The sequence below is a fragment of the Hyperolius riggenbachi genome, chromosome 5 (assembly GCF_040937935.1).
Source record: "Hyperolius riggenbachi isolate aHypRig1 chromosome 5, aHypRig1.pri, whole genome shotgun sequence".
Classification (NCBI taxonomy): domain Eukaryota; kingdom Metazoa; phylum Chordata; class Amphibia; order Anura; family Hyperoliidae; genus Hyperolius; species Hyperolius riggenbachi.
This window is the reverse complement of record NC_090650.1, coordinates 434,353,978-434,426,066: the sequence shown is the minus strand read 5'-3', so window position 1 is coordinate 434,426,066 and position 72,089 is coordinate 434,353,978.

The following is a 72,089-nucleotide window of genomic DNA, read 5'->3' as shown; positions in this document are numbered from 1 at the left end:
TCAGCAAATTTAAAGACACAGCAGTGTGTCTGTGCCTGCAGTAACATGGGCTTAAAGGGAACCTGAAAAAGTAAAATTATTTAAAATAAACACGACGTAGCTGCAAATGAATATTACATACTAACCTCACCATCAGTTCCTCTCAGAAGAAATATTTTATCAGAACTGAAATATACCAGTTGCTGTCAGTTATATATCAGCTGTTGTCAGTTACAACTGAATGTGCAAGGTAATGTCCATGTTTCCCTATGGCTCAAGTGAGCGATATTACAGTTTAACAGTGTGCTGACCAGGAAGCTGTTATGGGGTAATGGTCATTTTTAAAATGGAGGACAGAGAATTCCATTGATCACAGTGGACAATTCCAGCTGCGCCTACTGCACATGTGCATTTGCATCCATGTGCCCTTCTCAATCATGGTCCAGTTTCCAGGAGCATTCTGCGCATGTGTGGCTCATTCTCTTGAGGACCGCATGTGTGCAGAACGCTCCCATAAACAGGAGCATGATAAAGAAAGGCACAAAAACGGGACCACGTAGGCACGACTGGAGTTCTAGTTGAAGACCTTATTGAGCTGCCAGCGGGAGGACGGAGGGGACACAGAGGATGCAGAGGGACCTGATGGACTATAGGGGGGCTGAGGGGGCTGAAAGAAGCCCCAGGTAAGTAAAAGTCAACCATTGTAAACACAGTTTAGGTATGCTTTAAAGTTTAAAGGGAAAGTGAAAATAAACTTATGATATAATGCATTGTTTGTGTTGTACAGCTAAGAAATAGAACATTAGTAGCAAAGAAAAGAGTCTCATATTGTTTCTAGTACAGGAAGAGTTAAGAAACTTCACTTGTTATCTATGTAAAAGAGCTTCTCTCAGGTCTTCGACTAACTTAGAGAGCAGTGCTATTTTCTCAAGCACTTATCTCAAACCGTCTCTCGCTGTTTCTTGTTTGTTTAAGGTTTTTACCTGCAGGAATGTTCAAAGGGTCATTAGCTCTGCTCTGTTTCAACGTTTAAAATGCAGAGTGTAGTTTGTAAACTGCAAATATTTAAAAAAATGATGCAGTTTAAAAAAAACAAACTATATAACTGAAAATAAAAATATGAGAGTTTTCTTTGCTACTAATGTTCTATGAATTATCCATACTACACAACCAATTCATTATATCATCAGTTTTTTTTTCTCTTCAGGTTTGCTTTAAAGTGAACCTAAAGCCTGTTAAAAAAAATGAGATTAACTCACCTGGGGCTTCCCTCAGCCCCCTGCAGCCGATCGGTGCCCTCGCAGCTCCGGTCCGATGCCTCTGGACCCGCCGGCGACGACTTCCGGTTTCGCCGTCACAGGCCGACAGGCATGGGAACGCGAGTGATTGTTCGCGTTCCCAGCCTGTATATCGCCCCCTATGCTGCTATTGCGGCCAAACCGGAAGCGTTCGCCGGCGGGTCCAGAGGCATCGGACCGGGGCTGCGAGGGCACCGATCGGCTGCAGGGGGCTGAGGGAAGCTCCAGGTGAGTTAATCTCATTTTTTTTAACAGGCTTTAGGTTCACTTTAACCACTTCAGCCCTCGGTCGTTTTCATTTAATGCATCCGAGCAATGTTCACCTCCCATTCATTAGCCTATAACTTTATCACTACTTATCACAATGAACTGATCTATATCTTGTTTTTTCCGCCACCAATTAGGCTTTCTTTGGGTAGTACATTTTGCTAAGAGCTACCTTACTGTAAATGCATTTTAACAGGAAGAATAAGAAAAAAAACTGAAAAAATTATTATTTCTCAGTTTTCAGTCATTAAAGTTTTAAAATAATACATGCCTCCATAATTAAAACCTATGTATTGTATTTGCCCATTTGTCCTGGTTATTTCACTGTTTAAATTATGTCCCTATCACAATGTATGGCAACAATATTTTATTTGGTAATAAAGGTGCATTTTTTCCGTTTGCATCCATCACTATTTACAAGCTTATAATAATAATAAAAAATATATATTTAATCTTTACATGTATATTTAAAAAGTTTAGACCGACAGGTAAATATTTACATTTTTTTTTCTTTAATTGTAATTTTTTTTGTTTTTTTTTATTAAACATTTTATTTGGGTATTTTTGGGAGGGTGGGATGTAAATAGTAATTTTTTTATGTAAATATTTTTTTTTTAACATGTAGATGTAGTTTTACTATTAGGCCACAAGATGGCAGCCATGAGTTTATTTACAATACGTCACTCTAAACATAGCATGTACGCTTAGAGGGACGTAGGGGGGACGTAAGAGGCAGAAGGAGCGAGGCTTCCAAAAGAAGCCGTCGCTTTTTCTGCCGGGGAAAGGGATCAATGATTGGGCACCATGTCCCGATTCATTGATCCCCGAGCTAACGAATGGCCCGAACGGTCAGTTGGGGGCAAAATGTTTGCAGCATTTGTCTGTGTTGATGCAAACAATGAGTTGCTGCATTTCTCATTTGCGGGCAAACAGTTGCTGCATTTGTTGTCTGGGGGTAAACGGTTGCTGTATTTGTTGATTAGGGGTCAAGTAGGGAGTGCATTTTTTTCAGTTGGGGGCACACAGTTTCTGCATTTGTCAATTGGGGTTTCTGGGGTTGCTGGATGCTAATAGATGGGCATGAAAAAAGCCTGTTGCATCCATTAGTGTAGACTAAAACACAAAAAATCTTAGACCACACCCTCAATTCAGCTCCGCAAAATGGGAGCTGCTGACTCTGCCCACTGTCTGTCCAAACTTTTGGCTGTCCAGATTTTTGGGGACTTTTGTCCATGAAAAATGTAGAATTTGGTAACCCTGCGCATGTCCCCTACAGCAAAGGTCATGCTGTAACCAGTACACTATCCAGCCAAAACAATGTATATGCATTCTTTTGAGGGGAGTGCCACATACTGATTTCTGCTGGGTTCTATAAATATTTTCCGTTTCATCACATATGCGGGCTTGTGACTTGACTGGCCGGTTTATCAGGCTTATTCAACCCCAAGTACAAGTGGAAAAATAGTTTTCTTTTCAAACTCTTTCATGCACACCAGATCTCCACTGCAGACACAGGAGGTTCAGACATTACTGCAGATGAGAGGAGAGGCAGAAGGGTGGAGCTGGTGAGGGCATTTCTATAAGTGTCCCTGTCACCTCAGCAAACTTGGCTGACAGGGACCCTGCTTAGTACGTGACCTGCAACATGAATGACAGGCGTACGTACAAAAAGGGCGTTGGGAAAAAAGGGCGCGGGGTGTAAACGATAATATATGTTTAATCGTTATAATATTGTATATTATTGTGATTAACCTTCATTTATGGTTTCTTCTTATAATAAAATCTGAAAATATTGTTTATAACGATGATATAAATATAACTAAGTTCGTAATAAGTGCTGTAAAACATTAGTAAGTATTACTAACATTTTACTAAAACTATACCTAACCCTACTCTCACACAGAACCCTCCCTGTACCTATCCCTAACCCCTAGACCCCCCTGGTGGTGCCTAAACCTAAGACTCCCCTGGTGGTGCCTAAACCTAAGACCCCCCTGGTGGTGCGTAAACCTAAGACCCCCCTGGTGGTGCGTAAACCTAAGACCCCCCTGGTGGTGCGTAAACCTAAGACCCCCCTGGTGGTGCCTAAACCTAAGACCCCCCCTGGTGGTGCCTAAACCTAAGACCCCCCTGGTGGTGCCTAAACCTAAGACCCCCCCTGGTGGTGCCTAAACCTAAGACCCCCCTGGTGGTGCCTAAACCTAAGACCCCCCTGGTGGTGCCTAACCCTAAGACCCCCCTGATGGTGCCTAAACCTAAGACCCCCCTGGTGGTGCCTAACCCTAACCACCACTAAGGGGAGTGACCGCTTTATTATGTGGATAATAATGTTTTACAAATAGTGACTGTAAAAAATATATTGCAATTTAAACTTACGTACTGATCGCTTTATTTTGTGAATAATATTGTTTTACAAACAGTAAGGGATAAAATGTTAAATAATGTTTTCGTTAAATAGGTTAAATATGTTTAGTATTGTTATAAACGTTATTCGTCAGGTGTGCATTTTCTAAACGTAAATCATCACAAGCACAGTTATAAAACATTAAAAATCTCCGGGCGCCGTTTGTAAAACGTTAATAATCTCCGGCGCCCTTTTTTCCTGTTCGACGCCCATTAAACGATATTTATTATGGGAGTGAATGGCGGCACCCTTTTTGTCCACTAGCTGCCGGCGGCCTTTTTTCCCAGCCCCGAATGACAGAGTCCTCATCCTGCCAGGAAAGCCCTTTAAATAAAATTTAAATAAGACCATCTGGAGCATAAGGCAAAGACCCCATATTCAATGAGCATGACCTTAGTTAGAGTTCCCTCACCAGCCTGGCTACTATAAGAGGTGTTTTCACTGAGAGCGCCAGAACACTCTGTTAGAAGCAGAGGATACGTCTACAGGACAGTTACTTCACTCAAAATGTAACTGGCAGCGTGGGGAGCCCATGGAGAGAGGGAGGAATGATGTCAGGCCCCCCTCCCTGCATCCTCGGACTCCCTAATGGTAATCAGCCCCGCCAGTTGGAGCCTCGATCAGGTGTTTGTACTGCTACCTCACACAATCACACATTCACATGTGCGTGCTTCCACGGGTGCGTGCACGAGCATGTGCACGACTCCAAAGACGGCAGTGATTGGTGCAAGGGAACACATGTTCCCCGAGCCAATCTATGCCTGTTTTTTTGAATAATCACTGTTACAGCCAGCAACAGTGATCATTCTTAGGCAAGGTCCACACTTGCATCACAGAAAAGGGCTGCAGTTTTCCATGAGTGATTTTACGTATGTAATGCAGTCTGTGGGTGATCCAGAGGCTTCTCTGACCCTCCTCCCCCCCACCACTACTTATCAGGATTCTATTGTTTGCCAGTGCGCTCCTGTCCATGTAAAAGTTTAGTCATACTGCGCAGGCCATGCATGCCTGGCTTTGTGTTTCTGCCAAGGCACAGGCCATACTTAATCCTGCGCAGTACGGTCGTGCTTGTACTTGGATGGTAGCGCAGCCTCTTGAACGTATTGGACAAGCTCTTGACAATTATGTTTAGAGGGTCCCAGTGTTCAAATTGCTATGCAAACAAAGAATGGTGCAGTAACAGTTAGTGCAAAAAATGGACTACAAAAAGTCACACCTTGAGGCCTTGTTCACACTATGTTTGAGGCCGGTTCTTGAAGCGTTTTTTTTTTTTTTTGGTTCCCGGTGTCACGGAACAGCCAAGAGAAACGAGAATGCAATCGCAATCAGTTTATTGCACCGATTGCCATTGACATGCAAGCATCTAGATTGGTTGTGTAGGAGCATCTGCAGTCAATCTGGGCTCCCTCTTTCCTCAGCAGAGAGCTAGCAGTACTTAGGTACAGGATGTCTTTTGATTTGTTAATTAGCTTGGGCCAGGCCTGTGTCCAGGGAGAATGTTTATTTTTAATTACCTCAGGCAGATGTCAATTGCCCACCATGTGGTGAGCCTTTTCATACAGGGAGAGCCAGGAAGTTACTCCCAGCAGGAAGCCTATTCCAAACCTGCTTCCCACAGACTGACGGGCACCGCAAGGGCTGATGCAGGTATTATATAATTTTTTGCCTATTTACAGAATACTGTAAATAGGGTAGTTATGAGAGCAATATCATTGGATCCGTAAGGTCATGCTGAATCTCTTGATACCAGACGAGAGGGGCCCGGGGCCCCTACAACCCAGTTATTAAACTTCTCAGGAACTGAATCCTCTACCCTAAGCAAGTTTGGTATCATATGAACTGGCATATTCTGAGGTACATGAATATGTGATGGTCATGTGTGTGTGGAAAGCGTAAGCCGAGATATGACAAATGTCATATTTGGTGGGCATGGGAAATCCACCCAGGAAGCTAACCACCCCTGTTCAACTCCTGGGCTGTACTTGAGACTTCACCCAAAGATGTACATTGTTCAAAAGTGTCTGCGAGGGACCCCTCCCTCATTCCTCCATTTTCCACCTTCCTGAAAGCCGCTGCCACTTTGAGGAACAAGTGGTAGCCATCTTGTTTGGACTTGCTCTGATCTTCAACAAAAGAATTTTGCTGAAACAAAAGGAACTCTACAAGTTTTCCCACAACAGGACATATTTCCACAAACCCTAAGTATTTTCTCCCTTTTTATTTCATACTGGCTATTAATGTTTCAATAATTGTTGATTTTAATGATTGTCTGTATATATTAATTATTTATATTGCACGTAAATAAAAACTTTATGAAAGTCGCTTACTGTTCCGCTACACCTGCTATACAGCCATACACAGAAACTGAACTCAGGTCTCTGAGGAGTCGCTACTATTGTTGATATCTAGACAGAATACAGCGTGTTTTAACCATTTTATTTGCAGGATCAGTCAGTCAGTCAGTCAGTAGGGACCACTGGCCCATACCAGTGGTGGTGGCAGATATACCCTGAAATAGTGTGTAAGTTGTAATTACCGTACCTCACAGGCTCCCTTCTAGTCGGGCTGCTGCCCAAGTTCCGTCGATTTCCGTGCACCGATTGCGACCACAGTTTGCATGGTCTGTGTGCTGAAACCGATTGGAAGGCAAATTGCGGTCCGACCACTAGGGCTCATGTGACACCCGGTGATTAACTGCGCACTGTTTTTTTGTGAATCGCTTTTCTAAGCAATTGCATTTTTTCACTACCTGACGTCGGTCAGGCAGCAGCGCCGGATTTCTTCTTGTCACCGCCCAAGGCCTGGTGTCAGCAACCGCCCCAGCACCCCCACCCGGCATTCGCATAAATGACAGTAAAAGTTACCGACATTTAAAAACCACTGTCCATTCATTTGAATGGACAGTGTTTGAGGGACGATTGCCACGACCATCATTTATCACCGGTTCGGGGGCCTTGTGAATTGGTCCTTATGCTATCCTGAAGCAAAAAGAAATAACAAGATACTTACCTCACTAGTGGAAGGCCTCTGGATAGCCCAGAGGCTTTCCAGGTCTTCTTGCAGTCCACTATTCCAGCACAGGGTGCCTTGGTTTCTGAAGTGTGTGAGCGCTGCAATGAACAAGCGTGTCTATACTAGGCATATATGAGTCTGAGCATGCCCTGTAGAACAAAGGCACGGGCGCATGGAGGAAAAAAGCAATGCACAAGCACCTTTGTTGTACTGGGCATGCATGGTCCACACTCGCACATGCCCAGTATGTACATGCTTGTCGACGACAGCGCTCAGCCACTGAAGAAACTTATTTGATCAGAAATGGACTCATCACTGTAATGATGGGGTCTAAGAAAGTGCGAAAAACCTCTGAACTATCCAGAGGTGTCCTACTTCTTAGGTAAGTATCTATATATACTGTAAATGTATTTGCTTTAAGATTTCTTTAAAGGGGCACTATGGTGAAAAATTATGTTTTATAGCCACTGTACTATGCCTAGCTGTTTGTAGAGCATAGTGGCTTACATGTAGTGAGGCACAGGGGCTTTTTTTTTTTAAACACTGACATCACCTTGTATACATTATCAGTCACGTCGGCAGAAGTACCTTTCCGACGCCACTTAGCCTGTTCCATGTAGTTGTAGGGAGGCAACTTTCCCTGTTGCTGTAACTGACGTTACAGTTTTCCCCTCTCTGCAGCGCTGGAAGGTTTGTTCTAAATTTCAACTGCACGATCGTGCAGTTATAGTGATCCCCCATGAGCCGTAAAGAGTAGCAGCTGATGTGCTGTGAGGGGAGTGGAACGCACCCTCCCTTTTACGTGAGACGCAACTGCATGTGAGGAGGACTGTGGAGGAACGCATCATCATTACTGATGACGCTGCCTGGCAAGGACCCCTGTAGCTGAAGCTGGCATGTGCTGCGCAGACAGAGCGGCAGCTTGCAGAGTAGTGTTGTCCGGATCATGAACGATTCGGATCTTTGATCCGAATCTATTTTATGAGTCGATCATCCGAATCATCAAAATGAGTGATTCGGATCGCAAAAGGGGCGGGGCCAGGAGCGACACGCCTCCTCTCAGCGGGCAGCGGGGTCCTGGAAGCAGAGCTGAGATGGATCGCTCTGTTGGATGGGAGGCAGCCTTGCAGGGAGACAGGTAGATGAGAGAGAGGGGACATGGGTGCCACTGCCAGATATGTGTAGAGCCCACATACTGGCTATAACGTGCTGTCCATTATAGGCTGGCTGTTCCGTAGTGCTGCACAGTGAACACATTGGAAGCTTTTGGCTCAGCACAGCTCAGTAACTTTGCAGACAGTGTGATTGAAAGGCAATATAATCCTCCTGCACTCGGCACTAAACAGCTGCACTTATCTTCTGGGAATGCTTTCTTTCACTGTGCAACCTTTTCTTTCAAAGTGTACAGATGAACATATAGGTGAAATATATGTAAAGCATATGACTTCAGCATGTGGGTATTACGTGCAAACATTTCTGCTCTCTGCTCGTCCCTCCTCCCTCCTCTGTCCACTGCCTGCCCTCTGTCCATTTTCTCCCCTTCTCTGTGTGTCCACCCCCCTCCCCTTCTCCTGTCCACAGACCTGTCCTGCTGTTCATTTCACCCCCGAATGCTTCCGGTAGTAAAATGATCCGAGATTCGAATCAAAGATCCGGATCTCTTCAATGATCCGATTCGAATCATCCGGATCATTGAAAAGATCCGAACTTCCCATCTCTATTGCAGAGCAGACGCAAGCGCTGTAGCTGTGTCCTGCTAATTGTACAGTAGTTGTGATTGTTGTTTTTTTTGTGGTGAATTTTTTTTTTTACCCAATCGTTTTTTCAGTATTTTTTTTCTAAAGCAAATTGCAGGTAGTTATTCAGCCAGAGTAATAAAAAAAAAATGAATAACTACCTGCAATTTGCTTTAGAAAAAAAATACTGAAAAAACGATTGGGTAAAAAAAAAAATTCACCACAAAAAACAACAACAATCACAACTACTGTACAATTAGCAGGACACAGCTACAGCGCTTGTGTCTGCTCTGCAAGCTGCCGCTCTGTCTGCGCAGCACATGCCAGCTTCAGCTACAGGGGTCCTTGCCGGGCAGCGTCATCAGTAATGATGATGCGTTCCTCCACAGTCCTCCTCACATGCAGTTGCGTCTCACGTAAGAGGGAGGGTGCGTTCCACTCCCCTCACAGCACATCAGCTGCTACTCTTTACGGCTCATGGGGGATCACTATAACTGCACGATCGTGCAGTTGAAATTTAGAACAAACCTTCCAGCGCTGCAGAGAGGGGAAAACTGTAACGTCAGTTACAGCAACAGGGAAAGTTGCCTCCCTACAACTACATGGAACAGGCTAAGTGGCGTCGGAAAGGTACTTCTGCCGACGTGACTGATAATGTATACAAGGTGATGTCAGTGTTTAAAAAAAAAGCCCCTGTGCCTCACTACATGTAAGCCACTATGCTCTACAAACAGCTAGGCATAGTACAGTGGCTATAAAACATAATTTTTCGCCATAGTGCCCCTTTAAATTAAGTTACATGGGGGGAAATAGTTACTCCGTACTTACCTGGAGCTTTTTCCAACTCTCTGTAGTATCTAAGGTCCTTCTGTGTCTTTCTGGTCCCCTCTAATGTGCTGCTGTTAGTCAAACTAAAGCCTACAACGGGCGCAGTTGCAGACTACTGCGCATTTGCTTTCCATGTCGCGCTCCTCCTCGATCACACTTCTGTGGCCGTGAGTGTTCTGCACAATCGCAGTAGCAAGTTTTCTGAGCTGTGCATGCCCAGAACGCTCCTGAAATTAAAGCATGATTGAGAAGATGCACACATAGCCGGGACCGTACATGGGGTGACAGTAGTACAATGGAGGGGACTGGAAGGAAAGTGAGGGACCTCAGATACTACCAGGAGCTAGAAGAAGCCCCAGGTAAGTAACGCTGAACTTTCCCCTACTTAAAGGGGTTCTCTGGGGGGGGTTGAAAATAAAAACAGACACTTACGTGGGGCTTCTATCAGCCCCCTATAGCCGTACTGTACCACGCCGTCCTCCAACGATCCGCCGTTCCCTGCCTCTGGCTCCCGCGCACGTCATCGTAAGCTCAATGATGTAACGATCGGTGAAGCTTAGAGAGGATCTGATTACCGGTGATCTGCAGTATCACTGGGAATACAGATGTATACCAGATTATAAGTGATCTGCATTGCAGACCATTGCAGACCTTGACATCGCACCCTTTCCACCCTCAGACCATCACCTTCTCACCTTCAACCTCCTCACGGAAGGCACCTCCAAATTACCCACCCACCCACCTGGTCGATGGCAGCGAGACCTACCCAAGCTCAACCCTAGTATCCTTGCTGACCCCCTCCATTCCCTCTCCTCCACTCTCCCCACCCTAACCTGTCCTAATCTTGCTGCAGCCCAGTATCGCCAAGCTCTCTCATCAGCCCTAGAGAAAGCTGCTCCACCAAGATTTCGCCGAAACCGACCCCCTAACCCCCAGCCCTGGTGCACTACCCATACTCGCAACCTCCAGAGGGAAACACGCGCCACTGAACGGAAATGGAGAAAAACTAGACTTAACCAGGATTTCCTACAGTACAAGACCAACCTGCTGCAGTTCCACACTGCCCTTGCTCATGCAAAGCAGGAATACTTTTCCAAGCTCATCGGAGCACAAGCTTCCAACCCCCGGCGTCTTTTTGCCACTTTCAACTCCTTGCTTAAACCCACCCCCCCACCCTCCGTTTCCTCCCTCTCTGCCACAGATTTAGCCACCCACTTCACCAACAAAATTGTCTCCATCCGCCAGGAAATATCCAAATCTCCAATCTTCACCTCCCACCCCCTCCCAACCAGCTCCTCCTCCACCCTATCCCTCCCTCACATCCTTCACTCCTACTACCACCGAGGAAGTCAACCACCTACTGCAGACTTCACATACCACTACTTCCCCCCTTGACCCCATCCCTTCTGATTTACTCCAGCCTCACTTCACGGAATTGGCCCCAGTCCTCACTACCCTGTTCAACCTCTCGCTATCCACAGGCACCTTCCCCTCAGACTTCAAGCAGGCCACTGTACTACCCCTGCTCAAGAAACCCTCCCTCGACCCCTCGCTACCCTCCAACTACCGTCCTATCTCCCTCCTCCCCTTTGCCTCAAAACTCCTTGAGCGTCTGGTTCACAAACGCCTGACCCATACCTCAATGCCAACTCACTGCTAGACCCACTCCAATCTGGATTTCGGCCTGCCCACTCAACTGAAACTGCTCTCACCAAAGTGGTCAACGACCTTGCCTTAGCTAAAGCTGAAGGTAAATACTCCATTCTCCTCCTCCTTGACCTTTCAGCAGCTTTTGACACAGTAGATCATCCCCTACTCCTCCAGTCCCTCCAGTCCTTGGGCATTCATGATCTCGCCCGGTCCTGGCTTTCATCCTACCTCTCCAACCGCTCCTTCACGACCGCCTTCAATGAGTCCTCGTCCACCCCCAACCACCTCTCGGTGGGAGTCCCCCAAGGTTAGGTCCTTGGCCCCCTACTGTTCACCCTATACACATCCTCCATTGGCAAGGTTATCTCCTCCATGGGTTTTAACTATCATCTGTATGCAGATGACACCCAGATCTACCTACACACCCCTGACATATCCACCACTACCATGGACAAGGTCTCCTCCTGCCTATCAGCCATCTCCTCCTGGATGTCCGCTAGGTTCCTGAAACTAAATCTAGACAAAACGGAATTTATTATCTTCCCACCCCGGCCATCCACGAACCTCCCAGATGTGCATGTCACTGTTAACCACACTACCATTCGCCCTACCTCTCAAGCCCGTTGTCTGGGTGTCACCCTGGACTCCGCACTCTCCTTCACTTCCCACATCCAAAACCTCACAAAGTCCTGCAACTTCCACCTTCGTAACATCTGTAAGATTCGCCCTTTCCTGACCTCTGCCACCACCAAACTCCTCATCCATGCCCTCATAATTTCCCGCCTTGACTACTGCAATGCCCTGCTGTCTGGTCTCCCTATGACCCGAACAGCCCCACTGCAGACCATCATGAATGCGGCAGCCAGAATTATCCACTGCTCCCATCGCTCCACCACTGCAGATCCCCTCCTTGAATTCCTCCACTGGCTTCCTATCCAGTCCAGAATCAGATTCAAGATACTGTGTCTGACCTACAAATCTGTCCACAAAACCTGTCCAACCTACATTTCCGATCTTACTCAGAGGTACACACCTAGCCGCTCACTCTGCTCTTCCAATGAACTTCGCCTAACCGCCCCCCGCATCACCCAGTCCCATGCACGCCTCCAGGACTTCTCAAGAGCTGCTCCAACACTATGGAACTCCCTACCCCCACCCATTAGGGCAGCCCCCTCCTTCAACATCTTCAAGAAAGCCCTCAAAACTCACCTTTTCACTCTGGCCTACTACCCCTCACAAGTGCTCTAAACCTACAGCTGAACTCTGGTCCCCTACCGTTCTTGTCCTTCCCTCTCCCTCTAGATTGTAAGCCTTTGGGCAGGGTCCTCCTCCTTTTGTGTCCTACCTGATCATGCACCTCCATTACTGTGAACCCATGCTATGCATTTGAGTGAACCTAACTTGCCTAATCTCCATGCTCCATCCAGTGACTGAATAAGCATTACCTGGTACTCATACTGTGCTGTGTGATCTGGTTTTCTTGTATTCCTGTATTGTCATATTGCTGTATGTCACCCCTAAATATTGTCTGTAACCTAAATTAATGTTCAGCGCTGCGTAATATGTTGGCGCTTTATAAATACAATAAACAAATAAATAATAAATCTGCAGTATGCAGTGTTGCCAACCTTTCACGTTATTTTTTACTGACAAATACCTAAAAATTTACTGACAAAAGATTTTTTTTACTGACAAAACCCGAAAAAATGGGCGTGGCCACGCAACAGAATGTGGGCGTGGTCATAGGTGGAGCCAAATATACATGATTTTAATATTGCTGTGAAAGGTCTGCCAGGGAAGTTTGAGCTCTGCCATAGTGTTTCCCCCCCTTCCCCCAAAATACATGTAATCTTACAGCATTTCACCAAAAATCCACGTAATCTGGCAGAGGTTCTTCCAAAATACAGATAATATGGCAGTGGTTCCAAAAAAATAGATGTAATCTGGCAGCAGCGATTCCCCCAACATACACATAATCTGGCAGCAGTTCCCCAAAATACATTTAATCTGACAGCAGTGGTTCCCCAAAAATAGGTAGCCCCAGGTCTATAGGTGTCCCCAGAATAGGTGGCCAGGGGTATAGATGTCCCCAGAACAGGTAGCCAGGGGGAGAGATGTCCCCAGAACAGGTAGCCAGGGGTATATGTGCCCAGTATATGTAGGCAGGGGTACAGGGCCGATTCTAGACTGGCACATATGAGGGGGCAGTCAAATGGGTAGGGGCAACATGTTCGAGGAAATTTGTGGCGACTAAAGTGGGCATGGCAAGTAAATACACATAATGAGAGACAGCGTTTCACCAGTAAATGCACGTAATGACAGACAGCTTTTCACCAGTAAATGCACATAAGAGACCTCCTTTCACCAGTGAATGCACGTAAGGAGAGACAGCTTTTCACCAGTGAATGCACGTAATGAGAGACAGCTTTTCACCAGTAAATGCACGTAATGAGAGACAGCTTTTCACCAGTAAATGCACGTAATGAGAGACAGCTTTTCACCAGTAAATGCACGTAATGAGAGACAGCTTTTCACCAGTAAATGCACGTAATGAGAGACAGCTTTTCACCAGTAAATGAACATAAGAGACAGCTTTTCACCAGTAAATGAACATAACAGACAGCTTTTCACCAGTAAATGAGCATAAGAGACAGCTTTTCACCAGTAAATGAACATAAGAGACAGCTTTTCACCAGTAAATGCACATAATAAGAGACAGCTTTGCACCAGTAAATGCACATAAGAGACAGCTTTTCACCAGTAAATGCACATAATGGCAAACAGCCAGTGTCCTCAGTATATGTAGCCAGCAGATATATGTGCCCAGTATATGTAGCCAGAGGTATATGTCCCCAGTATATGTAGGCAGGGGTATATGTGCCCAGTAGATGTAGCCAGGATTATATGTGCCCAGTAGATGTAGCCAGAGGTATATGTGCCCAGTAGATGTAGCCAGGGGGTATATGTGCCCAGTAGATGTAGCCAGATGTATATGTGCCCACTAGATGTAGCCAGGGTTATATGTGCCCAGTAGATGTAGCCAGGGTTATATGTGCCCAGTAGATGTAGCCAGATGTATATGTGCCCAGTAGATGTAGCCAGATGTATATGTGCCCAGTAGATGTAGCCAGATGTATATGTGCCCAGTAGATGTAGCCAGAGGTATATATGTGCCCAGTAGATGTAGCCAGATGTATATGTGCCCAGTAGATGTAGCCAGAGGTATATATGTGCCCACTAGATGTAGCCAGAGGTATATATGTGCCCAGTAGATGTAGCCAGAGGTATATATGTGCCCAGTAGATGTAGCCAGATGTATATGTGCCCAGTAGATGTAGTCAGAGGTATATATGTGCCCACTAGATGTAGCCAGAGGTATATATGTGCCCAGTAGATGTAGCCAGAGGTATATATGTGCCCAGTAGATGTAGCCAGATGTATATGTGCCCAGTAGATGTAGCCAGATGTATATGTCCCCAGTAGATGTAGCCAGATGTATATGTGCCCAGTAGATGTAGCCAGATGTATATGTCCCCAGTAGATGTAGCCAGATGTATATGTGCCCAGTAGATGTAGCCAGAGGTATATGTCCCCAGTAGATGTAGCCAGAGGTATATGTGCCCAGTAGATGTAGCCAGAGGTATATGTGCCCAGTAGATGTAGCCAGATGTATATGTGCCCAGTAGATGTAGCCAGAGGTTTATGCGCCCAGTATATGTAGCCAGAGGTATATGTGCCCAGTAGATGTAGCCAGGGTTATATGTGCCCAGTAGATGTAGCCAGAGGTATATGTGCCCAGTAGATGTAGCCAGAGGTATATGTGCCCAGTAGATGTAGCCAGGGTTATATGTGCCCAGTAGATGTAGCCAGATGTATATGTGCCCAGTAGATGTAGCCAGAGGTATATGTCCCCAGTAGATGTAGCCAGATGTATATGTCCCCAGTAGATGTAGCCAGATGTATATGTCCCCAGTAGATGTAGCCAGATGTATATGTCCCCAGTAGATGTAGCCAGATGTATATGTCCCCAGTAGATGTAGCCAGATGTATATGTCCCCAGTAGATGTAGCCAGATGTATATGTCCCCAGTAGATGTATATATATGTATATGTCCCCAGAGGTATATATGTGCCCAGTAGTTGTAGCCAGATGTATATGTCCCCAGTAGATGAGTGGCTGGCAGTGGCAGGCGGCAGTGAGCGGAACTTACCTGCGTCTTCTCTCGTCGCCGGCGCGGGATGATCTGCCGCTACTCTGGTCTGGTCCAGACCAGAGCAGCAGAACTTCCGGCGCAGGAGCGAGACGGAAGGTAAGTCCCGCCCGCTGCCAAGCGCCACTGCCAGACAGATCAGGAGGGGGACAGTCAGCGAGGGAGGAAGAGCACGAAGGTGAGAGAAGGGGGGGGAGATTGCCCCCCTTCTCCACCGCTGCCAACAGCTCTTCCTCCACTGCGCCGCTGTCCTCCTGAAACAGGGCGGGCGGCCTATTGGCCGCCCTTTTACGGACGCTGCTGAATTCCTTACGGAATTCACGGGCAGCTCAATTTGCATAAAAAATTACGGGCTGCCCGTAAATTTACGGGCGGTTGGCAACACTGAGTATCACCGATAATCCGATATACCAGCTAACCTCTGTTCACCTGAGTAAAGTGTAGTGTTTGGTGTAACAGTAACACTTAAGAGGACTAGGCATCAGAGCAGTGAGGAGTACTGCACGGATTCCTCCCGAAGACCTGAACTCTCCAAGGCGGGAGGAGTCAGGCTGAGAGTAGGGAGGATTATCTGAGAGTGACACTCTGGAGGAAGTGTCACTAACAGGGCAGGGAACCGCCTCTAATAGTAAGGTCGGTTCTCGAGGTCGGACAAGCCAGGTCGTAAACACATGGACAGATAAAGTACAGATTCAGAAGGCGGAGGCGGAGTCTTAGGTACAGGCAGGGTTCGGCAACAGGGTATCAGATATATCGAGGTACAAAATCAGGAGGCAGAAGCAGAGTGTAAGGACGAGCCGGGGTTCGGCAACAGAGTATCAGAATGGCAAGGTACAAGATCAGAGTTCAAGAGGATAGGCAGGCAAAGGGTCATAACAGATAATCACAATCAAACTAGTACTTTAAGCTATCAACAGAATCTAGCTAAGTGTAGGATTACAGCTCCAGCTGGTCCCGGCACACTTAAGGATCTGACTAAGGGTCTGAGTGCTCCCACGTTGTGATCGCAACGCCAGACAACCAGCAACTGAACAGCCGGCAGTATATATACACAGGCATCTCTCCAGCACCTCCCTAAGTGCTGGACCAATGAGGAGTGGAGCCCGAGTCAGCTGACCAGCCTGGTCAGCTGACTCACTTCTGGCTGTCATATAATCCCTGCCTGAGTGCGCGCGCGCGTCACTCTAAACCTAGAGGGACTACGTGTCCCAGCCACACCAGCACCGCTCTGCGGTGTCTTCGCAATGGGGCCATGCGCACTAACCGCCGCGTCCAACGCGGCGGTTTCTCCGCGCTCCGCCATGCCCTGCATGGAGACAGCCGCCTCACACTGAGAGGAGGTGGCTGCCTCTCCGTGCTCAGCCATGCTATGCGTGGAAAGAGCCGCCTCCCGCTGACTCATGGCGGCGGCTCTTCCGCGCTTCTTCACAGTACCAAGGAGTGGACTCCGGACAGCTCCTTCCAGACTTTTCTGGATCTAAGGCATGAAACTCCTTCCTTAACTTGTCCGCATGCATGCGACTCCCCGGAACCCATTGTCTCTCCTCAATGCCATACCCTCTCCAATGCACCAGATATTGCACCGAGTTCTGTACAATGCGCGAGTCTAATATTTTCTCCACTTCATACTCGGGTTGGTCATCCACCATCACAGGAGGAGGAGGAGTGGAACCCACATGGACTGCAGGTTTAAGCAGGGACACGTGGAAAGATCTTACACCCCGCATGCTGGCAGGAAGATCAATGGCATAAGTTACGTTGTTGATTTTCTTAGTCACAGAAAATGGACCCACAAACCTGGGGCCCAGTTTGGCAGATGGCTGCTTCAGGGTCAAGTGACGTGTGGACACCCAGACTAAATCCCCTGGCTGAAACTTCCATTCCAAGGAACGTTTCTTGTCTGCTTGACCCTTTTGACTTTGAAACGCTTTCTGCAAATTCTCTTTAACGATTCCCCAATTGTCCCTGAGTGACCTCTGCCAATCCTCCAGTGCTAGAAACGGAGTGGAGGCCACTGGCAGTGGGGAGAATTTAGGCAACCTCCCGGTTACTATCTGAAACGGAGAGAACCCCGCGGAGGAGCTTTTCAAGTTATTGTGTGCAAACTCCGCGAAAGGCAAAAACTTGACCCAATCGTTCTGCGCCTCAGCAACATAACACCTCAAAAATTGCTCCAAAGACTGGTTGACCCTCTCCGTTTGCCCATTGGTCTGTGGGTGGTAGCCTGACGAGAATGACAGCTCCATGCCCATTTGGTGACAAAATGCCCTCCAAAATCCAGACACAAATTGGACTCCCCTATCTGACACGATGTTTTCCGGAATGCCATGCAGCCGGAAGATGTGAATGATGAACAATTCGGCCAGTTCCTGAGCCGAGGGGAGTCCTTTCAGGGGCACAAAATGGGCCATTTTGCTAAAGCGGTCGACTACCACCCAAATGACCGACATGCCTTCAGACCTGGGCAATTCCCCCACAAAATCCATGGACAGGTGGGTCCATGGCTCACTCGGGGTGGGCAAAGGCTGTAACCTTCCCACAGTTGCCAGCCGGGAGGGTTTACTCTTAGCACATACTGCACATTCCCTGACATATTCTTTGCAGTCTGTTGCCATGGAAGGCCACCAAGCACACCTGGCAATCAGATCCTGCGTTCTGGAAGCTCCAGGGTGACCAGCATTCTTATGGGCGTGAAACATTTGTAGAACCTGTAGGCGAAATGGCAGTGGGATAAACATAATAAGATAAATAAAGATAAATTTTCAAACTCATCAAGAACAAAAATCTATGATATTAGACATCCGATGACCTGCAAAACCAAAAATGTAATATATCAATTAACTTGCCCATGTGGAAAATTCTATATTGGGAAAACGAAGCGGGAAATGAGATCACGAATACAGGAACATGTTAGAAATATTGTGGATGCAGGTAAAGAGGAAAATGCAGGAAAAGAAAAAACTCCAGTTGCGTTGCATTTTCTAGAGTACCATAACTCAGACCCTTCAAACCTAAAGGCAAAGGCCATCTATCATCTGAATCCTAGTACCAGATATGCTAACACTGATGTACAATTATTTAAAAAGGAAAGTTATTGGATTTATGTACTAGATACCTTGAGCCCTAAGGGCCTCAATACTGACCTTAATCTAAAGGTATTTTTGTAGCAGGATATTGTTGATGTGACTAGCAGTCACTTTACTAATGTTCCTCCATTTTGTTTCTTATGCACCAGCTTTAAACTTTGCTTTAGCTAACCCCAAGCATGTTTATTCTCTTTGACTCACTTGTGGTTTATTGTGAAAAGACGACGATACTGCCGAGATCTGTTTGTTCTGTTTTTACAGGAATCTGAAACCACACAGTGGTGAAAGATGCTTACAGGAGCAGAAATTTCAAGAAGGCTAAAGTTTGGAAATCCCCAGTGAGAAAGAGACAGCTCGGACAAACAAACAAGACCATATATGGTGGAGAATATCAAGAGAGCCAACACCCAAGTGACAAACAACTGGACTATATAGGGGGGAAAGGGGAAGTGCTTGGCAGAATTCTCTCCTAGCTGTACAGGGTGTTAGACTCAGTACATGAAAGCTGGGGGTAGAATCTCCGCGCGCGAAAAATAAACCGCTTTGCTTCTGACATATCCAAGCCTCCTCTAGTGATTCTTATCGATTGAATGTAGATTACATCCACATCTCTGGTCCTTCGAGCCGGAAGTACAGCTCGCCGCCGGAACTGGACAACTGGCCGGGTGCTACGGGACCTTAAAATCTCGGTAAGGTCCCATACTAAGTCCTCCGGGCACCTACGGGCTACCCGTAAAAAGAGGCCACCTGGGCAGCCTCCTCCGTGCGGTGACTGCTACTTCCAAGAACCACGAAGAGAGGAGGTGGTCAGAGGCATTGTGGACCGTAGCCTTAAGGGGGACGTCGATGACTGCTTCTGAAATCCTGCAGAAACGTAAGTGTGCCTTGTTCACGTATTTGCTTTGAAAGAAAGGTAGATACAAAAGTGGTGATTGTTGAGTGGGAGCAATGGGGCCCTTAAGGTTGTCAGGAGTAGTGACATTAAGGGAGGGGTTGCTGTAGTCCCCACTTGTAATTCTAGGACCATGGGACAAGGCACAGGGAAGCCGCGACTTCTGGAGGCTACAGATGATGACGAGGTCATAATGCACAGGCGAGACCCGTCGTATGTAAAGAAGTGTGGCCTCTGGAGAGCGCAGTTTCAATTTCCAGGAGAGTTACACCCGAAGCAGTGTCGCGCCCTCATTAAACGCATAAAAGAAGCCTCTAAAGGGAATGTGAAGTTGGAAAGGAAGTATGGCTTGCTGAGATTTGGAGGGTAGAGGCAGATAGGAAAAAGAAAGAAGTGTGTTCATACTACTTTGGTAAGAAGTCTAAAGATGTTGAGAATGATTATACCTTAGGCAGACGTGTGGTTCCAGGGGTAAATGTAAACCTAGATGGGTCCAGTAGTGAAGAAGACTCTGTGGGAGAACAAGGAGCAGCAGCACCCCCGGAAAGGGCTAAATCCCAATCTCCAAAAAAACGGGAGGGGAGTATATTTAGGTCTCGATCCATACCCCCCGATAGAGCACCAAAGACTACCCCAAACAAGGTGCCAGTACACGCCACCTATGAAGGTGAGGTACAAAGACAGGCCGACTCTTTAAAAAGAGGCTCAATAAGGTCTGGACGGGATAGGTATAGAACAACCACGTCCAGCCCTGCAACAATAATTGAGTCAGAGGAAAAAATGCAAGCAGTCATGCAGTCCCCTCCACCGTACCCGGGGGAATCACTCATAAGTTATCCCAGAATTGACCCGCTGATGCCCCCCGGTGTAGCACCAACAGCTCCTCTTATGCCCATAAAACAACAGAGCCCATGTGAAGAGAAGCCTGAGGTGAGCGCTATGCCCATGATAGAAGTGCCTACTGGTACTGGGGCCATGGCATATGTATATCGCCCTTGGACTAAGGATGAAATGTTGAGTGCAATGAAAGGTATACCTCCTCCAAAAGAAGATATAACCAGGGTGTTTGGCAGGGTTAAGGGGACTGAGAGACAGCTTCAAGCTGACAGCCTAAGAATGTAAAGCGGGTCCTCAGAAGGATTAATGGGATACATTGGGCCAACGTCCAAGGGGATTGGTCCCCCATATTAACCCCAGCTGCTGGCGCCAACCCAGCAGTAATGGTAGGACATGATGTCATTTTTGGGAACACTGAACTACTGCAGAGCATGGATAATACATTGCTCAGCACTTTGTATAACTCCATACACGGTAATCCAATGGCATTGACTGAACGAATTGAGTGGACTGATGAGTTGAATGAACAGTTCCGAATGTGCCAGCAAGTGTTGAAAGATCCCCTTGTACTTGCCTTTCCTGATTACAACAAGATGTTTCACCTGTATGTTGATTGTAAAGACAAATGTATGATCGCTGTAATGACACAAAAATGGGGAGACAAAATGAGACCTTTGGGTTTTTACTCACGCCCACTTGATGCTGTGGCCTGTGCATTACCTTCTTGTGTTCAAGCTGTGATAGCGGCAGCAATGGCTGTTGAGGTAACCGCTACACTTGTGTTGTATCACCCCCTGGAAGTACTTGTTCCGCATGCTGTTCATGCTCTCTTGTTGCAGGATAAAATGACACTCCTCACTCCTGCCCGCCACCTATACTGTGCTGCCACGTTGCTGGGCCAGCCACACCTCAAGGTGCAGCGCTGTACCACCTTGAACCCAGCAACACTCTTTCCCACATCAGATAACTTGACTGATGTTGAGGATCAGCATGACTGCCTGCAGGAGTCTCGTAAAGAGTTCCTGCCACGCCCAGACCTTCAATCTGAACCACTAGCACAGGGTGTACTAGTCTTTGTAGACGGCTCAGCCTCCAAAGATCTAGTAGGCACAAACAGAGTGGAGTATGCAGTGGTGACTCTAGACGAAGTGATAGAGTCAGGAAAACTGCCCAGTACCTACTCCGCACAAGCTGCTGAGCTTTATGCTCTTACCCGTGCCTGCACCCTGTACAGAGACCAGGCTGTCACAATCTACACAGACAGCCAATATGCATTTTCAACAGTGCACACTTTTGCTGCACAATGGCGTAATAGAGGCATGATCACCGCGGCAGGGAAACCTGTCCGCCACAAGTCCCTGTTGGAACAGCTTCTGCAGAGTGTCCTCCTGCCTAACAAACTGGCCATAGTGAAGTGTACAGCTCACATGACCAATGACACCCCAGTTACCAAAGGTAACAACTCTGCTGATCTTGAAGCAAAGAAAGCCGCCACTAAAGAAAACACCCCAACCCTAGCAACCAAACAAGCTGACCCTAAGCAGCCATTGATGCAACCCACGTCGATATCTGTTGAAATACTAACAGAATTCCAACAAAATGTCCCGAAAGCAGAAATAACATCCTGGCTAAAAGCCTCTGCTACCCAAAATGCACAGGACCTATATGAAGTAAATAACAAGGTCTGTCTCCCCAAGTCATTATACAGGTTACTCGCTATATTGACACATGGTGTGACCCATGTGTCAACAGGAGGGATGATTGCCATGGCTACTACCCATTTCTTCTGCCCAGGTGTCAGTACCCATTTTCAAAAATTTGTGTCACAATGCACAATTTGTGCGCAACACAACCCAGCCAAAGAAACATACACCAGGAAATCCCCCGACAGAGCCACAGGCTAGCGAGGACTTGCTAGTTGAAATAGGTGACTGGGTGTGGATCAGAATCATCAAAAGAAAGCATTGTAATAGTCCCAGGTGGGAAGGTCCTTACCAAGTATTAATAGCGACTCCTACAGCAGTAAGGGTGGCGGAGAGAAATTCCTGGGTCCATTTGACTCACTGCAAAAGGGCACCCATTCCTGGTTCAGGGACAGAATAGACAGCATCCTGTGACGGGAGGTGTAAGCTCCTGGGCCCTGGAGTGTGAGGAACATTTGCCTGAGCTCCAGTCAAGACAACGTCACAGCGGGTGGAGGGAATATTAGAGATTTTCCTCTATTCAAAGCGGGCACAAGCCCTGAACAGGATGACTGAGGAGATAGAACAGGGACAGGGACAAACAGTGCCCCCAAGAGTGGGTATCATGGACGTGGGGTTTTTTAGAACACCCGTGGGTAAAGGGACTATAGCCGCAATGATAATAGTCTCACTGGTTATAATAGTGACCGAAGGGATAAGCCACTTTACCCCGCCAGAGTTAGAACACTCAGTGAAACGACAGATTTCTAATGAACAAGCATTGACAGGACCACTAAACAACGCTACCACCATAGCAGCCACCAAAAATAAGCAGAGAAGACTGACCTTCTGGTATGACTCCTCCCGAGTGCAAGTGGCCACCTATACTTTTGACCTATGTGACGTTCTTGACTGTTGACAGTTCTCAGCAGATTGGGAGTGTGAGTTCTATAACCAGATTCCATTGACCAGAGACGTGTATATCTGCGTGACAGATGACCATTGGGGCGACAGCTGCAAAAGTTGGGGTGCAGTGGGGTGGAACACTGGACCTGACTGGGCTTATAAACCAGAATCAGCTAGGAAAAAAGTAGACCACAATGGTAAATCGCTCCTGACCAGAATGACGGTGACTAAGACTGGGACCTGCCCTAAATACCTGGACAATGGGAAGATCTCCTATGGGGGAACCCCGAGGAGGAGAATGAAGTTCACGTTGAATATAGAAAATCCCCAGAAAACTGATGAAGGTACATATCTAGTGGGGATGTGGCCAACCGACTATAAGTTGTGGAAAATCAGGCTACAGGATGTTAAGGATAATGCAGAATGGGCACGGTTCGTTGGGAAAGAACCAAAAACAGCCTCTGCCCTGTTTAATGTCCAGGTACCAAAGATCTTTTCACTCGCCAATCCCACATATGAGGACACCTTAGCAATGGAAACTGGGTATGCGGAAACTAATTTGTGGTTAGAATGGATGAAATTTACGGCAGTGCAACATAATATGTCTGGATGTTGTGTGTGTGCAGGAGCGAGGCCACATCTGGGCACAGTGCCACTGAATCTGCCGTATGGAACAGATGAATGTTTTCTGAGTCTGTTCAACAATGTGACTAGTTCGGATGTGTGTTCAGAGTGGAAGCAGAAGTATCCTATCCATGCCGCCACGCTTAGTAAATTGACTGCCCCTGTTACAGTCTATAAAGGAAATTATACCTGCTATAATAGTACTGAAAGGGAGGGGGTAAATGTTAAAGTGTTTCCTGAAGGGTATTGTGCAGAAGTAAGACAAGTAAAACTTTCATCTCTTATGAATCACAGCTTTATGCTTGGAGATATCCACTGGTTGTGCGGGGATCTCAAAGTCCGCAGCCAGTTGCCTGCTAAGTGGCGAGGTTAATGTGCTCTGATCAAACTGCTTATGCCAATCCACATGATAAGAGATGAAACCGCAAGCTTGGAGACACAGGTTGCCTCAAAAAGAAGAAAAAGGGAAACACCAGTAGCAGGTGGCCTAGACCCTCATGTATACTGTGATGCTATTGGAGTACCGCGGGGGGGGGGGGGGGGGGTCCCAGATGAATTTAAAGCTAGGGACCAAATAGCCTCTGGGTTCGAGTCTTTCACACGTGATGCACTCCAAGGGCTGATAGCTGAGTTGGGCCCAAATTCGAAAATGACGTTTCAAAACAGAATGACCCTAGATAGGATGTTGGCTGAGAAGGGGGGAGTATGTAAATTCCTAGGACTAGGTGACACCTGCTGCACATACATTCCAAACAACACGGGGCCAAATGGGAAGGTGACAGTGGCCTTAAAGAAACTGGAAAGCTTAGCCGTAGAACTAAAACAAAATGCTGGGAAAGATAATTCAATTTCAAAGTGGTTTTCTGACCTGTTTGGAAGTTGGGGTGCCTTTTTCAAACAACTGGGTCTCACAATCTTGATGATATTGTTCATTCATTGCTTGATCGCCTGTTGTGTCATCCCTCTAGGAAGAAAGTTCCTGGGTAGCCTTATCACCTCCAGTACAAAGGACACTATGCTTGAGGAAGCCACGTATGCAGAATTAGACATAGCTACTATGGACGACAGAGAGTATGATGACACTGTAGTCCCAGTTATTAACTTCTCCAGTGTCTGAAATTAAAACTCTGAATATTCCACTTTCATGTCTTAATTCACTGTAGTGCAGACTCATTTGCAGTGATGAAGGGGTGAAGGGCTGTGTACTGGATGGGTCCCTGGCTTTACCTGTAGTGCAGGCTCATGTGCAGAAGAGTTAGGGACCTTTCAGTGCATAAGCACAGGAATAGAGTAACAACAGGAGGGGAATGTTGATGTGACTAGCAGTCACTTTACTAATGTTCCTCCATTTTGTTTCTTATGCACCAGCTTTAAACTTTGCTTTAGCTAACCCCAAGCATGTTTATTCTCTTTGACTCACTTGTGGTTTATTGTGAAAAGACCACGATACTGCCGAGATCTGTTTGTTCTGTTTTTACAGGAATCTGAAACCACACAGTGGAGAAAGATGCTTACAGGAGCAGAAATTTCAAGAAGGCTAAAGTTTGGAAATCCCCAGTGAGAAAGAGACAGCTCGGACAAACAAACAAGACCATATATGGTGGAGAATATCAAGAGAGCCAACACCCAAGTGACAAACAACTGGACTATATAGGGGGGAAAGGGGAAGTGCTTGGCAGAATTCTCTCCTAGCTGTACAGGGTGTTAGACTCAGTACATGAAAGCTGGGGGTAGAATCTCCGCGCGCGAAAAATAAACCGCTTTGCTTCTGACATATCCAAGCCTCCTCTAGTGATTCTTATCGATTGAATGTAGATTACATCCACAATATCCTTCCCTATTATCAAGAATTATGTTCCGGTTATTGGTTATTGAGGGGACCTCTGGCTCTTCTGGGGTGGGAGGAGGGGGGTGGGGGGAGGAGAAACAAAGAAAGAGAAAAAGAAAAAGCCTTTGGGGGGGGGGGGGATAGAAATGGGGTATGAACTTTCCCTTCCCCTTCCCCACCCCTCTCCCTCCTTTAATTCAATTTGTGAATAGCCGCAGATACAAGTATACTCGTGACTGACAGACAAATGGATTCTTAAGTAATGGGTAATACTAGCAAGTTTTTATTGTATAGATTTAAAATCAGCAGGGTCTGGTAAGGTTGTGAATAGAAAATGTATGGGCTTATTGAATAAGAGAGCAATGAATCCATATACCTTGCTGGTAATTATATATATGGTTGTTAATTGAAAAGAAAGAGAAAAAGAAAAAAATTCCCATTCTGTGTATAGGTGCAATAAGCAATATCCCCACAAGATGGAGCCAAATTCTGAGCACTGTAAGATATGGATGTATTAACTTGCTTGACCACTAGATGGAGATATACCTTGAATGCCAAAACGGAATCTATGCGGAATTACGTCACGTTGTGTGGCTATAAAATACGGAACCCATGCGGAATTACGTAACATACGCTCTGACGAAGCTCCGGGGGCGGGGCGAAATGCATTAGCGCAGCTTACTAGCACATCCGCACGCCAAGCCGCCATGCCAGCGTGGTATCTGCATCATCGGACTATACAAGTAACCTGGGCCCAGTGAACTTTTCTGGATGTCTGTGGAGACGAGAAACACAGTATAAGCTGATAAGTATATGCTTAATCTTTACACTTCTGGATATAGCCTGTGTGGAGGTCCCTGTTGCATATGGACAGGAGGACAAAAAGTTCTGCTATGCAGATACTGGTCATGTTAATGGAACTGTTGACAGTGCTTCATTGGTATAAGCAGTGATTATATCCATACTTTATATCCTGTGGAACAGCAGTACCACACAATTGGCATAAGCTTATAAGGAGTTTAAAAGTGATGATGGCCACCATGAGCATAGCTTTTACAGCGAAGATACCTGTGTATGCAATTTAAGGTGCTATTTTTACAATAGATCCGGAACTCTAATGCATTATGTGGTTTAAACAGCTTTTTGAATAAGCATGCTTCAACAAGATTTTTTTCTTCAAAATAAGATTTTTTCCAGGTGGTACCACTGAATTGGATATTGAATATTGTGTTCTGGTACAGTGTTCTATAGACCTTGTTTTGCTTAAAGGGCCCAGACTTGATCATGATATGTAATTGATCAATTATCATGTTGCTATTGTATGGTTAGTTTGGCGGTTCTATATGCATGATCATATTGGTCCCCAAAAATTTTTTTTGACCTCTGTGAGAGTACTTTAAATTTTTGCTTGGTCATAACCCAAATGGGTGGACCTAGGATACCTCACGTTTGTTACTAGAGGCCTATGAGGATACCACTGTGGTCTGCATATAGGGCAAGGATTCCTTTTATGATGGGATGGGCGATGTGGACGTATTTCACGGGTGGCTTGACACTCACCGACATATGCTTATTTAAGCTTTGTATAACATTATTTTATATTGAACAATACATTTTTCATATTTTTGCAATTTTGATGTGGTTAATTAATACCCTTCAATAACTGAGTGCGACATATACTGGCTTGGTTCTAGGTGGTTTTTGTAGAGGATAAACAAAACCCCCTCAGGTTTTCCCTCAGGGACATCCTGCTGAAAGGGACCCAGAACCTTTGCCCAATCCTCCCAGATCTCTGTGGCTGCTAACACTAACTTCTGCGGGATGATGGACTCAGGAGCGGGGGGCTGTGCTGTCTCTTGTTCGAAACATCTGGATAGGGCATCTGCCTTGATGTTTTTGCTGCCTGGAGTGTACGTGATTATAAATCTGAACCTCGTAAAAAATAAAGACCAACGGGCCTCACGGGGACTTAGTCTCTTAGCCCCCTCGATGTATTCCAAATTCTTATGATCAGTGTAAACCGTGATCGTATGTTCTGCCCCTTCCAACCAATGGTGCCATTCTTCAAATGCCAATTTAATGGCCAGAAGTTCCCGGTTGCCTATATCGTAGTTTTTCTCTGCCGGTGAAAACCTACGGGAAAAATAGGCGCATGGATGTAATCTGCCCTGCAACCATGACCGTTGAGACAGCACCGCCCCCACCCCAACCTCCGAGGCATCGACCTCCACAATAAAGGGAAAGGACGTGTCTACATGTCTCAAAATAGGCGCTGAGCAAAACAATTTTTTCAGGTGAGAAAAGGCTGCCACAGCCTCAGGGGACCAGTGGTTGGTATCTGCCCCCTTTTTGTGAAACTGGTAAGGGGGGCAATTATCGTGGAGTACCCCTTTATGAACCTCCTATAGTAGTTCGCAAAACCCAAAAATCTCTGCAGGGCTTTCAACCCCACTGGCTGTGGCCATTCTAAGACAGCTGTGACCTTGGCAGGATCCATTGACAGGCCCGAGGTGGAAATCACATACCCTAGGAACGTGACAGTGGTCACCTCGAAAATACACTTCTCCACCTTGGCATAAAGCATATTTCGTCTCAATTTTTCCAATACAAATTTAACGTGGACCCTGTGCTCGGAGAGGTTGTTGGAGTAGATTAGTATATCGTCGAGGTATACCAGCACAAATCTACCCAACACCTCCCTGAATACCTCGTTGATTAATTCCTGGAAGACGGCTGGCGCATTGCACAACCCGAAGGGCATCACTAAGTACTCGTAATGCCCGTCGGGTGTGTTGAAGGCCATCTTCCATTCATCTCCCCTTTCTAATGCGGATCAGGTTGTATGCACCCCTCAGATCTAATTTTGAGAAGATCTTAGCGTCTGTGACCTGCGTGAATAAATCGTATCAATGGCAACGGATAACGATTCTTCACCGTGATTTTATTCAGGCCACGGTAATCGATGCAAGGTCGAAGACCTCCGTCTTTTTTCTTAACAAAAAAGAAACCGGCCCCCGCAGGCGAGCGGGAGGGATGAATGAACCCCTTGGCTAGATTGTCACGGATGTACTCCTGCATAGCCACTTTTTCTGGTCCGGACAAATTATACAGGTGACCCCTCGGGGGCATACAACCGGCACGGAGATCGATGGGGCAATCGAAAGGGCGATGAGGAGGTAACTTATCAGCAGCCTTGGGACAGAATACATCCGAGAATTCAGAGTATTGCTCGGGAACACCCTCCACATGAATCTTGGTCTGACCTAATGTCACTTTCCCTAGACACTGTTGGGAACAGAAGTCTGACCAACTGGTTAATTGTCCTGCAGCCCAATTAATCTGTGGCGAATGGAGCTGCAGCCAGGGCATACCTAGGACAATTGTGGAGGTAGTCATATGTAATACGAAAAAACTCAAACTTTCTTTATGCAGTACCCCAATAGTGACTTCCACCTCTGGTGTCTGAGACAGCGGACGGTCCCTTTGTAGCGGGGAGTCGTCCACGGCAGTAACCTGGATAGGTGGTTTTACTGGGGTGAGTGGAATGCCCAACTTTTCTGCAAACTCTGAACTCATAAAATTAGCCGTGGAGCCTGAATCAACAAAGACCTCCGTGGCTTCAGATTTGTCCCCCCACGTAATCGTACAAGGAAGGAGTAAACGTTTTGGGGGTGTGAGTTGGGCGCCTAGGGTGTCACCCCTTACAACTCCTAGGTGGTAGCGTTTCCCGGCTTATTCTTATTCGGCCTAATGGGACAGTCTCGTACCCTATGCCCCCCTTCACCACAGTACAAACATAATTGTTCAGACATTCTCCGTCTTCTCTCCACTTGGGTCAGCTTAGACCAACCGATCTGCATCGGCTCAGGTGGAGGCAAGACCGGAGACGATGAGACAGAAGGAGATGGAGTTACTAGCGGTGCAGCGGGAGGCGCTGCATAAGAAGTCAACCTGACACGATGACTGCCCCTAGTCTGTCTCTGATGGCGTAGCCTACGGTCGATTCGAATGGCCGATGAGTAGAGTTGGGCCGAACCTCCGATTTTAGGTTCGCGAACCGGGTTCGCGAACTTTCGCGGAAGGTTCGGTTCGCGTTAAAGTTCGCGAACCGCAATAGACTTCAATGGGGATGCGAACTTTGAAAAAAAAAAAAAATTATGCTGGCCACAAAAGTGATGGAAAAGATGTTTCAAGGGGTCTAACACCTGGAGGGGGGCATGGCGGAGTGGGATACACGCCAAAAGTCACCGGGAAAAATCTGGATTTGACGCCAAGCAGCGTTTTAAGGGCAGAAATCACATTGAATGCTAAATGACAGGCCTAAAGTGCTTTAAAACATCTTGCATGTGTATACATCAATCAGGGAGTGTAATTAAGGTACTGCTTCACACTGACACACCAAACTCCACTGAACAGAACAGGTATGCAGTGGCGGGTTCACTGAACAGAACAGGTATGCAGTGGCGGGTCCACTGAACAGGTATACAGTGGCGGGTCCACTGAACAGAACAGGTATGCAGTGGCGGGTTCACTAAACAGGTATACAGTGGCGGGTCCACTGAACAGAACAGGTATGCAGTGGTGGGTTCACAGAACAGGTATGCAGTGGCAGGATCAATGAACAGGTATGCAGTGGCAGGATCACTGAACAGGTATGCAGTGGCAGGATCAATGAACAGGTATGCAGTGGCAGGATCAATGAACAGGTATGCAGTGGCAGGATCAATGAACAGGTATGCAGTGGCAGGATCAATGAACAGGTATGCAGTGGCAGGATCAATGAACAGGTATGCAGTGGCAGGATCACTGAACAGGTATGCAGTGGCAGGATCAATGAACAGGTATGCAGTGGCAGGATCGATGAACAGGTATGCAGTGGCAGGATCAATGAACAGGTATGCAGTGGCAGGATCAATGAACAGGTATGCAGCCAGGGACAAGCTAAGGCTAACTAATCTTTCCCTATGAGAGACTGCAGTAGCTCGCCCTACTCTAACTAATGCAGGCACACGAGTGGCCACGGCCGCCGCTGCCTGCCTATATAAGGGGGGGTGGGGCTCCAGGGGCTAGTGTAGCCTAATTGGCTACACTGGGCCTGCTGACTGTGATGTAGAGGGTCAAAGTTGACCCTCAGTGCATTATGGGGCGAACCGCAATGGGGCGAACTTTTCCGCAATAAAGTTCGCGTGCGGTACCCGCACGCGAACCACCTAGGTTCGCGCGAACCAGGTTCGCCGGCGAACCGTTCGGCCCAACTCTACCGATGAGATGGCCTCATCGACTGTTTTGAGCTCGGGTTGACTTAACATTAGGTCGGAGACCTCATCCGACAACCCAGACAGGAAGTAATCCAATAGGGCATAGGTGTCATACCTGGCCGTAACTGACCACCTACGAAATTCGGCCGCGTAATCTTCGACTGGACCCTTGCCTTGCCGTAAAAGCTTGAGCTTCCGCTCAGAGGTCGCAGCAAGGTCTGGGTCGTCGTAAATTACTGCCATGGCTTTAAAGAACTCCTCTACCGAGGTCAGAGCTGTGTCTCTAGGGGGCAGGTTATATGCCCAGGTCTGAGAGTCACCGGCCAATAAAGTTTTGATAAACGTGACTCTCTGGACCTCAGTACCAGAGGATCGGGGTCTCAATTCAAAATACGATAACACTCTACTCCTAAAATTGCGGAAGTCAGATCTGTGGCCTGAGAACCTCTCGGGTACGGGCATACGTATGTCCATGCTAGGAGGGGACCGCACCTCATCCACTGATGTCTGGAGGGTACGTACTGACCCTGACAGGGCCTCAATCAATGCTTTGTGTTCACCCAGCACTCGATTGACATGATCCACCGAAGTGGCAAGTTCCCCCAGACCAGTGCGTGGGTCCATTTTGTTTTTAGGTCTGGCGTTCTGTAACGATCGGTGAAGCACAGAGAGGATCTGATTACCGGTGATCTGCAGTATCACTGGGAATACAGATATATACCAGATTATAAGTGATCTGCAGTATCACCGATAATCCGATATACCAGCTAACCTCTGTTCACCTGAGTAAAGTGTAGTGTTTGGTGTAACAGTAACACTTAAGAGGACTAGGCCTCAGAGCAGTGAGGAGTACTGCACGGATTCCTCCCGAAGACCTGAACTCTCCAAGGCGGGAGGAGTCAGGCTGAGAGTAGGGAGGATTATCTGAGAGTGACACTCTGGAGGAAGTGTCACTAACAGGGCAGGGAACTGCCTCTAATAGTAAGGTCGGTTCTCGAGGTCGGACAAGCCAGGTCGTAAACACACGGACAGATAAAGTACAGATTCAGAAGGCGGAGGCGGAGTCTTAGGTACAGGCAGGGTTCGGCAACAGGGTATCAGATATATCAAGGTACAAAATCAGGAGGCAGAAGCAGAGTCTAAGGATGAGCCGGGGTTCGGCAACAGAGTATCAGAATGGCAAGGTACAAGATCAGAGTTCAAGAGGATAGTCAGGCAGGCAAAGGGTCATAACAGATAATCACAATCAAACTAGTACTTTAAGCTATCAACAGAATCTAGCTAAGTGTAGGATTACAGCTCCAGCTGGTCCCGGCACACTTAAGGATCTGACTAAGGGTCTGAGTGCTCCCACGTTGTGATCGCAACGCCAGACAACCAGCAACTGAACAGCCGGCAGTATATATACACAGGCATCTCTCCAGCACCTCCCTAAGTGCTGGACCAATGAGGAGTGGAGCCCGAGTCAGCTGACCAGCCTGGTCAGCTGACTCACTTCTGGCTGTCATATAATCCCTGCCTGAGTGCGTGCGCGCGCGCCACTCTAAACCTAGAGGGACTACGTGTCCCAGCCACACCAGCACCGCTCTGCGGTGTCTTCGCAATGGGGCCATGCGTGCTAACCGCCGCGTCCAACGCGGCGGTTTCTCCGCGCTCCGCCATGGCCTGCACGGAGACAGCCGCCTCACACTGAGAGGAGGCGGCTGCCTCTCCGTGCTCAGCCATGCTATGCGCGGAAAGAGCCGCCTCCCGCTGACTCATGGCGGCGGCTCTTCCGCGCTTCTTCACAAATGCGCAATAAGCTTCCAATAACGCGAGCGGGAGCGCTCATTATTCGTCTTGTTAGACGAATAATTGCCCGGTGCCGGCGGCGGGGAATGGCGGATCAGAGGAGGACGACCCGGGACATTACAGCTACAGGGGGCTGACAGAAGCCCCAGGGAAGTGTCCCTTCTCCCTCCGCCACAAGCTTTTCTGAGTGGATCGGAAACAAGTCGTTCAGATGTGAACTGTCTCATAGAGAATCATAGTGTAGCTGCTTTCAGGGCGAATTTGATAAATCTCCAGCGCTTAAAAAAGCGAATAATGCCTCTATTGTGAACGAGCCCTGAGAATAATGGATTGCTGTGCATACAGTTTGTAATCAAATGACCTATATGTGACATAATTTGAATTGAAATGAGTTGTCAAATAAATTCTGATGTGTCTTATAGCATGGACCCCTGTCACTTAAAAATTACGCTCACGCGTATCGGAGCTCATGGCCACTTAATCATAGCTATGATTAAGTGGCCATGAGCCCCGATACGCGTGAGCGTTTTTATCCTTTGTATCCACTAATGTGACAATAAATGCAGACCTTTTTTCACCCAGCCTCTGGTGCAGCGGAACCTTTTTCTTTTTGATGTCCATATGAGCCTTGTGGATTCCTGGCTCCCTCTGGCCTGTGTGTGTGTGGTTGTAGTGTGTCCATTTCTGTTCTATTGCTATAATAACTACATATTTTACATGGGAAAATATAAACTGCAACCATTCTTACACTGTTAATAACAGATGCCTGAAACCTGGTACAGTTGGTCACTGAGTGATTGGATTAATATTCAGAAATGTGGGTGAAGCCTACAACAGCCAATCAAAATTTACTTGATTTGATTTTTAAAGGGAATATTTACATTGCTACTATTCTTACACTGTTAATGGCAGAGGGCTCAAACCTGATACAGTCAGTCATTGGGTGACTGGCGTCCAAATTCGCTAAAGGGGGTAGAGCCACAGACAGCCAATAAGATTTGTTAGATTGATTTCAGCCATTCTGTTATTGGCAGGGTTCTCAGACTTGACACAGTTGGTCACTGGATGACTGGCATCAATATTCAGGAAAGTGGGCAGAGCCTACAACAGCCAATCAAAATTCACCTATTGATTTTCAGGGGGAATATTTACATTGCTGCCATTCATGCACTCTTGATGGCAGAGGCCTCAAATCTGGTACAGTCAGTCACTGGGAGACTGGGGTTTAAATTCTAAAAAAAGGGGGCGGGCCACAAACAGCCAATCATATTTGTTTAATTTCAATGGGAAAATGCAACTTATTGATGCCGAGGACCCCAAAGCTCATAAACGTGGTCATTGAGTGACTGTATGTCAAGGTTAGAAACAATGGGCCGAGCCAAAAACACCTTTTAAATGGGAAAATATAAACTGCAGCCATTCTTACTGTTAATGGCAGAGGCCTCAAACCTGCTACAGTCGCTCATTAAATGACTGGGGTCCAAATTCACTAAAGGGGCAGGGCCAAAAACAGCCAATCAGATTTCCTTGCTGGATAAACTGCTTCCATTCACATATTTTTGATGCCAGGAACTTGAAAGCTCACAAGCTTGGTCATTGAGTGACTGTGTCAAGGTTACTGAAAGTGGGTGGAGTCGAAATCAAATTTCCCTAGGAAAATGTAAACTGCAGCCTTTCTTCACTGTTAATGGCAGGGTTCTCAAACTTTGCACAGCTGGTTACTGGGTGAATGAGATTACAAATCAGAAAAGTGGGTGGAGCCTAAAAAGCCAATCCAAATTCACCTGTTGATTTTCAAGGGGAATATTTAAATTGCTGCCATTTTTACACTGTTAATAGCAGATACCTCAAACCTGCTACAGTTGGTCATTCTTGCACTATTAATGGCACAGGCCTCAAACCTGGTAAAATTGATCATTGGGGCACTGGGGTTAAAATTCAGAAAAGAGGGTGGAGCCACAAACAACCAAACAGATGTTTTATTTCAATGGGAAAATACACATTATTGATGCCAAGGACCCCAAAGCTCACAAATCATTGAGTGACTGTGTGTCAAGGTTACAAGAAGTCGGCGGAGCCAAAACCAAATTGAACTGGGAAAATATAAACTGCAGCCTTCTTACACTGTTAATGGCAGGGTTCTCAAACTTTGCCCAGATGGTCACTGGGTGACTGAGATTAATATTCAGGGAAGTGGGTGGAGCCTATAATAGCCAATCAAAATTCACCTGTTGATTTTCAAGGGGAATATTTAAATTGCTGCCATTTTTACACTGTTAATAGCAGATGCCTCAAACCTGCTACAGTTGGTCATTGGGTGACTGGGGTTCAAATGCTGGAGAGGGGCGGAGCCACAAGCAGCCAATCTGATTTGTTTAATTTCTATGGGAATATACAAATTATTGATGCCAAAGAACCCAAAGCTCACAAACTTGGCCATTCAGTGTTTGTGTGTTAGGGTTAGAAAACTTGGGTGGAGCCAACACCAGCCAAATACATACCCGGGCAACGCCGGGTCATCAGCTAGTAGAATATATAACGGTCACCTGAACAGAACACATAACTAATAACATTTTCTGATTGGATCTTGATTGTAGTGTGCACTGGATTTAAAGTTTAATCTGAGCAGAGATCTTGGGTTGAGCTTGACTGAGTCATGTCGGTTATTTGTTTGCTGCGTTTGTCAGTTGGGGCAAACAGTTGCTGCATCTTCTAACTGTAATATTAAATACTTAACGCAGGAAGAAGTGAAGGCAAGACTAAATAAATTAAAAATAGACAAGGCACCTGGCCCGGATGGCATGCATCCTCGGGTCCTAAGGGAATTAAGTTCAGTTATAGATAAACCACTTTATCTTATCTTTTGTGACTCTCTTGCAACTGGCAGAGTCCCAGTGGATTGGCGTACAGCCCACGTTTTCCCATTATTTAAGAAGGGCAAAAAATCAGATCCAGGAAATTATAGACCTGTAAGCTTAACATCAGTTGTATGCAAACTATTTGAGGGGTTACTAAGAGATACTATACATGACTTCATAGTAGAAAATAATCTTATTTCTCAGCATCAACATGGGTTTACTAAAGACAGGTCCTGTTTGACTAACATGCTCAGCTTTTATGAGGTAGTGAATGCTAATATGGATATTGGGAATGCTGTAGATGTGGTATACTTGGACTTTGCAAAGGCCTTCGACACTGTTCCCCACAAAAGTCTGGTGCAAAAGTTGAGGATGCAAGGACTAGGGAAGAGTCTGTGTTCATGGATAGGGAACTGGCTAATGGACAGCGAACAAAGAGTTGTGGTCAATGGATCGTACTCAAAATGGGTGACTGTTAGCAGTGGGGTCCCACAGGGGTCTGTTCTGGGTCCAGTGCTCTTCAATTTATTTATTAATGACCTAGTAGATGCAGTAGTGAGCAATGTTGCTATTTTTGCGGATGATACAAAATTGTGCAGAATCATCAACTCTCAGGAAGATAGTGTCATATTGCAACAGGATCTGGATAGGATGGCTATATGGGCACATACATGGCAGATGAAATTCAATGTTGACAAATGTAAAGTCATGCATTTTGGACATACTAATGGTCTAGCACCATACAAAATAAATGGGATACAGTTGGGGACATCAAACTTGGAGAAGGACTTAGGAGTACTCATCGACAACAAGTTAAATAATCGTACTCAATGCCAAGCAGCTGCAGCTAAAGCTAACAAAATTTTGAGATGCATTAAAAGGGAAATAAAAACTCGAGATGCTAGCATAATATTGCCCCTGTTTAACTCTCTAGTAAGGCCACATCTGGAATATGGAATTCAGTTCTGGGCACCACATTACAAAAAATATATTGCAGTTTTAGAGCAGGTGCAGAGACGAGCAAGAAAATTGATACGTGGGATGGAAGGTCTCACTTATCAAGAAAGGTTAGATAAACTGTGTTTATTTAGTCTAGAGAAAATACGCCTTAGAGGGGATCTAATTAACATGTATAAATACATCAGAGGGCAATATAATAGCTTGGCAGATGAGCTTTTTGCCCCTAGGCCTTCTCAAAGGACTAGAGGACATGATCTGCGCATGGAGGAAAAACGTTTTAGCCATTTATTTAGGAAAGGGTTCTTTACAGTAAGAGTGATTAAGATGTGGAATGCATTGCCACAGGAAGTCGTTATGGCACACTCTATACCTGAATTTAAAGGGGGCTTAGATGCTTTCCTTGCGTTGAAAGACATCAATGGCTACAATTACTAGATAATGCCTAATGATGTTGATCCAGGGATTTTATCTGATTGCCATCTGGAGTCGGGAAGGAATTTTTCCCTTTTGGGGCTAATTGGACCATGCATTGTAAGGGTTTTTTCGCCTTCCTCTGGATCAGCAGGGATATGTGAGGGAGCAGGCTGGTGTTGTACTTTGTACCGGTTGAACTCGATGGACGTATGTCTTTTTTCAACCAAAATAACTATGTAACTATGTTGTCTGGGGGTAAACGGTTGCTGTATTTGTTGATTGGAGGCAAATAGGGAGTGCAATTTTAAATTGGGGGCACACAATTTCTGCAGTTGTTAATTGGGGTTTCTGGGGTTGCTGAATGCTAATAGAGGGGCGTAAAAAAGCCTGTTGCATCCATTAATATAGCCTAAAACACTTCAAAGGGAACATCAATGGAGAAGGATATGTATGTTTCCTTTTAAGCAATATCAGTTGCCTGGCTGTCCTGCTGATCTCTTTGGCTGCAGTAGTGGCTGAATCACACACCTGAAACAAGCATGCAGCTAAACCAGTCAGACTTCAGTCAGAGCACCTGATCTGCTGCATGTTTGTTTAGGGGCTGTGGTTAAAAGTATTAGAGACACAGGATCAGCAGGAGAGTCAGGCAACTGGTATTATTTTAACCACTTTACCCCCACAGGTGCTTGTATCTACGCCCCTTTTTACATCCTTTCCCCACCAGAGGCGTAGATACATGCACCCCCCGCCGCTACCGCCGCTGTCTGCGCTCCCGCTCACTCGTGCACGTGCTCCCGCGCTCGTGCGCGCCGCCACCCACTCGCCTGGAGATCAATGAACGGAAAAAACGTTCCCATTCGTTGATCTAAGCCCCCCCAGCAATGATCGCCGGCTTCGAAGCAGCACGATCATTGTGAAAAAAAAAAAAGTTACCCAGCCTCATTTCCTGTAAGCGTACTTCCTACGCTTACAGGACACATTCTCAAAAAATTTACTGTGGCCATCTTGTGGCCAAATAGTAAAATTACACCCAAAACATTTTTCATATATAAATATATAGTTTTCCATTATAAATTAACTCATTACCTCCCACACTCCCCAATTTTTTTATTTTTTTTGTAATAAAAAAAAATTACAATAAAAAAAAATACATAAATAGTTACCTTAGGGACAGAACTTCTTCCCAGAAGCAGAACGCCACATGCGCAGCCCCAGAGACACGCCGTCCTGATAGTTGTAGCGTTTGCGTGTTTGTCACAGCCAATTGTAGCCTGTGATTTATTTATTTATTTATTGTATTTATAAAGCGCCAACATATTACGCAGCGCTGGACAATAAATAGGGATACATACAATATGTAGGGGTGACATACAGCAAAATGACAATACCTGAATACAAGAAAGATCAGATCATGCAGCACAGTATGAGTACCAGGTAATGCTTAGTCAGTGACTGGATGGAGCATGGAGATTAGGCAAGTTAGGCTCACTCAGATGCCTAGCATGGGTTCACAGTAATGGAGGTGCATGATCAGGTTGGACACAAAAGGAGGAGAACCCTGCCCAAAGGCTTACAATCTGAAGGGAGAGGTAGGGACACGAGAGGTAGGAGACCAGAGTTCAGCTGTGGGTTTAGAGCACTTGTGAGGGGTAGTAGGCCAGAGTGAAAAGGTGAGTTTTGAGGGCTTTCTTGAAGATGTTGAAGGAGGGGGCTGCCCTAATGGGTGGAGGTAGGGAGTTCCATAGTGTTGGAGCAGCTCTTGAGAAGTCCTGGAGGCGTGCATGGGACTGGGTGATGCGGGGGGCAGTTAGGCGAAGTTCATTGGAAGAGCGGAGTGAGCGGCTAGGTGTGTACCTCTGAGTAAGATCGGAAATGTAGGTTGGACAGGTTTTGTGGACAGATTTGTAGGTCAGACACAGTATCTTGAATCTGATTCTGGACTGGATAGGAAGCCAGTGGAGGGATTCAAGGAGGGGATCCGCCATGGTAGAGCGATGGGAGCAGTGGATAATTCTGGCTGCTGCATTCATGATGGACTGCAGTGGGGCTGTTCGGGTCATAGGGAGACCAGACAGCAGGGCATTGCAGTAGTCAAGGCGGGAAATTATGAGGGCATGGATGAGGAGTTTGGTGGTGGCAGAGGTCAGGAAAGGGCGAATCTTACAGATGTTACGAAGGTGGAAGTTGCAGGACTTTGTGAGGTTTTGGATGTGGGGAGTGAAGGAGAGTGCGGAGTCCAGGGTGACACCCAGACAGCGGGCTTGAGAGGTAGGGCGAATGGTAGTGTGGTTAACAGTGACATGCACATCTGGGAGGTTCATGGATGGCCGGGGTGGGAAGATCATAAATTCCGTTTTGTCTAGATTTAGTTTCAGGAACCTAGCGGACATCCAGGAGGCGATGGCTGATAGACAGGAGGAGACCTTGTTCATGGTAGTGGTGGATATATCAGGGGTGTGGAGGTAGATCTGGGTGTCATCTGCATACAGATGATAGTTAAAACCCATGGAGGAGATAACCTTGCCAATGGAGGATGTGTATAGGGTGAACAGTCGGGGGCCAAGGACCGAACCTTAGGGGACTCCCACCGAGAGGTGGTTGGGGGTGGATGAGGACTCATTGAAGGCAGTCGTGAAGGAGCGGTTGGAGAGGTAGGATGAAAGCCAGGACAGGGTAAGATCGTGAATGCCCATGGACTGGAGGGACTGGAGGAGTAGGGGATGATCTACTGTGTCAAAAGCTGCTGAAAGGTCAAGAAGGAGGAGAATGGAGTATTTACCTTCAGCTTTAGCTAAGGCAAGGTCATTGACCACTTTGGTGAGAGCAGTTTCGGTTGAGTGGGCAGGCCGAAATCCAGATTGCAGTGGGTCTAGCAGTGAGTTGACATTGAGGAACTGGGTCAGGCGTTTGTGAACCAGACGCTCAAGGAGTTTTGAGGCAAAGGGGAGGAGGGAGATAGGACGGTAGTTGGAGGGTAGCGAGGGGTCGAGGGAGGGTTTCTTGAGCAGGGGTAGTACAGTGGCCTGCTTGAAGTCTGAGGGGAAGGTGCCTGTGGATAGGGAGAGGTTGAACAGGGTAGTGAGGACTGGGGCCAATTCCGTGAAGTGAGGCTGGAGTAAATCAGAAGGGATGGGGTCAAGGGGGGAAGTAGTGGTATGGGAAGTCTGCAGTAGGTGGATGACTTCCTCGGTGGTAGTAGGAGTGAAGGATGTGAGGGGAGGATAGCATGGAGGAGGAGCTGGTTGGGAGGGGGTGGAAGGTGAAGATTTGAGATTGGATATTTCCTGGCGGATAGAGACAATTTTGTTGGTGAAGTGGGTGGCTAAATCTGTGGCAGAGAGGGAGGAAACAAAGGGTGGGGGGGGGGGGGGGGGTTAAGCAGGGAGTTGAAAGTGGCAGTGCTGGTCGTAATGGAGAAAGCTACGCTTACGGATCATTACGCGTAATTTTACGCTATTACGCATTACGAAATTACGCTTACGGCATAGACATTCAATTTCGGTACATGTCTATAATTACGCATAGCACTTACGCAATTACGCGTAAGTATACCGTAATTCAGGTTATTACGTTATAGGCTTACGCGTAAAATCCTACTAGCAATTAATGCGTAAGGTCATGCTGCCAAGCGGAAAAGTTGACGCATGGATCAATGTTAGGTAGCCGCCGACTTTAAGGGTTAATAGCAAAGCCCCCTTAAGTGCTAAGAGCCTCAAATTTGGAGAATATATTAAGGAGATCAGAAGGAATAAGAGGAAAAATTTTTTTTTCAAAAAGACCTTATAGTTTTTGAGAAAATCGATGTTAAAGTTTCAAAGGAAAAATATATACATTTAAAAACCCGCCGACTTTAACGGTTAATAGCAAAGCCTGCTTAAAATTTAGGAACACCAAATTCACAGGGTATATTAAGGGGATCAGTGGGAATAAGAGGAAAATTTTTTTTTTCAAAAAGACCTTATAGTTTTTGAGAAAATCGATGTTTAAGTTTCAAGGGCGAAAATGTCTTTTAAATGCGGAAAATGTCAGGTTTTTTTGCACAAGTAACAATAGTGCTTTATTTTCATAGATTCCCCCAAGTGGGAAGAGTTTTACTTACTTCGTTCTGAGTGTGGGAAATATAAAAAAAAAACGACGTGGGGTCCCCCCTCCCAGACCTCTTTAACCCCTTGTCCCCCATGCAGACTGGGATAGCCAGAATGCGGAGCACCGGCCGCGTGGGGCTCCGCACCCTGACTATACCAGCCCGCATGGTCCATGGATTGGGGGGTCTCGGAAGGGGAGGGGCAGCCAAGCTTTCCCCTCCCCCTCCGAGCCCTTGTCCAATCCAAGGACAAGGGGCTCTTCTCCACCTCCGATGGGCGGTGGAGGTGGAGGCCGCGATTTCCTGGGGAGGGGTTCATGGTGGCATCTGGGAGTCCCCTTTAAAAAGGGGTCCCCCAGATGCCCACCCCCCTCCCAGGAGAAATGAGTATAGAGGTACTTGTAGTACCCCTTACCCATTTCCTTTAAGAGTTAAAAGTAAATAAACACACAAACACATAGAAAAAGTATTTTAATTGAACAAAAAACATAACCACGAAAAAAGTCCTTTAATATTCTTAATTAACCATTAATACTTACCTGTCCCTTTAAAAGCCAGTTCCCACGCAATATCCTCGGAAATATACTAATCAGTTACAATGTAACAAAGTTATTACAATGTAACAACTTTGTTACTTTGTAACACCACCGCACCCGACGTCACTCGCCGCTCACCCGCCGGCCGCCGCATACACGCTAGTCCCCCCCGGCTCCCGCCGTCCACTCCGCCCACACCTGTCACTCATATACATGCTGGCACCCATGGGTGCCAGCATGTATATAGGTGACATGTGGGAGAGGCGGGGAGGGCAGCGGAGCCGGCGGGGACTTAGCGTCCCTTCACCCGACAGAGCTCTGAGCTATATTAGCTCAGAGCTCTCGAAAGCATCTTTGTATTTGGGCTCCAAGGAGCCCCATTGGTCCTTAGCAGACCAATGGGGTTCCTTCAAATCAGAAGGAACCCCATTGGTCTGCTAAGGACCAATGGGGCTCCTTGGAGCCCAAATACAAAGATGCTTAGAGAGCTCTGAGCTATAGCTCAGAGCTCTGTCGGGTCCTGCAGCACAGACGCGGCGGCGGCGGTGAGTGACGTCGGGTGCGGCGTAGTTACAATGTAACAAAGTTGTTACATTGTAATGACTTTGTTACATTGTAACTGATTAGTATATTTCCGAGGATATTGCGTGGGAACTGGCTTTTAAAGGGACAGGTAAGTATTAATGGTTAATTAAGAATATTAAAGGACTTTTTTCGTGGTTATGTTTTTTGTTCAATTAAAATACTTTTTCTATGTGTTTGTGTGTTTATTTACTTTTAACTCTTAAAGGAAATGGGTAAGGGGTACTACAAGTACCTCTATACTCATTTCTCCTGGGAGGGGGGTGGGCATCTGGGTGACCCCTTTTTAAAGGGGACTCCCAGATGCCACCATGAACCCCTCCCCAGGAAATCGCGGCCTCCACCTCCACCGCCCATCGGAGGTGGAGAAGAGCCCCTTGTCCTTGGATTGGACAAGGGCTCGGAGGGGGAGGGGAAAGCTTGGCTGCCCCTCCCCTTCCGAGACCCCCCAATCCATGGACCATGCGGGCTGGTATAGTCAGGGTGCGGAGCCCCACGCGGCTGGTGCTCCGCATTCTGGCTATCCCAGTCTGCATGGGGGACAAGGGGTTAAAGAGGTCTGGGAGGGGGGACCCCACGTCGTTTTTTTTTTATGTTTCCCACACTCAGAACGAAGTAAGTAAAACTCTTCCCACTTGGGGGAATCTATGAAAATAAAACACTATTGTTACCTGTGCAAAAAAACCTGACATTTTCCGCATTTAAAAGACATTTTCGCCCTTGAAACTTAAACATCGATTTTCTCAAAAACTATAAGGTCTTTTTGAAAAAAAAAAATTTCCTCTTATTCCCACTGATCCCCTTAATATACCCTGTGAATTTGGTGTTCCTAAATTTTAAGCAGGCTTTGCTATTAACCGTTAAAGTCGGCGGGTTTTTAAATGTATATATTTTTCCTTTGAAACTTTAACATAGATTTTCTCAAAAACTATAAGGTCTTTTTGAAAAAAAATTTTTTCCTCTTATTCCTTCTGATCTCCTTAATATATTCTCCAAATTTGAGGCTCTTAGCACTTAAGGGGGCTTTGCTATTAACCCTTAAAGTCGGCGGCTTTTTTATATTATACGGGAGCGTAATATTACGCGATTACGGCAGACTGTGTAATTTCAATGGGAGTTTACTGTCTTACGCGTAATTTGTTACGCGTAAAACGTAACCCTACGGTCTACGCGTAATTAATTACGCGTAATACCGTAACCTTACACATAACGCTTACGGTGCATTTGTAGTGAATTACGATGCGTAATTACGCTAATGCGTAATTTCGGCCCAGCACTGGAAAGTGGCAAAGAGACGCTGGGGGTTGGAAGCTTGTGCTCCGATGAGCTTGGTAAAGTATTCCTGCTTCGCATGAGCAAGGGCAGTGTGGGACTGCAGCAGGTTGGTCTTGTACTGTAGGAAATCCAGGTTAAGTCTATATTTCCTCCATTTCCTCCAGTGGCGCAGGTTACCCTCTGGAGGTTGCGAGTATGGGTAGTGCGCCAGGGCTGGGGGTTGGGGGGTCGGTTGCGTCGAAATATTGGTGGAGCAGCTTTCTCTAGGGCTGATGAGAGAGTTTGGCGATACTGAGCTGCATCAAGATTAGGACAGGTTAGGGTGGGGAGAGTGGAGGAGAGGGCATGGAGGGGGTCAGCAAGGACGCTAGGGTTGAGCTTGCGTAGGTCTCGCTGCCATTGACCAGGTGGGCGGGCGGGTAGTTTGGAGGTGCCTTCCGTGAGGAGGTTGAAGGTGAGAAGGTGATGGTCTGAGGGTGGAAAGGGTGCGATGTCAAGGTCTGCAATAGCGGTGGATTTAGTGAATATAAGGTCGAGAGTGTGACGTGCAGTGTGAGTGGGGGCGTTGGTGTGTTGTACTAGTCCAAGTGAGTTGGCATTGTTGAGTAGCCGGGTCACAGCGGAGTTCTGGGCTTCATCGATGGGAATATTGAAATCCCCAAGGATGATGGTGGGGAGGTCAGAGGAGAGGATGTCGAGGGAGCTAGGAAGCAAGGTCATCAAGAAATTGTGGGGTGGAGCCTGGAGGACGGTATAAGACCGCAACAATGGCAGGGAGGGGGTGGTAGAGGCGGATAGTGTGGGCCTCGAATGATGTGAATTGTAGGGAGGTAGGTGGGGTGAGGACACGGAAGGTGCTGGATGGGGAGAGGAGCAGACCCACCCCTCTCCCGGTCCTGTTGTCTGGTCTGGGGGTGTGACTGAGGTGAAGCCCACCATAGGAGAGGGCAGCCTCTGCGGCAGAGTCAGAGGGGGTGAGCCATGTCTCAGTGAGTGCGAGGATGGTGAGGGATTTGGAGAGGAAGAGGTTGTGGACCTCTGTAAGTTTATTGCGGACGGATCTGGCATTCCAGAGACCGCAGGGTAGGGGGAGCATGTGTTTGTGGGTGGGATGGATGGAAATAAGATTGGAGTGAGGATGGGTGTTGAGGTTATTTGTGGATAGAGGGCTGTGAAGTGTATGAAGCAGGTCAGCAGGGGATGCTTGTCTGGCAGCAGGCTGTGGCCCAGGATTGGGTGATATATCACCAGCTGCAAGTAAGAGTAGGAGGGAGAGAGTAAGCAAATGTGAATGGGATTTAACAGTTTGTGAGGTTTTTGAGCTGCTGGAGGGAGAGAGAGATTTCAGGAGAGCTAACAGTTCATGAGAAGCTGAGTAAGGTGAGGAAAGCAGAGCAGGTGAAATGAATATGGAGTGAGGTACATTGGGAGGATGCATATTGCAATGCAACTTGTAGATGTTTGCAGACAGGCAGAGCATGAGAAAAAGTGCAGTAAACATAGTAATGGTCTCTGATTATAACCAGGAAGTTTCCAACCACTAAACAGTTTATATGAGTATGCAGTTAGTGCAAGCAAACCTGTGTAAATGAAGAAGCACAGTCTACTTGGTTGTGCAACATATGTCCAGCAGTGGCATTTTTAGCAATAGCATTGGAGGCAGTTGTGGATGCAGAGTAGTAGTTTCCAGCAGAGTCCTGTGGCTGTTAAATCCTGTTTGAATTCCTGGGTGAATTCTTGGTAAGTTGTGAAGCACTTTGTAATAAATGGCACTTAGGAATTAAATGGCACGAGTGACCTAGGCCACGAGTGACCAAGCTCCAGCACTTAAATAGGTATGATAGCTGCCATGGTGGAATTGGAAGTGATTCTCAATTAGAAATTGAGAAAACAGTTCAGCTGAGGATGGGTGTGGCTACCAAAAACAGCCCTGCCATAAATAATTGGTGGTCACTGGGGTGGAACACAAAGGATTCACAAATGTAATATGTGAATTTACAAACACTGCTGAACTACTCAAATTTATATTAAACAGTCTTAGTAGCAATGTATGCAGCAATCATACCATAGACGTGCAGATGATTGCAGTCACAGATTGTAAAGTAGACTTTTGCAAGGAAGCAGCAATCATACCATAGACATGCAGATGATTGCAGTCCACATTTAAAGAGCCCATCACCGCATCGAGGAAGTGGTGCCTACACAGCGGGGACTCTCAGACCAGAGATCGGGCAGTCGGCCAGAAGAGATAACGAGCGACAATTGACCAATCTCACAGTGGTCACACCAGCTGGGTGAGTGCAGTCCCTAAGGGGACCTTTATAGATGTGCAGCTACTAGAAGCGGAGCGCTACCTATTTATAATTATAGAATTTTCTGTACTAATACTCCTTTTCTCTAATTCTAATTCCTTCCTTTCCTCTGCCTTTTACACTGTTGATCACTCTGCTTATCCAGACACTGTTGTAACTGGGTGTCAAGGGACGAGCACATTCTTGGATAAGCTCCTACCTGTCTGGATGCTCTTTGACTGTCTCCTATTCCGACAGTAACTGCTCTCCACGCCCACTATCTTTTGGTGTACCACAAGGATCCGTTCTAGGACCCAGCCTTGGACTGACCCACCGAACTACCGACGTAAAGTTCGGTGGGCCCCCTTTAAGAGATGTGACGTCACAGTCACATGACCACAGGCCCCCCCCCCCCCAGTGGCGTAGCAATAATCAGCAGCTGCTACGGGGCCCTGCAGTGTTCCTCCACCCAGCGGCGTGGTTAGCGCTGAAGATCCAAGCACTCCGGATCCCCGCCCACTGTGCCCCGAACCTCAGGGCACGTAGTGTAGTGACCATCGTCATGGTGCCCCTAACCGAAGCAGCAGCGGCCGCTCTCTACTTTGCCTGTATGCAGCCAGCTTGCGGCCATGGTTGTCATAGTAACCTGCCGCTCTGCTCCTTCGCCTGCTACTGATGTGGCCGCTGTAGCTCCGCCCCCAGCAGTGTTTGAATTGCCCGCGATGCTGCTGGGGAGAGAAATGGGGCTGATGGGGAGAGAAATCAAGTGTGCTGCTGTGCAGAGCTGTATCGGGCAAGGAGGGGGGAGAACAGACTGACAGCGAGAGAGACAGCCAGGAAGCCATCACGGAGGATCGGAGGATGCAGCTAATTAACCCAGAGGAATGCAGAGTCCAGACAAATGCCGGGGAGAAGGTCAAGGTAGTATTGTGTAGGTGTGTGTCTCCCTGCATTGCTCTTTCTCTGTGCCACTACCTTAGTGTGTGTGACTCCTGTGGCTGTTCTTTCTGTGTATCTGACTCCCTACCTTAGCTGTTCTTTCTGTGTGCGTGCCCCCCCCCCCCCCCTTTTTAGATATGTGTGTCTTTCCCTTAGTTGTTCTTTGTGTGTATGTGTGGCGTGTGTGTGTGTCGTGTGTGTGTGTGTGGCCCCCCCCCTCTCCTATACGTGCGGCTGAGCATGCACCAGTGACGTTAAGGTCCGGAGGCCACACTGGGGCTTACCCAGGCTCCAGTCCCAGCCAGTATGTTGGCAGCCCCCCTGAAAGCTCCCGCCCCCCACCCTCGGCCGGCCGATAATCAATACAGCGTGCGCGCATACCAGTCTCAACACTGAAGGAGGAGACAGATGTCCGTGCACGCCACAGAGCCGCATGGGCACGTCACACGTGACGTCCGGACCGTCCACACGCTGCTCACTGTTCTGCCGAGTGCCGCGGCCTGCCCGCCCACTTCAGCCAGCCAGGCCCGGTAAGACGTCTGTCAGTGCATTCACTACTGTGCACGTGACGCATTGCACTGACAGACAGTGAAAGACAACTTGTACGTACGGTATCACCGCAGGCGTAGGCAACCGAGGAGGAGAGGACGGAGCAAGCGACTGGAGGGAGTGGGACAGCCCAGGCAGGACCCCTGGACAGTGGATTTCCGATCAGGATCCGAGCATCAAGGTGGGTGGATTGGCCTGACTGACTCTAGTCAGGCCAGGTGCAGTTACAGAGATTGTCTGTGGGTGCCTGGGTGGGTGGTGGTGGTGGGTTGACGGAGGTCTGGTGTGTCACAAATATGGGCAGTCTTGTTGTAATTCCTAATTCTAACTAATGAAGCTCCACCCCCCCACCACCACCGTCTTGCAATAATTGGTGTAGTGCAGGCAGGCAGCCCACCAGCCAGAGCCAGTTCCATCTGGACAATTTAGGTACTAGTACTAAGTTGTACTAATATGTATGCATGTATGTAGTATGTCTGTGAGCAACCTTACCTCCCTCACTGTTCTCTTACCCAGGTCCCTATAACCACTGCTGAGGCCCTTGGCCCCCAGCCCACCACTAGCCAGCCAAGCCTGCCCTGGGGCCCCCAGCCCACCATCTCCAGCCAGGCCTGAGCCTGGGGCCTCCAGCCCACCACCAGCCAGGCCTGAGCCTGGGGCCTCCAGACCACCACCAGCCAGGCCTGAGCCTGGGGCCTCCAGGCATCAGCCTTCTTCTGACAACAAGCACCATCGCTACACGCCGCCTGGCGCCAGACAGACTGACAGAGGCCTGGCTGGAGACGCAGCAGCCCGCAGGGGGAATGCCTGGACACTCTGGGCCTGAGGGAGAGGCAGCCGCTCGCCGCAGCCACACTGTCTGATGCCCACCGCCGTCTGCCGGGACCTGCCAGTCAGGCTCAGCTGCCCTGCACACACGGTGGACTCTTTGTGTGCATGTGTAGTGTTGGGAGGGATGGCCAGGGAGGAGAGGAGACAGGAGAGACTCACTCAGCCCAGCCAGGAGAGTGGAGGAGACTGTCACTGAGTGAGGGGAGAGAGGGAGGGATCACCACCAGACCAGGGACGGTGGGTTGTTGGTTGGTCTCTGTGTGCCGTTGGTCTGGTCTCCTGCACTGACACTGTCCAATCACACTCTCACACTACTTCCTGTGAAAGCGTGATTGGACAGTGCAGTGCAGGAGACCAGACCAGCAGCGGCACGCAGAGCTATCGATCCCGTTGAGTGATTCCCGCTGCTGCCGCTGGCTGCAAATCCTTGTGGGGATAACTTCCGCCAAACTGACTGCATTTTGTGGGGATATCTGCCGCCAAACTGATTGCCTTTTGTGGGGATATCTGCCGCCAAACTGATTGCATTTTGTGGGGATATATGCCACCAAACTGATTGCATTTTGTGGGGATATCTGCCACCAAACTTATTGCATTTTGTGGGGATATCTGCCGCCAATTTGATTGCATTTTGTGGGGATATCTGCCGCCAATTTGATTGCATTTTGTGGGGATATCTGCCGCCAAACTGATTGCATTTGGTGGGGATATCTGCCGCCAAACTGATTGCATTTTGTGGGGATATCTGCCGCCAAACTGATTGCCTTTTGTGGGGATATCTGCCGCCAAACTGATTGCATTTTGTGGGGATATATGCCACCAAACTGATTGCATTTTGTGAGGATATCTGCCACCAAACTTATTGCATTTTGTGGGGATATCTGCCGCCAATTTGATTGCATTTTGTGGGGATATCTGCCGCCAATTTGATTGCATTTTGTGGGGATATCTGCCGCCAAACTGATTGCATTTTGTGGGGATATCTGCCGCCAAACTGATTGCATTTTGTGGGGATATCTGCCGCCAAACTGATTGCCTTTTGTGGGGATATCTGCCGCCAAACTGATTGCATTTTGTGGTGATATCTGCCGCCAAACTGATTGCATTTTGTGGGGATATCTGCCGCCAAACTGATTGCATTTTGTGGGGATATCTGCCGCCAATTTGATTGCATTTTGTGGGGATATCTGCCGCCAATTTGATTGCATTTTGTGGGGATATCTGCCGCCAATTTGATTGCATTTTGTGGGGATATCTGCCGCCAATTTGATTGCATTTTGTGGGGATATCTGCTGCCATTTGACTACTTGGGGCTTGATTCACAAAGCGGTGCTAACCTACTTAGCACGTCTAAAGTCTTTAGACGTGCTAACCAGGGTGCTAAGTAGATTAGCACCGGATTTCTCAATCAGATCGCGCGCTAACTTTGCGCGCGCAAAACTTTACGCGCGCAAAGTCCTATGCGCGCTAAGTCCCATAGGCTGTAATGGGCACTTCGCGCGGAGCGCCCTGCGCTCTGTGCAGTGCGCGCGTAAAGTTTTATGCGCGAAAAGCTTGTTTAGACTTGCTAAGGGGGTTTTCACAGGCGTGCTAACAGTTAGCACCGCTTTGTGAATCAAGCCCATGATGAATTATCATGAGGCATGTAACTAATTGATTATTTTATCTAGAATGTATTTGGTCGGACCTAATCTCTGTGAATAACACGGCTACTTATTTTGTGTGTTTTTTTTTTTAGTCTGCCCATGACCCATCATGACCACGCCCATGTTCCAGTGCGTGGTGACACTCATTTATCGTTGCTGCGGCGCGCAGCGCGCGCTGCATATGGACATATCCCTATTGGAGACTGTCCTCAGAAGTGCTCACAATCTATTCCCTATCATAAAATCATGCAAAATTTCTAGAGTACATGTGTATGTGAGCCCAAAATGGGGGGGTGGGCCCCAGGCTGAAACTTCCTTGGTGGGCCCTTAGTGTCCCAGTCCGACCCTGCTAGGACCTCTTCTCATCTCCATCTATACTTATGGCCTGGGACAATTAATACACTCCTCAAACTTATGAACAAAACAGAAATTATGATATTGCCTCCATCCAGGGGCGTAGCAATAGCCATAGCAGCCATAACAACTGCTATGAGGCCCTGGAGCAGAGGCAGGGGGGGACTGGGACCTTTTGGCCTGGGGGGAATACACAACCCAGAGGCCCTGGGGGGGGGGGGGTCTGAGGGGTATTACGACAGTGAGGTGAATGACAAAAATGGGCGTGACCATGGCATGATGTGGGCAGGGCCAACTGCATGACACTATTATGTCAGTATGGACCAAAAATCCCTGAATAATGCCATAAAGAATTAAGGCAGTTCTGTTGGCAAACAAAAATATCATATTCAGTACCAGCAAGACTTACCTAATAAAGAAGGTAGCGAAATACAGGTAGTCCCCGGTTGATGAAGGAGATAGGAAATATAGGTTTTTTCTTAATCTGAATCCATTCTTAAGTCAGAACACTGTCATCTCTGTGCCTCTTCTGTCCTCCTCTATGTCACCTGTTCCCCCCCCCCCCCCTGTGCCTTTTTTGCCCCCCTCTGTGCCTCTTCTGTCCACCTCTATGTCACCTGTTCCCCCTGTGCCCTTTTTTGCCCCCCTCTGTGTCTCTTTTTCTCCCTCTGTGTTACCTCATGTCCCCTGTTCCTCTTTTTCCCTGTGTCACTTTTGTTTCTCTTGTGCCTTTTTTGTCTCCCTGTGTCACCTGTTCCCCTCTTTTGCCCCCCCGGGTTACATCTGTTTCCCGTGTCACCTCTGTTTCCCCTCTGTTTCCTCATGTCCCGTGCCTTTTTGTCCCCCAATATATTTCATCCCCTTGTGTTACATCTGTTTCCCCTTTACCTCTTTTTTCCCCCTCTGTATCACCTCATGTCCCTGTGTCACCTGTTCCCCCTCTGCCTCTTGTCCCGCTGTGTCACCTGTATCTCTTTTGTCACTTGTTCCCCCCTTTGCCCCACCCCCATGGCTCCTTTGGTCCCCCACTACCTGCAGCTGTACACTAAATGGCAGGAAAGTCTCCATGAACACTCCTAGCATGAGGAGAGCAGAGAGATTTGCCGCTGGATCGGGGACATGCGAGTACTACTCTTAAGGGGGGCCGTGGAGCACAGGGACAGCTCAGCCTGAGACCCCTGCAGAGGGTGAGGGATAAGGCACGGCCACAAGCCTCCCTGATCGTGCTCCTATAGTTGGGAATGTTCGCCACGTGCGCAATAGCAATTTATACAAACTTTGCAAGCACAGAATGATCCCGGCTGCGGGAGCGCAATCCAGGAGGCACATGCAACATTCAGATGGAACAGCTGCTGAATGGATATCAGAGAGGGACCAACAGGACCAGAAGGACTACAAGAAGCCCTAGGTAAGTTACACTGACCACATTAGGTTTACTTAGAGGAAACCCGAGATGGTGTATTTATACTTACCTGGGGTTTCCTCCAGCCCCATGAGTTGCGTGGGCTCCCTCATTGTCCTCTCCGCTGGCTCCATTGTCCCCCACAGTAATCTGGCTGGCCACACTCTTCTGCGCAGGTGCAGCTCAACTGCCCCTTCCCTCCCCCCTTACAACTGGGAGTAATACTGTGCAGGCGCAGAGCACTCCCGGGGACAGGAGCGCAGCTGGGGTGCATGCGTGGCAGAGCATGTGCAGAAGCGCTTGACTTGCTGCGAAGTGGCCAGATTACCGGTGGGGGGGAGGGGGGAGGAGGGGAGGTTGTGTAATATTACAAAACAAAAAAAGCAGCCAGAAAGGACAGCGAAGGAGTACATCATAGTACAGGTTAGTATAAATACATCTGTACACAACTCAGGTTCACTTTAAGGTTTCCTTAAAAGTACTTCCGATGCAAAGTAAAAAAAAAACACCTATTTTTAACTCACCTGGGGCTTCTTCCAGGCCTGAGCAGCCACCTCAGTCCCTCGCCGCAGCCCCGGTCCTCCTCAGTGTCCCCGCTGGCTTTCCACTGGCAGGGTCGGCTCTTCTGCGCCTGCGCGTCCACATCATCTGGCGCATATTGCGCTTGCACACATCTACTGTGCAGGTGCAGTATGTGCCAGATGACGTGGATGTGGAGGCAGGTGCAGAAGAACCAACCCTGCCGGCAAGTCGCCATCATTGCAGGCGGCTATAGCAGGGACACCAAGAAGGACTGGAGCTGCTGCGAGGGACTGAGATGGCTGCTTGGGGCTGGATGAAGCCCCAGGTGAGTAAAAATTAGATTATATATTTTACCTCAGAAGTCCTTTAAGTAAAGTGCTTAGTGCTGTTAAGGTAGTACAATTTATCAGTGTGCAGCCAAAGCAGAAGAATACATAAATATGCATGACTTAAATACAAAGTGCCAGTGCTGCAAAAAGTTAACACCAGAAGGCAGCAGTGAAAGGGTTACAGGTATGTACAGGAGACAGGGAGATGTGGGGCTAGAGTCATCAGAGCTGGCCTGTGCAAAGCAAAACAAACAATTGGAGAGGAGAGGAGGTGTCTGCTTACAAAAGACTGTGTCTGGTCTGTACCTGATGTCTGCTGTGATCAGTGTCCCTTCCAGCTTCAAGCAGGAGCAGAGGCGGAACAAGGTCCTCCAGCACCCAAGGCTGAGACAGCAAACTGCGCCCCCCCCATCCCTCCCACTCCAGCCACCACACACTGATTGCTATTAGACTAAGAGAAGCCCCAGGGCCCCAACACCTTAATCTCTAGTTATCTGGCTTGCAGTCACTGCCATATATCCCATTTTCTTATTTCTCTATGCTTCAAACACAATATGGGAATGATGGCTGAGTGAGTTGTGCGCCCCCTCCTACACTGCTCCCTGAGGCTGGAACCTCTCTCGCCTCTGGCTCGGCCCGGCCCTGAGCAGGAGGCTGGGATTGAGGGAGAAACTGCAGCGTTCCTTTCACCAGGCAGGCAAGACTGGAATCCTCCGGCAGCCTGGCCATTTCAAATGATGCGCTAGAGCCGCTCTCCCCTCACTGGCTGTCTGTTTCTGCAGGCAGGGGGCAGGACCTCTGTTGCCTAGCAGCAGCTGTAGCAGGAGCGACGTCCCGCAGCTTAAAGAGCCGCTGCGGGACCAACTCACCAGAGGCCAACACTGCGTTCGGGGGAGGAAGCCAGCCGCTTCTACAACATAAATATCGGCCCTGGGCGGCCCTGATGCAAGGTACAGGAGGCGGCCCGGGGGGGGGGGGGGGGGGGGAATCACCCCCTGTCCCCCCGGGCCAGTCCGCCACTGAGCAGAGGGGACCTAATTGGTAACTGATGTGTTCAATATTAATTTTACTGTGGATCTCCACCCTCTGACTTTATCTCCATGCCATAGACTATTTACAGTATAAATTGCATAGGAATGTACATTCAATCTGAGCTCTATATATTATGTTACGATCATTATATTATTGTTAACAATACCTCTCATCTTCCACAGTGATAATAGATGCTGAAGCTACTGTTGGAAAAGTTAGGAGGTGCACTGCTACACTGCATATTCTGTCATATGTTCCTTTTCTTTGTTGAATAAACACTGATTTTTAAAAAAAAAAAAACTAGGGTGCTAAGTAGTTTACATGTGCTAACTACGGTGCTAAGTAGTTTACATGTGCTAACTACGGTGCTAAGTAGTTTACATGTGCTAACTACGGTGCTAAGTAGTTTACATGTGCTAACTACGGTGCTAAGTAGGTTACATGCGCTAACTACGGTGCTAAGTAGTTTGCATGTGCTAAGTTAACTACTTAGCACGTGCAAAGCATGTTAGCACATGCAAAGTGGCTTTTCACTGGCGTGCTAACACTTTGCACCCTTTTCTGAATCAAGCCCTAAGTGTTGCGAAAATCTTAAAAATTTAAAACACATACAAATAAGAAGTACATTTCTTCCAGAGTAAAATGAGCCATAAATTACTTTTCTCCTATGTTGCTGTCACTCACAGTAGGTAGTAGAAATCTGACAGAACCAACATGTTTTGGGCTAGTCCATCTCTCCATAGGGGATTCTCAGCATGGCCTTTATTCTTTATAAAGACATTCCCTGAAAAAGATTTACATAAAGATGGTGGCCAGCCTCCCTCCTCACTGCACACTATTTTGGCAGTTGGACGGAGCAACTGCCATTCACTAAGTGCTTTTAAAAATAAAGAAAACCCTGAGAACCCCCCTGTGCGAATATGGGCTAGTCCAAAATCTGTCGGTAATGTCAGATGTCTACTACTTACTGTAAGTGACAGCAACATAGGAGAAAAGTAATTTATGGCTCCTTTTACTCTGGAAAAAATGTACTTTTATTTGTATGTGTTTTAAATTTTAAGATTTTCGCCACTGTTCCTCTTTAACAACCTACTACTACTTCCTTCTCAAAAATATCCCTAGATATATATAAAGTAGAGGCTAATAAAATGCTTGTATAATCTCTAGTCATGTCTCGTCTAGATTACTATACTGTAATACCTAACTCTGTGGCCTACCAAAAAACAGACTGGCTCCTCACCAGTCCCTACTGAACTCTGCTGCTCATCTCATCCACCTCTCTTCCCGCTCTTCTGATGCTGCTCCTCTCTGCCAATCCCTACTGACCTCTGCTGCTCATCTCATCCACCTCTCCTCCTGCTCCTCTGAGGCTGCCCCTCTCTGCCAATCCCTACTGACCTCTGCTGCCTGCCTCATCCACCTCTCCTCCCGCTCCTCTGATGCTGCCCCTCTCTGCCAATCCCTACTGAACTCTGCTGCTCATCTTGCCCACCTCTCCTCCCATTCCTATGATGTTGCCCCACTCTGCCAATCCCTACTGAACTCTGCTGCTCATCTCATCCACCTCTCCTCCCACTCCTCTGATGCTGCTCCTCTCTGCCAATCCCTACTGAACTCTGCTGCTCATCTCATCCACCTCTCCTCCTGCTCCTGTGATGTTGCCCCTCTCTGCCAATCATTACTGAGCTCTGCTGCTCATCTCATCCACCTCTCCTCCCGCTCCTCTGATGCTGCCCCTCTCTGCCAATCCGTACTGAACTCTGCTGCTCATCTTGCCCACCTCTCCTCCCGCTCCTCTGATGCTGCCCCTCTCTGCCAATCATTACTGAGCTCTGCTGCTCATCTCATCCACCTCTCCTCTCGCTCCTCTGTTGCTGCTCCTCTCTGCCAATCCCTACTGAACTCTCCTGCTCATCTCATCCACCTCTCCTCCCGCTTCTCTGATGCTGCTCCTCTCTGCCAATCCCTACTGAACTCTGCTGCTCATCTCATCCACCTCTCCCCCCGCTCCTCTGATGCTGCTCCTCTCTGCCAATCCCTACTGAACTCTGCTGCTCATCTCATCCACCTCTCCTCCCGCTCCTGTGATGCTGCCCCTCTCTGCCAACCCCTACTGAACTGCTGCTCATCGCACCCACCTCTCCTCCTGCTCCTCTGATGCTGTCCCTCTCTGCCAATCCCTACTGAACTCTGCTGCTCATCTCACCCACCTCTCCCCCCGCTCCTCTGATGCTGCTCCTCTCTGCCAATCCGTACTGAACTCTGCTGCTCATCTCATCCACCTCTCCTCCCGCTCCTCTGATGCTGCCCCTCTCTGCCAATCCCTACTGAACTCTGCTGCTCATCTCATCCACCTCTCCTCCTGCTCCTCTGATGCTGCTCCTCTCTGCCAATCCCTACTGAACTCTGCTGCTCATGTCACACACCTCTCCTCCTGCTCCTCTGATGCTGCTCCTCTCTGCCAATCCCTTCATTGGCTACCAATCACCCAAAGGATCCATTTCAATCTCCTAACACTATCATGCATAGCTCCACATAGGCTATTGCCTTCATACAAGCGTATGTATAAATACAGAAATGTCTCCAGCTACAACCGCACCTATGGGTTTTGACGTGCCGTGATCACCCTTGGAGTCAAAGGGATCCAATGTATATGCTGAAAAGATCCGCACCTTCTAAAAACAGATTTATTAAAGCTCTTTAAAGCAGTAGGATCAGCCATACTATGCCAGGGGAAAAAAACACATATATAAGTAGATAAATACTTGATCTACTTACATAACACATGTATTATACTGTCCACGTTTTGATTTAAGTGAATGTTATATAGTAAATGACAAGAATTCTGTTTCTGGTGGGGGCCATGTCTTTTGCCCACAGTTTAGGCTAAATCCTGATGTCATTTCTGCCCTTTACTTTTTTATTTTCTCTGCCAATCGCTGAGTCACATCAGCCTTACTTGTAAACACAAGTGAGCAGGGGACCATGTTTCAGATAAGCAGCTAGGCAGGGAAATAAAGGGAATAGGAGGAATAGATTATAGATAAAAAGAACCCCCAGCATGCAATTCTTTGGCACGACTACTAAAGGGCCAGTGCTCCTTAAGTATGTGATAACTCCAAATCATAACAGCAGAAAAAGTTTTGAAAGTTTTGAATGCAGGATTAGCATCTTTATCACGTAATACACTCAGACCAGTTGCTGTTGAAATTTGATTTTTATGGTGACGATACCACTTTAAAAGATGACAAAAGCATAAATGGTGACCCGGCACACACTGATTTTTATGCTCTTGTCATTTTTTAAAGAGCTTTATTAAATCTGTTTTTAGACAGTGCAGATCTTTTCAACATATACGTGTGACGGCTCTCCCTGCTGCCACTCAAATCCCCGGCAGTGTTAAATACTATTCCCCCTCCGAGTTGTAGCAACTCAGAGGGAGAAGTAATTTGGGGTTCAGCTCCGAAACAACCTGCTTTGCCTTACATTTCCTCATTAGTAGATATCATCCATCCCAGCCAGATATCATCCATCCCAGAACCTTCTCTCCTCTGAAGACGAATTGTCCAGCTTGGTCACCTCCTCTCACAGCCAGGACTTCTCATGAGTGTCACCTCTCCTTTGGATCTCTCTACCACAGCCTATCCATTATGCTCCAAACCTGGAAATTGTCAAATGTACCCTCAAATCACACCTTTACAGACAAGCTTATAATTTGCTAAAGCTAGAATATAAAAGCTCACTGCCTCACCTTGTCCCCTCCCCCAGTGTCTCAACCCCACGACCATCTAGATTGTAAGCTTGAAAGGGAAGGGCCCTCCCCCTTTTGTTTCCTGTTTCTGTGCAAATTATGAAGTGGACATTTATCAGTATTAGTGATGTTATGTGGGCTACACATCAGGTTGTGTGTACCGGTACTTGTGTCGCCGGTTGTCCTGGTTGTGTGGTGTGTTGAACTGCTCATGTGTCTATCTATGCTCCCCATGTTGTATGTTTTGCATGTTGTACAGCACTATGGAATAAGTTGAAGCTCTATAAATATATACTCATATAAACTGTTTAGTGGTTGGAAACTTCCTGGTTATAATCAGAGACCATTACTATGTTTACTGCACTTTTTCTTATGTTCTGCCTGTCTGCAAACATCTACAAGTTGCATTGCAACATGCATCCTCCCAGTGTACCACACTCCATATTCATTTCACCTGCTCTGCTTTCCTCACCTTACTCAGCTTCTCATGAACTGTTAGCTCTCCTGAAATCTCTCTCTCCCTCCAGCATCTCAAAAACCTCACAAACATTTAAATCCCATTCACATTTGCTTACTCTCTCTCCCCTACTCTTACTTGCAGCTGGTGATATATCACCCAATCCTGGGCCTGCTGCCAATCAAACATCCCCTGCTGACCTGCTTCATACACTTCACAGCCCTCTGTCCACAAATAACCTCAACACCCATCCTCGCTCCAACCTTATTTCCATCCATCCCACCCACAAACACATACTCCCCCTACCCTGCGGTCTCTGGAATGCCAGATCCGTCCGCAACAAACTTACAGCAGTCCACGACCTCTTCCTCTCCAAATCCCTCACCATCCTCGCACTCACTGAGACATGGCTCACCCCCTCTGACTCTGCCGTAGAGGCTGCCCTCTCCTACGGGGGGCTTCACCTCAGTCACACCCCCAGACCAGACAACAGGAATGGGGGAGGGGTGGGTCTGCTCCTCTCCCCATCCTGCACCTTCCGTGTTCTCACACCACCTACCTCCCTACAATTCACATCATTCGAGGCCCACACCATCCGCCTCTACCACCCCCTCCCTGCCATTGTTGCGGTCTTATACCGCCCTCCGGGCTCCACCCCACAATTTCTCGATGACCTTGCCTCCTGGCTCCCTCACATCCTCTCCTCTGACCTCCCCACCATCATCCTTGGGGATTTCAATATTCCCATCGATGAAGCCCAGAACTCCGCTGTGACCCGGCTACTCGCCATCGCCAACTCACTTGGACTAGTACAACACACCAACACCACCACTCACACTGCAGGTCACACTCTCGACCTTATATTCACTAAATCCACCACCATTGCAGACCTTGACATCGCACCCTTTCCACCCTCAGACCATCACCTTCTCACCTTCAACCTCTTCACGGAAGGCACCTCCAAACTACCCGCCCACCCACTTGGTCGATGGCAGCGAGACCTACGCAAGCTCAACCCTAGCGTCCTTGCTGACCCCCTCCATGCCCTCTCCTCCACTCTCCCCACCCTAACCTGTCCTAATCTTGCTGCAGCTCAGTATCGCCAAACTCTCTCATCAGCCCTAGAGAAAGCTGCTCCACCAATATTTCGCTGCAACCGACCCCCTAACCCCCAGCCCTGGCGCACTACCCATACTCGCAACCTCCAGAGGAAAACACGCGCCACTGAACGGAAATGGAGGAAAACTAGACTTAACCAGGATTTCCTACAGTACAAGACCAACCTGCTGCAGTTCCACACTGCCCTTGCTCATGCGAAGCAGGAATACTTTACCAAGCTCATCGGAGCACAATCTTCCAACCCCCGGCGTCTTTTTGCCACTTTCAACTCCCTGCTTAAACCCACCCCCCGCCCTCCGTTTCCTCCCTCTCTGCCACAGATTTAGCCACCCACTTCACCAACAACATTGTCTCCATCTGCCAGGAAATATCCAATCTCAAATCTTCACCTCCCACCCCCTCCCAACCAGCTCCTCCTCCACCCTATCCTCCCCTCACATCCTTCACTCTTACTACCACCGAGGAAGTCATCCACCTACTGCAGACTTCCCATACCACTACTTCCCCCCTTGACCCCATCCCTTCTGATTTACTCCAGCCTCACTTCACGGAATTGGCCCCAGTCCTCACTACCCTGTTCAACCTCTCCCTATCCACAGGCACCTTCCCCTCAGACTTCAAGCAGGCCACTGTACTACCTCTGCTTAAGAAACCCTCCCTCGACCCCTCGCTACCCTTCAACTACCGTCCTATCTCCCTCCTCCCCTTTGCCTCAAAACTCCTTGAGCGTTTGGTTCACAAACGCCTGACCCAGTTCCTCAATGCCAACTCACTGCTAGACCCACTGCAATCTGGATTTCGGCCTGCCCACTCAACCGAAACTGCTCTCACCAAAGTGGTCAATGACCTTGCCTTAGCTAAAGCTGACGGTAAATACTCCATTCTCCTCCTCCTTGACCTTTCAGCAGCGTTTGACACAGTAGATCATCCCTTACTCATCCAGTCTCTCCAGTCCATGGGCATTCACGATCTTGCCCTGTCCTGGCTTTCATCCTACCTCTCCAACCGCTCCTTCACGACCGCCTTCAATGGGTCCTCGTCCACCCCCAACCACCTCTCGGTGGGAGTCCCCCAAGGTTCAGTCCTTGGCCCCCTACTGTTCACCCTATACACATCCTCCATTGGCAAGGTTATCTCCTCCATGGGTTTTAACTATCATCTGTATGCAGATGACACCCAGATCTACCTCCACACCCCTGACATATCCACTACCATGGACAAGGTCTCCTCCTGTCTATCAGCCATCTCCTCCTGGATGTCCGCTAGGTTCCTGAAACTAAACCTAGACAAAACGGAATTTATGATCTTCCCACCCCGGACATCCATAAACCTCCCAGATGTGCATGTCACTGTTAACCACACTACCATTCACCCTACCTCTCAAGCCCGCTGTCTGGGTGTCACCCTGGACTCCGCACTCTCCTTCACTCCCCACATCCAAAACCTCACAAAGTCCTGCAACTTCCACCTTCGTAACATCTGTATGATTCGCCCTTTCCTGACCTCTGCCACCACCAAACTCCTCATCCATGCCCTCATAATTTCCCGCCTTGACTATTGCAATGCCCTGCTGTCTGGTCTCCCTATGACCCGAACAGCCCCACTGCAGTCCATCATGAATGCGGCAGCTAGAATTATCCACTCCTCCTATCGCTCCACCACGGCGGATCCCCTCCTTGAATCCCTCCACTGGCTTCCTATCCAGTCCAGAATCAGATTCAAGATACTGTGTCTGACCTACAAATCTGTCCACAAAACCTGTCCAACCTACATTTCCGATCTTACTCAGAGGTACACACCTAGCCGCTCACTCCGCTCTTCCAATGAACTTCGCCTAACCGCCCCCGCATCACCCAGTCCCATGCACGCCTCCAGGACTTCTCAAGAGCTGCTCCAACACTATGGAACTCCCTACCTCCACCCATTAGGGCAGCCTCCACCTTCAACATCTTCAAGAAAGCCCTCAAAACTCACCTTTTCACTCTGGCCTTCTACCCCTCACAAGTGCTCTAAACCCACAGCTGAACTCTGGTCCCCTACCTTCCGTGTCCTTCCCTCTCCCTCTAGATTGTAAGCCTTTGGGCAGGGTCCTCCTCCGTTTGTGTCCTACCTGATCATGCACCTCCATTACTGTGAACCCATGCTATGCATCTGAGTGAACCTAACTTGAATAAATCTCCATGCTCCCCTCCAGTGACTGACTAAGCATTACCTTGTACTCATACTGTGCTGCGTGATCTGGTCTTTCTTGTATTCCTGTATTGTCATATTGCTGTATGTCACCCCTAAATATTGTCTGTAACCTAAACTAATGTTCAGCGCTGTGTAATATGCTGGGCCGGATTTCTGGCAAGGCCACATAGGCCATGGCCTAGGGCACCAGAAATCTAGGGGCGGCTCAGTGAGGGGCAGTAAAGCTGCTCTATGCAGCCATCCCTATCTACAAGGACAGCTTTAACCTTTGAACGCTCTATTCTGTACTTGTGTTGTCCCTGCAAGAACTGTAAGCTCTATCCTGCAGGTACACATCAGCCTAACTCTCATGGTGACACAATGGATCCATCATTAACGAGATGGCAAACATAACATAAAAGTTCCTAAGGAAAACATAACTTATAATCTATACGCGTATTACTGAAATAGTTATTGTCTGTGGCATCCAATGATGGAAAGTAAGTTCTCATTGGGGCACACAGAGATAACAACCATACAGACGGTATAGATGGCCTTGGGCGGTAAAAAGTACAAATCCGGCCCTGGTAATATGTTGGCGCTTTATAAATACAATAAATAAATAAATAAAAAATAAATAAATAATAATAATAATAATAATAGTCATCATCTCTGTTAATCAAAATGTTCAGTTTTAGGAAACAGGATGATATGAATGCAGAAATAGTGTATAGTGGCCAGGAGCCATTAGATTTTGCTGATACTGTATACCAGAAGAGTGTATTAATTGTCCCAGGCCATGAGCATAGATGGAGAAGAGAAGGACAAAGTTCCAACAGACAGCAAGGATGGAGAGAAGTTAGTATTGGAGTGGGAGACAGTGAAAGAATGTCAGGTAGGAGCAAATCCAAGAATGTGCTAGGCCAGCACTAGGCAAACTACGGCCCACAGGCCGAATCTGGCCCACCAAGAGGATAGATCCCTACTCCTCCTTCCTCCTTTTGCTAGCAAAACTTAATGACTAATCGGACCCGATGTCAGTACATGCTAATATATCATATGACACTACTGTGGCTATGGAAAGGTACTGCTCGATTAAGGCAGTGAAGGTTGGCATTTAGAGGGAGTGACTGAATGGCCAGGTAGAGAGCGGGAGGGGTAGTTTCTAGTGGGGGAGCAACCAGGCAGACAAGAGGAAGATGTAGTAGGTCAGTGGTGCTCAACCTTTTTTGGCCCGAGGGCCGAACTTCAAATCAAGAAAAATCTCGAGGGCCGGAACACATGCATACAAAATTTCGATGTAAAACGTTTAACGTTTTTCTAGTAACAGTTAACATGGTGTTGGAAATGGAAAGTAAACGACAATATAAGAATTGTTGTACTCACCATTTGAAGCACATTTTCTTAATGAGAAGTTTGTGGCTGTTTGGGTGTATGTACAGGGCAGATTAATGCAGCAATGGTATCAGAGTCCAGTACGGTACCTGGGTGTATGCACAGGGCAGATTAATGCAGCAATGGTATCAGAGTTCAGTATGGTACCTGGGTGTATGCACAGGGCAGATTAATGCAGCAATGGTATCAGAGTCCAGTACGGTACCTGGGTGTATGCACAGGGCAGATTAATGCAGCAATGGTATCAGAGTTCAGTATGGTACCTGGGTGTATGCACAGGGCAGATTAATGCAGCAATGGTATCAGAGTTCAGTATGGTACCTGGGTGTATGCACAGGGCAGATTAATGCAGCAATGGTATCAGAGTCCAGTATGGTACCTGGGTGTATGCACAGGGCAGATTAATGCAGCAATGGTATCAGAGTCCAGTACGGTACCTGGGTGTATGCACAGGGCAGATTGATGCAGCAATGGTATCAGAGCCCAGTACGGTACCTGGGTATATGCACAGGGCAGATTAATGCAGCAATGGTATCAGTCCAGTACGGTACCTGGGTGTATGCACAGGGCAGATTAATGCAGCAATGGTATCAGAGTTCAGTATGGTACCTGGGTGTATGCACAGGGCAGATTAATGCAGCAATGGTATCAGAGTTCAGTATGGTACCTGGGTGTATGCACAGGGCAGATTAATGCAGCAATGGTATCAGTCCAGTACGGTACCTGGGTGTATGCACAGGGCAGATTAATGCAGCAATGGTATCAGAGTTCAGTATGGTACCTGGGTGTATGCACAGGGCAGATTAATGCAGCAATGGTATCAGAGTTCAGTATGGTACCTGGGTGTATGCACAGGGCAGATTAATGCAGCAATGGTATCAGAGTCCAGTATGGTACCTGGGTGTATGCACAGGGCAGATTAATGCAGCAATGGTATCAGAGTCCAGTATGGTACCTGGGTGTATGCACAGGGCAGATTAATGCAGCAATGGTATCAGAGTCCAGTATGGTACCTGGGTGTATGCACAGGGCAGATTAATGCAGCAATGGTATCAGTCCAGTACGGTACCTGGGTGTATGCACAGGGCAGATTAATGCAGCAATGGTATCAGAGTCCAGTACGGTACCTGGGTGTATGCACAGGGCAGATTAATGCAGCAATGGTATCAGAGTCCAGTATGGTACCTGGGTGTATGCACAGGGCAGATTAATGCAGCAATGGTATCAGTCCAGTATGGTACCTGGGTGTATGCACAGGGCAGATTAATGCAGCAATGGTATCAGAGTCCAGTATGGTACCTGGGTGTATGCACAGGGCAGACTAATGCAGCAATGGTATCAGAGTCCAGTATGGTACCTGGGTGTATGCACAGGGCAGATTAATGCAGCAATGGTATCAGAGTCCAGTATGGTGCCTGGGTGTATGCACAGGGCAGATTAATGCAGCAATGGTATCAGAGTCCAGTATGGTGCCTGGGTGTATGCACAGGGCAGATTAATGCAGCAATGGTATCAGAGTCAAGTATGGTACCTGGGTGTATGCACAGGGCAGATATTAATGCAGCAATGGTATCAGAGTCCAGTACGGTACCTGGGTGTATGCACAGGGCAGATTAATGCAGCAATGGTATCAGTCCAGTATGGTACCTGGGTGTATGCACAGGGCAGATTAATGCAGCAATGGTATCAGAGTCCAGTATGGTGCCTGGGTGTATGCACAGGGCAGATTGATGCAGTAATGGTATCAGAGTCAAGTATGGTACCTGGGTGTATGCACAGGGCAGATTAATGTAGCAATGGTATCAGAGTCCAGTATGGTACCTGGGTGTATGCACAGGGCAGATTAATGCAGCAATGGTATCAGAGTCCAGTATGGTACCTGGGTGTATGCACAGGGCAGATTAATGCAGCAATGGTATCAGAGTCCAGTATGGTACCTGGGTGTATGCACAGGGCAGATTAATGCAGCAATGGTATCAGAGTCCAGTATGGTACCTGGGTGTATGCACAGGGCAGATTAATGCAGCAATGGTATCAGAGTCCAGTACGGTACCTGGGTGTATGCACAGGGCAGATTAATGCAGCAATGGTATCAGAGTCCAGTACGGTACCTGGGTGTATGCACAGGGCAGATTAATGCAGCAATGGTATCAGAGTCCAGTATGGTGCCTGGGTGTATGCACAGGGCAGATTAATGCAGCAATGGTATCAGAGTCCAGTATGGTACCTGGGTGTATGCACAGGGCAGATTAATGCAGCAATGGTATCAGAGTCCAGTATGGTACCTGGGTGTATGCACAGGGCAGATTAATGCAGCAATGGTATCAGAGTCCAGTATGGTACCTGGGTGTATGCACAGGGAGGATTAATGCAGCAATGGTATCAGAGTCCAGTATGGTACCTGGGTGTATGCACAGGGCAGATTAATGCAGCAATGGTATCAGAGTCCAGTACGGTACCTGGGTGTATGCACAGGGCAGATTAATGCAGCAATGGTATCAGAGTCCAGTATGGTACCTGGGTGTATGCACAGGGCAGATTAATGCAGCAATGGTATCAGAGTCCAGTACGGTACCTGGGTGTATGCACAGGGCAGATTAATGCAGCAATGGTATCAGAGTCCAGTACGGTACCTGGGTGTATGCACAGGGCAGATTGATGCAGCAATGGTATCAGAGTCCAGTATGGTACCTGGGTGTATGCACAGGGCAGATTAATGTAGCAATGGTATCAGAGTCCAGTACGGTACCTGGGTGTATGCACAGGGCAGATTGATGCAGCAATGGTATCAGAGTCCAGTACGGTACCTGGGTGTATGCACAGGGCAGATTAATGTAGCAATGGTATCAGTCCAGTATGGTGCCTGGGTGTATGCACAGGGCAGATTAATGCAGCAATGGTATCAGTCCAGTACGGTACCTGGGTGTATGCACAGGGCAGATTAATGCAGCAATGGTATCAGAGTCCAGTACGGTACCTGGGTGTATGCACAGGGCAGATTAATGCAGCAATGGTATCAGAGTCCAGTATGGTACCTGGGTGTATGCACAGGGCAGATTGATGCAGCAATGGTATCAGAGTCCAGTATGGTACCTGGGTGTATGCACAGGGCAGATTAATGTAGCAATGGTATCAGTCCAGTATGGTGCCTGGGTGTATGCACAGGGCAGATTAATGCAGCAATGGTATCAGAGTCCAGTACGGTACCTGGGTGTATGCACAGGGCAGATTAATGCAGCAATGGTATCAGAGTCCAGTATGGTGCCTGGGTGTATGCACAGGGCAGATTAATGCAGCAATGGTATCAGTCCAGTACGGTACCTGGGTGTATGCACAGGGCAGATTAATGCAGCAATGGTATCAGAGTCCAGTACGGTACCTGGGTGTATGCACAGGGCAGATTAATGCAGCAATGGTATCAGAGTTCAGTATGGTACCTGGGTGTATGCACAGGGCAGATTAATGCAGCAATGGTATCAGAGTTCAGTATGGTACCTGGGTGTATGCACAGGGCAGATTAATGCAGCAATGGTATCAGAGTCCAGTATGGTACCTGGGTGTATGCACAGGGCAGATTAATGCAGCAATGGTATCAGAGTCCAGTATGGTACCTGGGTGTATGCACAGGGCAGATTAATGCAGCAATGGTATCAGAGTCCAGTACGGTACCTGGGTGTATGCACAGGGCAGATTGATGCAGCAATGGTATCAGAGCCCAGTACGGTACCTGGGTGTATGCACAGGGCAGATTAATGCAGCAATGGTATCAGTCCAGTACGGTACCTGGGTGTATGCACAGGGCAGATTAATGCAGCAATGGTATCAGAGTTCAGTATGGTACCTGGATGTATGCACAGGGCAGATTAATGCAGCAATGGTATCAGAGTCCAGTATGGTACCTGGGTGTATGCACAGGGCAGATTAATGCAGCAATGGTATCAGTCCAGTACGGTACCTGGGTGTATGCACAGGGCAGATTAATGCAGCAATGGTATCAGAGTTCAGTATGGTACCTGGGTGTATGCACAGGGCAGATTAATGCAGCAATGGTATCAGAGTTCAGTATGGTACCTGGGTGTATGCACAGGGCAGATTAATGCAGCAATGGTATCAGAGTCCAGTATGGTACCTGGGTGTATGCACAGGGCAGATTAATGCAGCAATGGTATCAGAGTCCAGTATGGTACCTGGGTGTATGCACAGGGCAGATTAATGCAGCAATGGTATCAGAGTCCAGTATGGTACCTGGGTGTATGCACAGGGCAGACTAATGCAGCAATGGTATCAGAGTCCAGTACGGTACCTGGGTGTATGCACAGGGCAGATTAATGCAGCAATGGTATCAGAGTCCAGTATGGTACCTGGGTGTATGCACAGGGCAGATTAATGCAGCAATGGTATCAGTCCAGTACGGTACCTGGGTGTATGCACAGGGCAGATTAATGCAGCAATGGTATCAGAGTCCAGTACGGTACCTGGGTGTATGCACAGGGCAGATTAATGCAGCAATGGTATCAGAGTCCAGTATGGTACCTGGGTGTATGCACAGGGCAGATTAATGCAGCAATGGTATCAGTCCAGTATGGTACCTGGGTGTATGCACAGGGCAGATTAATGCAGCAATGGTATCAGAGTCCAGTATGGTACCTGGGTGTATGCACAGGGCAGACTAATGCAGCAATGGTATCAGAGTCCAGTATGGTACCTGGTTGTATGCACAGGGCAGATTAATGCAGCAATGGTATCAGAGTCCAGTATGGTGCCTGGGTGTATGCACAGGGCAGATTAATGCAGCAATGGTATCAGAGTCCAGTATGGTGCCTGGGTGTATGCACAGGGCAGATTAATGCAGCAATGGTATCAGAGTCAAGTATGGTACCTGGGTGTATGCACAGGGCAGATATTAATGCAGCAATGGTATCAGAGTCCAGTACGGTACCTGGGTGTATGCACAGGGCAGATTAATGCAGCAATGGTATCAGTCCAGTATGGTACCTGGGTGTATGCACAGGGCAGATTAATGCAGCAATGGTATCAGAGTCCAGTATGGTGCCTGGGTGTATGCACAGGGCAGATTGATGCAGCAATGGTATCAGAGTCAAGTATGGTACCTGGGTGTATGCACAGGGCAGATTAATGTAGCAATGGTATCAGAGTCCAGTACGGTACCTGGGTGTATGCACAGGGCAGATTAATGCAGCAATGGTATCAGAGTCCAGTATGGTACCTGGGTGTATGCACAGGGCAGATTAATGCAGCAATGGTATCAGAGTCCAGTATGGTACCTGGGTGTATGCACAGGGCAGATTAATGCAGCAATGGTATCAGAGTCCAGTATGGTACCTGGGTGTATGCACAGGGCAGATTAATGCAGCAATGGTATCAGAGTCCAGTACGGTACCTGGGTGTATGCACAGGGCAGATTAATGCAGCAATGGTATCAGAGTCCAGTACGGTACCTGGGTGTATGCACAGGGCAGATTAATGCAGCAATGGTATCAGAGTCCAGTATGGTGCCTGGGTGTATGCACAGGGCAGATTAATGCAGCAATGGTATCAGAGTCCAGTATGGTACCTGGGTGTATGCACAGGGCAGATTAATGCAGCAATGGTATCAGAGTCCAGTATGGTACCTGGGTGTATGCACAGGGCAGATTAATGCAGCAATGGTATCAGAGTCCAGTATGGTACCTGGGTGTATGCACAGGGCAGATTAATGCAGCAATGGTATCAGAGTCCAGTATGGTACCTGGGTGTATGCACAGGGCAGATTAATGCAGCAATGGTATCAGAGTCCAGTACGGTACCTGGGTGTATGCACAGGGCAGATTAATGCAGCAATGGTATCAGAGTCCAGTATGGTACCTGGGTGTATGCACAGGGCAGATTAATGCAGCAATGGTATCAGAGTCCAGTACGGTACCTGGGTGTATGCACAGGGCAGATTAATGCAGCAATGGTATCAGAGTCCAGTACGGTACCTGGGTGTATGCACAGGGCAGATTGATGCAGCAATGGTATCAGAGTCCAGTATGGTACCTGGGTGTATGCACAGGGCAGATTAATGTAGCAATGGTATCAGAGTCCAGTACGGTACCTGGGTGTATGCACAGGGCAGATTGATGCAGCAATGGTATCAGAGTCCAGTACGGTACCTGGGTGTATGCACAGGGCAGATTAATGTAGCAATGGTATCAGTCCAGTATGGTGCCTGGGTGTATGCACAGGGCAGATTAATGCAGCAATGGTATCAGTCCAGTACGGTACCTGGGTGTATGCACAGGGCAGATTAATGCAGCAATGGTATCAGAGTCCAGTACGGTACCTGGGTGTATGCACAGGGCAGATTAATGCAGCAATGGTATCAGAGTCCAGTATGGTACCTGGGTGTATGCACAGGGCAGATTGATGCAGCAATGGTATCAGAGTCCAGTATGGTACCTGGGTGTATGCACAGGGCAGATTAATGTAGCAATGGTATCAGTCCAGTATGGTGCCTGGGTGTATGCACAGGGCAGATTAATGCAGCAATGGTATCAGTCCAGTATGGTACCTGGGTGTATGCACAGGGCAGATTAATGCAGCAATGGTATCAGAGTCCAGTATGGTGCCTGGGTGTATGCACAGGGCAGATTGATGCAGCAATGGTATCAGAGTCCAGTATGGTACCTGGGTGTATGCACAGGGCAGATTAATGTAGCAATGGTATCAGTCCAGTATGGTACCTGGGTGTATGCACAGGGCAGATTAATGCAGCAATGGTATCAGAGTGGCCTGTAGTGTGCTGGCTGAGGAGGCTGTCAGCTCTGTGTGGGGCTGAGGAGGTTGTCAGCTCTGTGTGGGGCTGAGGGGGCTGTCAGCTCTGTGTGGGGCTGAGGAGGCTGTCAGCTCTGTGTGGGGCTGAGGAGGCTGTCAGCTCTGTGTGGGGCTGAGGAGGTTGTCAGCTCTGTGTGGGGCTGAGGAGGCTGTCAGCTCTGTGTGGGGCTGAGGAGGCTGTCAGCTCTGTGTGGGGCTGAGGAGGTTGTCAGCTCTGTGTGGGGCTGAGGGGGCTGCCAGCTCTGTGTGGGGCTGAGGAGGCTGTCAGCTCTGTGTGGGGCTGAGGAGGTTGTCAGCTCTGTGTGGGGCTGAGGAGGCTGCCAGCTCTGTGTGGGGCTGAGGAGGCTGTCAGCTCTGTGTGGGGCTGAGGGGGCTGTCAGCTCTGTGTGGGGCTGAGGGGGCTGTCAGCTCTGTGTGGGGCTGAGGGGGCTGCCAGCTCTGTGTGGGGCTGAGGAGGTTGTCAGCTCTGTGTGGGGCTGAGGAGGCTGTCAGCTCTGTGTGGGGCTGAGGAGGCTGTCAGCTCTGTGTGGGGCTGAGGGGGCTGCCAGCTCTGTGTGGGGCTGAGGAGGCTGTCAGCTCTGTGTGGGGCTGAGGAGGCTGTCAGCTCTGTGTGGGGCTGAGGAGGCTGTCAGCTCTGTGTGGGGCTGAGGAGGCTGTCAGCTCTGTGTGGGGCTGAGGGGGCTGTCAGCTCTGTGTGGGGCTGAGGGGGCTGTCGGCTCTGTGTGGGGCTGAGGGGGCTGTCGGCTCTGTGTGGGGCTGAGAAGGCTGTCGGCTCTGTGTGGGGCTGAGGGGGCTGTCAGCTCTGTGTGGGGCTGAGGAGGCTGTCAGCTCTGTGTGGGGCTGAGGAGGCTGTCAGCTCTGTGTGGGGCTGAGGGGGCTGTCAGCTCTGTGTGGGGCTGAGGGGGCTGTCAGCTCTGTGTGGGGCTGAGGGGGCTGTCAGCTCTGTGTGGGGCTGAGGGGGCTGTCAGCTCTGTGTGGGGCTGAGGGGGCTGCCAGCTCTGTGTGGGGCTGAGGAAGCTGTCAGCTCTGTGTGGGGCTGAGGGGGCTGTCAGCTCTGTGTGGGGCTGAGGGGGCTGTCAGCTCTGTGTGGGGCTGAGGGGGCTGCCAGCTCTGTGTGGGGCTGAGGAGGCTGTCAGCTCTGTGTGGGGCTGAGGAGGCTGTCGGCTCTGTGTTGGGCTGAGGGGGCTGTCGGCTCTGTGTGGGGCTGAGGAGGCTGTCGGCTCTGTGTGGGGCTGAGGAGGCTGTCAGCTCTGTGTGGGGCTGAGGGGGCTGCCAGCTCTGTGTGGGGCTGAGGGGGCTGCCAGCTCTGTGTGGGGCTGAGGGGGCTGCCAGCTCTGTGTGGGGCTGAGGGGGCTGCCAGCTCTGTGTGGGGCTGAGGGGGCTGTCAGCTCTGTGTGGGGCTGAGGAGGCTGTCAGCTCTGTGTGGGGCTGAGGAGGCTGTCAGCTCTGTGTGGGGCTGAGGAGGCTGTCAGCTCTGTGTGGGGCTGAGGAGGCTGTCAGCTCTGTGTGGGGCTGAGGAGGCTGTCAGCTCTGTGTGGGGCTGAGGAGGCTGTCAGCTCTGTGTAGGGCTGAGGGGGCTGTCAGCTCTGTGTGGGGCTGAGGGGGCTGTCAGCTCTGTGTGGGGCTGAGGGGGCTGCCAGCTCTATGTGGGGCTGAGAGGGCTGCCAGCTCTGTGTGGGGCTGAGGGGGCTGCCAGCTCTGTGTGGGGCTGAGGGGGCTGCCAGCTCTGTGTGGGGCTGAGAGGGCTGCCAGCTCTGTGTGGGGCTGAGGGGGCTGCCAGCTCTGTGTGGGGCTGAGGGGGCTGCCAGCTCTGTGTGGGGCTGAGGGGGCTGCCAGCTCTGTGAGGGGCTGAGGGGGCTGCCAGCTCTGTGTGGGGCTGAGGGGGCTGCCAGCTCTGTGTGGGGCTGAGGGGGCTGCCAGCTCTGTGTGGGGCTGAGGGGGCTGCCAGCTCTGTGTGGGGCTGAGGGGGCTGTCAGCTCTGTGTGGGGCTGAGGGGGCTGTCAGCTCTGTGTGGGGCTGAAGGGGCTGCCAGCTCTGTGTGGGGCTGAGGGGGCTGCCAGCTCTGTGTGGGGCTAAGGGGGCTGCCAGCTCTGTGTGGGGCTAAGGGGGCTGCCAGCTCTGTGTGGGGCTGAGGGGGCTGCCAGCTCTGTGTGGGGCTGAGGGGGCTGTCGGCTCTGTGTGGGGCTGACACAGCGTGTCCCGTTGTCTGCCCACGGTGTCTGCCTGCGGAGGAGGAGAGGATCGGGTGGTATTGCGTAGTATGGCACTCGGCGGGACGCGCATACACCAGCGTGTGCTTGTATTCAGCCCCGGGTAGTGCTGGGATAGTTAGAAAGCCTCGCTCATTGGTTACTGCAGGAACCTTCCTCCAGTAGGAACTAGGCTGATTCCTATTGGAGGAAGGTTCCTGCAGTAACCAATGAGCGAGGCTTTCTGACTCTCCCAGCACTACCCGGGGCTGAATACAAGCACATGCTGGTGTATGCGCGTCCCGCCGAGTGCCATACTACGCAATACCACCCGATCCTCTCCCCCTCCGCAGGCAGACACCGCGCGGGCCACAGAAACTGGCTTCGCAGGCCACAAATGGCCCGCGGGCCGTAGGTTGGGCACGGCTGTAGTAGGTGGTTGGACTCGTAAAAAGGTTTGCATTTTGAAGTTCTTCTGTATTGTCTACAATTTACTGATAAAATGATGCAAAATCTGCAGCTAATAAACACGAGGAAGGAGGAGGAGGTGGTGAGTGGAGAAGGAAATTGAAGGTGTTAAAAAGTTGTTTAGGTTTATGGGACTGTGAAGACATGAATAAGGAGAAGAGTGACAGCTTGGCCTGAGCTGCTGCATTGCTTTTTTATAATGCTGGAAGTCTCCTGCAGTAGTGCTCTTCCTCCAGCGCTGCTCTGCCACCCTGGAATGTCTTTTCAGTTGTTTTAAGGGAACCATCATTGAAAAATGAAAAAAAAAGAAGACTTTTACTTACCTGGGTCTTCTAACAGCCCCCCCCCCCCCCCCCCCCTGCATTCTATCTGGTCCCTTCCTGTCCTCCTGGCCCGCACTGTTGTGTCACTGTCACCTTATAAGCTGCCCTGGCAATGCACATCTCTTCAGTTGCACTCCCATGGGTGGGAATGTTCTGCACCTGCCCAGTTCATAAAACTTGTGACTGCGCAGGTGCAGAATGCTCCTGGTCATGGCAGTGTAGTCCAGGAGGCATAGAGTCTCCGACTGGCTCAGTCAGGGACTTTATCGGGGCTGACAGCAGCAGAATGGTGTGTATCGGAGGACATCAAGGGACAAAGGGGTTTATTCATTAAGCTAAAGTAGTGCAGCTTAATGAGAGGAGTGTGATGTATGCACTTTATCACTTGACAGGCAGCCTATTGGGCCAATCAAAGTGCTTGGATCACATCGATTAAAACCGATGGACCCGCCGGGCTCATTGGAACGGCTGTTACTTAGAAGGAGCGTTACTTAGAAGTAAGTTACC